The following is a 60,948-nucleotide window of genomic DNA, read 5'->3' as shown; positions in this document are numbered from 1 at the left end:
GGTAATCAACATTATGCCACAAGTGTTGTCGATTGAGCTTAACTTGTAATGAACCTGGAATATTCCTTTTAATTTGGAGTGTAAAAGAAGTTTGCCTTAATCTTTTTCAAACTCATTTTAAAAAACACTTAAATCCTTAATGGACAATTGTAGTTCAGAACTTATTTACACCAGAAAAGCACAGTTCCATTTTTTTTAAAAGGTACAAAAACAAACACTTAACAAAACCGTAATCTGGTACAATTAATGGATGATATTTTATTTTGAACAAACTGCTGTTAAGCATTGGATACATGAGCATCAACCACAGTACTCAAAACTGAAATACTAAATTCCTTTCCAAATGTCTGAACAGAACACAATCCATCATTTACCATATTCAAACACCCAAATATTATTAATTTATTTCACAATCACATGTTCTGGTTTTACGCAACAAATCAACCAATTTCTCAGGTTAAAATTACTTCATCTCTAGAGTGGAACCCCAAGATAAATATATGGCTTCTCCTGTAAGGTTTAACAACTATTATTTACATCAAATAATTGTAATGTCAAATGAATGAACACATTTAATAATATCTTATTCACCAAGACTCTTTAATTCTTAAATAAAGAAATGTCACTTTCTGCCAACATAAATACCAGTCAGAAAATTAACCTCAGAAAACAACGGACAATCAAAAAGACAAAATAATGGAAAGTTCATATAAATGGCAATACTGTAACAAACTCCATAAAATAATACAGACAGAAGGCTTATGGTAGTTTTTCTGTGTATTTCATCACATTATAGTGTCTCATCAGGAGCATACTATTTTATAATGTTAAAATTTCCATTGCACTATTTGTTCAACAGATCTAATACATCTGGCTTAACATGACACATCATCAAAATAAAAACAAGAATGCTTCAGCAACCTACACTGTGTAATACATTTCATTGATCATCAGGGATAAAATATTGTTTCAAACAACTGATATATAGTTTATACATGTTGTAGGTTCGCTCATTGTCCTACAAAAAAGATGATGAATTCAACCGTTGGAGGAACTAATGTAATGTAGGTAGAGAATATACCTTCAGTAGAATCCTTCATTTACTATGCAATGTGAAAACACAAATATTCATTCGTTATCTGCAGTTAAATATTGGCCCTTGTTCATCAGCTTATTCCTTCATTTATATACACAAATTTACAGCACTAAACATGAATGGCCTAAACTCAATACAAATGTAGTCCTAAATTAAATTCAACAAATGTGTGAGGATTCAGTAGTTAGATAGTAATGTCTGGTCAAGGCAAAGTGAGTAAAGGCATTTAATTAAATGCAAACACTAAAGACTTGTTGCAATTAGTCAATAAACAAAGTCTGAAATGTATCTTTAGTCGGTGAATTAATATATAAAAAAATAAGCCAATGGCTAACAATGAAGTACACCTATTAACTAAATTCAGTTCTTCTATATTACAAGAAGTATTACCAATCATCACAGTAATGACAATATATCAGTTGATGAACAAGTTACAAATGCTCTGCAAAAAACATTTTATTACAACTTTCCTCCTTTAATTACATACAAAGTTTTGCCCATTCAAGCAGACATGTTACACCATCTCTTGGTTTTGATGGCAGTTCAGATTGTCACATGAGGATATAAAGCACATTTTGGTTCAGTAGCTATTAGACAACATTTTCACTGGTTTATATTTCACGCTGTAGTCATCTCCTCAGCCAGCCGACTTGTTGATTTCAGTAGTGTATTTAGGACATAGGTAGAATGCAGCAACAAAGCATGGAGATATGTGTAGTGCACTGCATAAAGGTTGCCACCTTCAGTCTATATGAAGCTTATGAAAAATGATAAACAAGTAAAAAGACACCTGATAGTTAATTACATTATATGTACATTTTCTATTAATAATCTTTTTCTCTCCTATAATAAATGCATCCCTTTTGTATCCCCCACTAAGATCTCTGCAACTTTCTTTGTAAGAAATCTTTTCCTGAAATCCTATCCCTGTTTGATTAACCTAACCTAACCTTGTCTTGCTCATGCAAACTCACTAGACTCTTCTTGCCTTTTCATACTCTTAAAAACAGCGAGATGATAGTTCCCATACTTCCATCTCGAATACACTTTCATTTAAACTCCACCTTCTTTTCACATGGCCATCGTAGTTAGGTGCTGGTGGCCCAGCAAGCCTTTTCGGCTACTTCCAGCACCAGGATGTGTGCCAGCTCCACCATGTCCACAGTACTCCTGCAAGTTCTGCCGCAGGGTGACAAGCGCTGAACCCAAGCAGGCCCGGTTGGGTGCGAGGATTCCCCCTGGCAGCTGGATGAGCACCGTGGCCACCCCAGCCATCCCATCATCTGTGGGCTCCAAAGTGATTGGGCCAACTTTAAAGGAGGAGTATGAAAAGCCCATGAGCTGGGAAAGGAAGGGGTCAGAGCGGCAGAAATGCTGGTAGCTGCCATGTGAGGACGGATGATGGTAGTGGTGATGTGAAGTTGGGTTAGCCGTAGAGCTGGGTGCATAGTAGTGCAGGGGAAGGTGCTGGCCACTGTTGCCTCCACTCAGAGCAAGATGGTGGTGGTGGTGAGGGGCAGTGCCTGTGCCAGGGTCATGCTTGTATGGTAGAGCACCAGGTCGTCCTCTCTGACCCATCACCATGCCCCCCAGCTTGCCTGTCCTGACATGGGCCAGGGACACGGCACTACCCCCTCCAGCTGAGGGCAAGTAAACCAGCTGTGGCTCCTCTGGCTCCAGGTAGACAGTGAGTTTGGCAAATGGGCGAGAGGCCATCTTGGTCATCTCTTGAATGTGGCGGCGCTGCTCACGACGAAAGTCTAAGAACTGCTTGACTTTCCAGAGTAGCACGCAAACGGACAGGAAGAGGAAGAAGCAAGAGAAGAAGACAGAGAAAAAGACAAAGAGGTCAATGTGGGCCTGGTCCTGTCGCAGAAAGAGGAGGCCTTGAGACTCTCCATTGTGAGTCTCTGTGCCCACCCCACGCAGCGCAATAAAGAAACGGCTGGACTTGAGCGAGTGCACTTCATGTGGGAAGGTGATAACAACGCGGTCCCTTACACCACGTACAATCAGTACCGCCTGAGGCTTCCACACAGTGATGTAGGTTATGAGACCTTCAGTTCGTTCTTCTCGCACTTCGCGTTCTGTGCCATGTGGCTTTGTGGATTGTAGCGTGCCAAGTAAGGCTGATGAGGAGTTTGCAAACACCTTCATGGGTGACGGTGGAGCGTGAGGAACCTCCTTTTCATCCTCAATCTTAATAGCATGCACACCAGTGTGGTGGTCTACCTCCACAATGAAGGTGTCATGCGAGTTAGACACATAGACCTCAACCTCCCCAAATGTGACATCAATGGTGACCCGGATATCCACATTAGTGAACTTTGGCTGTGCTGAAAAGAACACTGTGCGACCCCTGAGCAGATTGCGGATGTTGGGCTCATGGAAGCAGTTGACCTGTGATGTGGGGTCGAAGCAGCATTCACTGTCCACATTGAACTGCCGGTAGCACTGTCGCCCATTCACTGGATTACCGTTGAATGAATCTTTGCACTTGGCACACTATAAGATAGCAGATATGTATAGAATAAAGAAGATGGAAGTGTTTAAAAATCACTCATAATTCAAAAAAGGTATGAAGGGAAAATCAACCCCTTCTCATTAATACTGCTCAATACCCTTTTTTCTCTATACAGAAATAGCAGGACTTATTTATAATCAGGGGTGTAAAAAGACCTGAAAGTATGGCTACTGAGTAAAAATGTTGCTCAATTAAAATTCCTAGTATCTAGCCAAAAACACACTTGAGTTTAAGTAAAAAAAAAAAAAAAAAGTATTCACATTAATTTTTACTCAAGTATTAAAAAAGTAAAAAGTAACTTTTTCCCCTCGCTAGAAAGAAATCAAGAGAGGACATTGTGTGAGTGAGGATGTTGTTAAATTCGATTGGTTTGTCAAGTCGCCTTTTCACTGTCTCTGACGACTTGTCATATTTTTCCCCCAGTGTTACAATAACTATATTTTAGCAAAATAATTTTTATGTTGCCTGTTGAATGTAACACTGCAGTTTATCCACTTTCACTCAAATCACAAGTAAACGCCAGATTATCAGTTCATAAACACTTACTTTTCTCTCACTGTTCCTCACACAATGCTATCTAATGACATATAAACACTTTTACTATACAGCATGCCTCCTTTTAATGTTTGTTTTACATAACCAACTAAATTTACAAGTTTGTTTAAAGGTGCAATATGTAACAATTTTCATGTAATATACGGCCTTTTTTTGCCAATGTTTGAACATAACTTAAAAAATTAGCCCTTCACGGACTTCCTAGGTTGCCTATTAAAGCCTGTAGACTGATTTTCATGCGAATGGAGCGGGTAAATCCAAAGGATGTGACTTTTATGCGCGCTCCCCAGAGCCTTGCCTCAGTGCTTTTCTTCCGCTATTCAATAGCAACAACAAACTGCAACACTAGGTACCATTATCTTAGAGATGGAATCCAGCAAACAGCCGGCTCCCAGCACAACACCAACTCCTACACAAACTCGGAGTAAGCCAAAAAAACAAAAAACATTTATTTACTGAATCACATCTAGCCAAGCGGGAACATGATCGTGGTTGAGCGAAAACTAGAGTGAACCTCGGCAGGGCATTTGATTCCTGGAGGGACCTTCATTCGGTTTTGGAGATCAAAACAACCCTGAATTGGCGTTCTTCTTATTGGACAGGTAAGCTTACATACAGTGGCATGCAAAAGGTTGGGCACCCCTGATCAAAATTTCTGTTGCTGTGAATAGCTAAGCGAGCAAAAGGCATAAAGTTAAAGATGACACATATCTTTAATATTTTAAGAAATTTTAATTTTTTATATTCATCTTTTACAGTTTCAAAATAACTAAAAAGGAAAAGGGCCCGAAGCAAAAGTTTGGACACCCTGCATGGTCAATACTTAGTAACACCCCCTGGCAAGTATTCCAGCTTGTAAAAGCTTTTTGTAGCCAGCTAAATGTCTTTCAATTGTAGTTTGGGGATTTTCACCCATTTGTCCTTGCAAAAGGCTTCTAGTTCTGTGAGATTCTTGGGCCCTATTGCATGCACTGCTCTTTTCAGGTCTATCCACAGATTTTTGATGATGTTTAGGTCAGGAGACTGTGATGGCCATGGCAAAACCTTCAGCTTGTGCCTCTTGAGGTCATCCATTGTGGATTTTGAGGTGCATTTAGGATCATTATCATGTTGTAGAAGCAATCCTCTTTTCATCTTCAGCTTTTTTACAGATGGTGTGATGTTTGCTTCCAGAATTAGCAGGCATTTAATTTAATCCATTCTTTCCTCTACCAGTGAAATGTTCCCCTGTGCCACTGGCATCAACACAAGCCCAAAGCATGATCGATCCACCCCCGTGCTTAACAGTTGGAGAGGTATTCTTTTCATGAAATTCTGCACCCTTTCTCAGAAGTTAGATTTTAAGTTCATCAGTCCACAGGACTCGTTTCTAAAATGCATCAGGCTTGTTTAGAGGTTAGCAAACTTCTGATGCTGAAATTTGTGGCGAGGATGTAGGAAAGGTTTTCTTCTCACAACTCTTCCATGAAGGTCATATTTCTGCAGGTGTTGCTGAACAGTAGAACAGTGCACCGCTACTCCAGATTCTGCTAAATCTTCCTTAAGGTCTTTTGGAGTCAAACAGGGGTTTAAATTAGCCTATATGGCAATCCTACGAGGAATTCTCTATGAAAGTTTTCTTTGGTCTTCAAACTTCACTGTTCCTGTTAATTCAAACTTTTAATTACATTACGAACTGAGGAAACGGCTACCTGAAAATGCTTTGCTATCTCCTTATAGCCTTCTCCTGCTTTGTGGGCATCAATTAATTTAATTTTGAGAGTGATAGGCAGCTTCATAGAGGAGCCCATTGCTGCCAAGATTTGAGGAGTCAGAGTACATATAAAACTTTGAAATTTGCATCACCTGGCCTTTTCAAATGATGATTGTGACAAGCCATAGCCCTAACAAGCTAATTAAGTTCTGAGACCTTGGTAAAAGTTATCTTTGACACTGTAACGGCAAAGCATGTGAAATATAGTGCCATAATGATTGATCTGTGTAATTTTAGCTAAACTACAATAAAACGTTAAATTAATGCTAGACAATGTTCAAAATAAAGCAAAAAGACCCATTCATTATTAATAGCACATCAATATATGGAGTGGTGGTGGCGTAGTGGGCTAAAGCACTAAACTGTTAAGCAGAAGGTTGTCAGCTCGATCCCCACAGCCACCACCATTGTGTCCTTGAGCACTTAAAACTCCAGGTTGCTCCGGGGGGATTGTCCCTGTAATAAGGGCTCTGTAAGTCACTTTGGATAAAATTGTCTGATAAATGTAAATGTAAATATCAAAATGACAGTTATGATGGAATCACATCAATACTGAATTGTGTCGACATATTTATAATGTACAGTCTATTTTATAAACAGCTACTGTCATCATCTAACAAATTTAGCTAACAGTAGGGCTGGGACAACGCGTCAAAAAATACGTCGACGCAAAATATGCATGTCGATTCGTCGGACCCAAAACAAAGATGGCGGCGCCGGCAAGTAGTAGCAACACGAGTGGCTCCTCAGACTATCAGAAGTGCAAGGCGGCATGCACTCGTTCCTCTAAAGTATGAGAATTCTTTCATTTAAAAGGAAACAAAACCGTGATATGTCGTCTTTGCAAAATGGAGATGGCCTTCCATTCTAGCACCACGGCAATGCACCAGCACCTGAAGAGGCGCCACCCGGTTGCAGCTGCAGATGAAAGAGCACCGTAAGTTTTTTTTCAACTACTTTGCACTCGATGTTGGAGTAGGATATAATACGTTGTCGACACCTAAAGTTTTCGCTTATAGCTATTAATAATGCGCTTATAGCTATGAATGTCGTGAAAAATACATAGAGGACACTGACAACGCGCTGACAGACAGGACCAAGCAGGTAACATTTAATAAAGTCTCAACTTTCAAATTTGGACATTCAAAGAAAATTAATCCATAAATAGGCCTACTATATTGTGGCTCTTTAATGTGTCGTGACAGATTGCCTCAGTTAAAGCTGCTCGTGAACCGATCATCTTTTCCTTGGTTAATTTATAGCATCAAATAGGCTAAACATGAATGTAGCATACATCAGAATGACTGTTGTTTTAACCGCGGAAAGATGTCAGTACAGTAGCCTACAATCCATTATTCAAATTCAAATCCACCGACGTTAATCTTCTCTCTCCTGACTACCTTGTCAGACAAAAATGGCGTATTATGATTGATTGATCAGATCGCCAGTCAATCAAACTCCCGGCAAATGTTTTTTTTTTTAAACATTTTATACACCCCCACCCCCGATGAAACCAGTATTACCGGTGTTGTCACAAGTCGATTAATCGAAATCGAATCGGACTGAAAAAACGAATCGTTAGATTAATCGATGCATCGGAAAAATAATCGCTAGATTAATCGTTTAAAATATAATCGTTTATCCCAGCCCTAGCTAACAGCTATTGATAAAGGTGGCTAGCTTGCGAATGCCGGCATAGGCTATCAAATGAAAGCAGTCAGTGTATCATGCAAAGAAAAGTGATTACTTCAAACTACAGTCTTGCATAGTCAGACCTATATCCACACTTTTTTAGCCATGTTCCAGCACTGGAGGATCAAATATAATATAGTCTCAAACTTTGTAGTAAAACAATCATAACGGTGTAATATTAATAATGCTACCTCATCTGTCAACATGATGCTGGTGAATCACGTTGTCTCTTTGTAAGAAACGTCATTGGTTTGGCCGATGCTCGAGTCCATATGGAGTGTGTGCACGAGCAACAGGTAGTTGGCTGCAGTTCACTTAATGGCCACAAGTGTCATTAATAACAAGGGTTTCTGAGTCTTACATACTGCACCTTTAAGTGTGATCAAATTGCACGGAAGCTCAACTGATAGAGTGTTGCATATGCGATTCAAAGGACTGGGGTACGAGTCCTGAAGAGTCGACATGTGAGCCGATAGTGTCATAGAAGCACCACAAAATGATTGCTTAAGAAATTGTTTTTCAACTCACATTTGCTTTTTCTGACCCTATTGGTTAGTTTTTGGTTAAGGGTAGGGAGGTAGGTTTTGTTGGTTTCAATCTTGATAGAACATTAACCTTAAAAACCTCATCTGTTCAGAAGAACATTTCACTCGCTTTTAGCGCCACACAGTGGACATTTCACTTCTAAACTGCCCTGGCTGAGACCTGTAATGAACCATGATTTTATTTTAAATAAACATTTCCACAGTTACGCAATGTTTGTAGCATGGGAGAAGGCACTCATAAATTGCGATGTCAGAGCTCACAGCCCCTTGAGACATAAAGAAAGATCCAAACAATTAAAATGAAGCTTTGAAGAAAGTTAGAAATGTTGTTGGTTTCATGAATTGTTTTCTGAGGTTTGCTAACAAACCTTGCTTTTCAGCAGATTGATGAATTCAATAAAATTCATAATTAATATTTACTAGGACTCCATTATTTTTATTATCATCATCTGCTGGTTTTATAGATATTATTATAATTAATAGTTGCCTAACAACAACAATTCAGTAAATAGGGAGTAAATATTTATAGATATGATTTAAATATGAAGGCAAGTGTAGAAATAAATGACATGTACACATTTAATTACAAAAGCCTTTTGTTTTTATATATATATATATATATATATATATATATATATATATATATATATATATATATTCGACGTGAATGATAATTTTTGACTTCATAACTGTCCAATCTGTAGAAGTAGCAGGCATTTAGAATAAAGTTTAGGACAAACCATCAGAGTTTCTCACTTTGTGCTCATAGTTTTTAATGAATACATCACATTCAGTCAGGCGGTCTCAAACTGTCTATTCGCACAAATATTTCAACACACAGCCGCCATGCGACACTCTGTCATTGTCAATCTGTCATTTGTCAGATGCAGTGAAAAGGTGGCTTCAGTCCAGTAAGATGAAAGAAAATGATCTGCAAAAATTGAATGAGTACTTTTCAAGTTTAAATATATTTGTAAGGAGTAAAAAGTACTATTCTTTCTTTGGAAATGTAATTACGTAAAAGTACAAGTATTCCATTTAAATTGCACTTGAGTAAAGTATAATACTTAAATATTTTTACAAAATTACTTAACACCCCTATTTATAATACGCAGTATACTGTATGTAATATAGTAACATGCCTTGGATTGTAATGAATTGGCCCTTACCTGTTGCTTAAAACACTCTTTGCGGTCATTCTGTTGGCTGCTCAGACAGGGTGATGTTTCAGTGTTGTTCTGGCATGGACAGCCTGTGCCATCATGTTCATTACAGGTGTCTGCATGACCATTACACTGACATCTAGAAGCAAAGAAAAATACAATTCATGAGACCACATCTATGTTCAAAATAACAAGAGGTACATTGAGACAATACACAGTCTTTTTTCTTTCTTTCTTTTTTTAATCTTTAAATACATTTTTAAAAGAGCATGTCAAGATTAAACTGTGTCAGTCCTCATTCACAAATGAACATGTTTAACATCAGCAAGGCCAACTACATTTGCTCCAAGGTAATTTAAAGCTTATGGCAATAACTTGACATTTATTCGTTTACATACTGATTCAGGTCTTAGTAAAATGATAGTAAATAGAGTTCACAGCTTCAAAGTGAGTTTGTTATGAGCAGTTACCTTCACTTACAGTAATGATATTTTCAAGTGACTGTGATGATTTTTTGCCAATCTCCCATACATTCCTATGGGAAGTTCTGCTAAGCTTGTTAGAGCGAGCATTGGTAACAAGGGAGACGGGCTTTGCGAAGGTTCAGTTATCATCTCAGAAATACCAATTTTGTGTAAAAATTTTTTACATTTTCACAGTTCATTTGTCACACTGGAAAAGAAAGTTGAGCACATTGGATTGCGGGATACAATATTCCATAAAGTGTACTCCTGTGGCATACTGCACATTTAAAAAAATGTAGTAGGTCATCTGGGTATTTCACACGTACATAAAATCTACATATTTTGTACAGTATACACCTGCTCTGTACTAATTTCACACAAAATATAAATATGTAATTTCTGACATACCCCACATTTGACACAAGTACCAGAGCGTAATTAAAATACTGTTCTAGACAAAGCTCAGAATTATGGTGTACTCACTTCTCACACTTCCCTAGCAGCAGGAAGTAGCCACTGAGGCAGCTCTCACACTTATCCCCCACACTGTTGTTCTGACAGCTCACACACACAGCATTGTCCTCAGAGGGGCCCTCTGTTGCCCATTGTTCAATCTGAGAGGCAGAAATGATCAGAGGAGTCAAGCCCTGCTATAAGACTTACACTGAATGCACAGAGATAAGACTTCAAAAGACCGCTTACACTGTCACGATCCAGTGGATAGTCTTTTAGGTTTTCCATTACCCTCCGATGCTCCTCTTTGGACAGACACACATCGCTGTTTCCTCTGCAGAAGTCATGACAGGGCCGACACATCCCACCTCCCACTGCTGAACCCACAAACAAGGGCTTACACTTCTCACAGTGTTGACCCTAATAGTAATAGAAAGATAAAAGGTTTAAAATGACAGTATAGTATGATTACAGTGGAAGGTACAGACAGACATATTACTCTGATAATACTCCTGTGATGCTTGCAAATGCATGAATATGTTTTTACCTTTGTGTTATTCTTGCACTCCAGACAGGTGTCCAGCTGAGAGATGCTCTTACAATTACTGTGTTTGTTACAGCGGCATTGAGCGGAGCAGTTCTCTCCAACAAATCCAAAGTGACACTGACACACTCCTGGAGATACACAGGTCCCATTAACACAACCTTGTGCACACACTGGCTCACACTGACCCGACACACTAAAAATGAGAGCGAGAGAGAAAATGTACATAAACAAAACAAATATATTTGCAAAAATAGATCAATAAATAAAACCACTAAACCCTGGGAAATTCAAATATATTGTTTACAAATAAAAGCAAATAAATATACCTGCTGAGTACATAACCTTCTCTGCAGGTGCAGTGGTAGCCCTCAGGCAGATCACGGCAGTCCTGAGTGACATTACAGTGGTAGTGGCCATTGGCACACTCATCCTCCTCTGGGCAGTACAGGAATGACCAGCTACTGTTCCACTGAGGGCATAGAACCTCATTCACACCTGTAGAATTAGAAGATAATCATATTGAAGTGTATATTGGTCACAGAAATGGAATAAGCACATGGAACTACAATTAAAACCTTCTATTTTAAGTCTTCACAGTGTATTTTCATATCAATGGTTATTTTCTCTCATTTAAGTCTTAATTTGTATGTCAGGATTCCAGACCATTAATAGACTAATACACTTTTAATAATTACACTTTTTTAGTGTACAAATGTCTATGGTAACGGGACAAAAAATGTCCTGAGACTTGAATGCTGCTCACTGGAGGATTTGGATTTATGAGCCTCCAAGCACCACCTATAGGAAGACTGAAGGAATAGGGCTGAACAGTTAATCGAAATAAAATTGAAATTGCGATATGACCCAGTGCAATTATAAAACCAAGAGGGCTGTGATTTAATTAAATAAATAACTAGTCTGACCACATTGCCCACTATCTGTAGTGTGTAATACTTTCATAAATACATGTAAATGGGGTTAGTGTATTACATGCTTGGTGTACTGCATGTGCTTCCAGAGGTTTCAAAGTGGTTCTGTGCTTGATACACACAAATTCTATCTATCTGGTGCCATGAGAGAAAGATGTGCTCTGACTTTGGTTCGGTGTGCAAACATGTGCGGAATGCATTATATTTAAAGTGCTCCAGATATACTTAATCGGCACATTTGCGTAATTTCACATATGTTTGGCCGTTACAATTTACTATACAAATCTAAAATAATCCTACGGCACAGGGTTTTTGTGTACAGAAAGGGAGAAAAAGTGCATTTCACAGTATTAAAAAGCTGTTGTCAACTTAATAACAAACAACAGAAACTTAAAAAAATTATTTCTTAACTTATAATATTAATATTAATAATAATAATAATATTATAACAACAACATTAATATTACAATAATATATTATTCAAGTTGACTGGGTTTAAAAAAAATAATGATGAAAAGTGAGCTGACCCTTTTACAAATTGGACAAAACAACTCTAAAAAAAAAAAATTATTTTCCTTTGTGTTTCCCAATTGTGTTTATTTAGTTTGGTTGTTTTTAAGAGGACTAAAGTGTGAATGCCCTTTCTAGAACAGCATTTCCGGTCTGCGGTAGAGCATACACAAAACAGTTAAATTATTGTTGTTTATCATATCACAGTTCAAAACCTAATTAAAATTTTTTCAGTCCAAGGAGGAAGCTTTTGTTCTTAAGGAAACATTATTATCATTATTACAAATTATTATTAGCTAGTAACATTTGCCACTCAATGAAAAAATTACATATTGTCATAATCAACAGTGAGAACATAAATAATTAGCACTCTTACCATTCAGTCCTCCTTGAAGACAGCGCCCTGCTCCGTTACCACCACGGGCAGCACACCAGCCACACTGTGGCCTGGAAATGCACTGGGAGCACTGAGTAAGCTGGAAGCACTGGGGAGAGCATGAATCTTTATCCGAGAGCAAACGTCCACATTGACCAGCCTCACAGCGTAATGGAACAAAGGAGGGACTCATACACTGGAGAAGAGAGAGGTGGGATAACAAGGTGACGGGCTGAAATGCTTGTATGATGGATCTCAAGCGTAGAGCAAAGCTGAAAATTCTTACCTGCTGCAGTGCCATGCTCCATACACAACGCTGCCAGCCTCCATCAGAGCCACGAGAGCTTAAACACTGGCTGCAGCTTTTGATTTCGTGGCAGGGTTCAGGGCAAGGCATCGGTGGAGAGGACTCCACTTGCATGGGAGACACGTTGAGCAACGCATAGCTGAAACATGTCCAGTCATAAGTTGGGTTCACGCTCAGGATACGTCTTGTCTCACCTGGACAAGGAAAAAAATACATAATTACGTAATATTACACAAGAAAGAGTGCTGTTGTACTGAACGTCCGCAAGAAATCTGCCTCAGCCTCATGCCTGCGATTGAAATTAGTGCAACAGCATGATTGTAAGGGTGATATTCCTTTTATACAACATAAGTTAATATTGAATAATTTGCATTTTAGACACAATATGGCCAGTAATTTGAAGTATTTTGGTTCCGCTAACAAAAAAAAAAGTTCAAAACTAAAGGCCAAAGTATACTTTGTGTGTGTGCATTGCAGGTCTCTCCACGCACAGTATGTGTGACGCAAATTGCGTCATCAGCACAGGCATGCAGCTTGACTGCACGCAAACCTAGATTTTCTTGACTTGCACACGCGGTCCTAGTCTGTGCGTGTCATCTGCGCTTCCGCTGGCCATTGACTGTACTAAAACAGTGTCACAAAGCAGTTGCAGTGCGCATGCGATGAACATATTACAATTATTTTGCGGTACGAAAAGTAAACTCACAGAGGCAAAACAAACGACTGTGCGCGGAGCGATCCGCAATGAGCAAAAATTAAGTATACCTGGGCCTTAAGCCAAAGGCGGAAATAATTTTGAGTTTTCCATCAAACACATATACTTACAGCCTGTCTGGAATGCTGCAAACACAGACAAACAGTGAAGAGATACAATGCTGTTATTGTAAATAAGAGTACACAAATATATCATCATTCTCACCTGTGCGTTTGAACTGACGGGTCCACATGCACTTCCCTGAGGCTGTGCATTTGGGGCAGTCAGAGGCCTCACAGCTGGTCTCAGTGCAATTACTAGACAGGAAGATCTCTCTCTGATTTATCCTGCAGTCATGCTCTGATGTGCAGCTCACTGAGCTGCTGATACATGCTCCCTCAGGACAGTTTGTGCACCACTTGCACTGCAAAGCAGGCTGAGCGAGAGACAGAGATTTTTAACATGCCATTACAAACTGGTAGAAATTGGAATAATTAGAACTGGATTCAATACTTTGAAGTTTGGAACTTCAAGACCGAGCCTCGCTTTCAAATATCAAGAAGAACACTTACAGACTACTTCGGATTTTGGTGGTCTTACCTGCGTAGTGCTGGAAAATGTTTTAGGGTGGCGAGCCAGACACTCACTGCAGGTCTTGAGTCTGCGACACTGGTCAGGGGCACGAGGAGTAGGAGAGCAGGTACCCTGACAACTAGTGCAACCCAGCCTGTGAAAAATAGTACCATAGAAGAGTGAAGAGAGAAATTGAGAAGTTCTTGTACCCAATGCCCATACTGGCCTGATGTGAACCAGGTTCTACATCTGGTTGCATTTCTGTAACACCTGTCTCAGGTTTCTACGCCAACATTTTTGTTTAGGAGCGCTTAGGGGCACAGTCTGTGATAATTATTTTTAAATGTTTTATAAGATTTAACTGTTTGTCTCACAACACAACATATATATGCACAAGAAGGCATTAAGAATTACTAAAGAATTCAGAAACAAAGGATTCACTTAATACATGACAAAAGACATTAGACATCTCTGATAAACTTTTTGAAAGCAAATTTGTTTTCAGTTAACCAACAACACAATCAGTCCTGACTGATCATCTTTATGAACATCTAATAAATAAAAATATATGTCTTCTTAACATATTAGTGGATTACAAATATTTAAATATATATGAAAATTAACAAAAAATTATGTACGAGAGTTTATACTAATAATCTGTCAAGCGATATATAATGCAACAAATGCTTGTTAATGTTATTCATTTTAGTCATTATAAAATTATAACTATACACTTCCAATGATCCAGTCACACACATAAAATACCTCACATTCTTCATTGAACATACCTATTTTTGTGCCCATATATGTTGTTTTGTAATTGTTTTTCTATGTAAACATTCACCAGATGACCACTTTTGATCATTGCGACAGGTATTGCGGTTTTTTCAGTGTTTCAGATGTGAAAGTGAAAGGTGAGATTTATAGTAAAAAAGGACTTAAATATTGATCTGTTTCTAACCCACACTAATATTGCTTTTGAAGATATGGATTTAACCAATGGAGTCTTATGGATTACTTTTATGCTGCTTTTATCTGCTTTTTGGACCTTTAGATTTCTGGTCACCATTCACTTGCATTGAAAAGACTAACAGAGCTGAGATATTCTTCTAAAAATCTTCATTTGTGTTCAGCAGAAGAAAGAAAGTCACAAACATCTGGGATGGCATGACTGAGTAAATGATGAAAGAAAAGGTGTACTATCCCTTTAAGCCATCATTTACCAGATTTAAAAACACTGGCAGATAAATAAAACGATGTCCATCATTGTGACAGATAAAAAAGCAAGCGAGATACTCAGCTTAAACCATCTTTTGTTTTAAGACAAAGCAGTGTGTGGTATATCTGCCTATGTTGCTTCACTCTCTTTTGGTCTCTGTGTGCATGCGAGAAAGAGAGAGCTTTTAAAAGTGTCAGTGTCTCAGGTATATTAGAGTGAGAAAACTGCACCTTTTTTTTTTCTTCAAAAAAGTGTTTAGTATAAAACACTTTTAAAAGTATTATTTATATAATGTTATATGCATGTATTATTCTGAGCTGTCAGATGTCACATGCACCAGTGCGCCCAAATAATATTCCACATTCGCAGGCAGTAATTTTCACTCGAAATGGAAGTGAAACACAGTGACGATGCGGAGGGCGTGGCCGGGCCGTGATGTGATGTGTGGCGGGCATTGCATGCGTGTCTGTGTTTGTTTTATGTTGTTTTAAGTTAATTTATATCATTAACGTTTATGTTGACTGTTCAGACGGTTCCAGCCCCCTCCTTGCCCATCCTTTAACAGTTAAACGCTCATACTGAAGAGTCCTGTTGTCGGTCTCTGTCTTACCTATCTGCAGTGTCTGATGAAGCACAGGTGCCTCTGCACCACACACAGCTGCCAGTGCTGCTGTTACAGGCCTCAGAGGTGGACAGCAAGATGCAGGGATCAGAGGGCAGGGACAGAGTTAACAGCCGCCCCAGCGTCACTCCATTAAAACCCCCAGAGAGGAATAGGCGACCACCCAACCCAGTCATTGCCAAAGAAACTGAGCGGTTGACAGATTCACCCACAGAGGATGCTACAGAAACAGTAGGAGAGGGCTATACCATAAATAAAAGTTGTACTATCCCTTTGCATCCTGTATAGACTAGTGTTATACTGGTGTATAATTGCCTTTTTAAGAGGATTAACGACTGTGTCCAAAGATGTGTTACTGTTACCTTGATGTATCCATGTATTACAGTTGATCTGATAAAGAGAAACAGTGTTGCTGTAATCTTCCTCTCCTGTCCTGCCTCCAACAATTACCATGGTGTCCTTTACTAAGGCCGCCGCATGGAAGAAGCGAGAGAGAGGCTGAAGAGAGAGAGAGAGTAGTTAATCAATACCACTAGTCCACTTGTGAAAATGCATGTTTTGCATTTTTCTAATTTATTTTATATTTTTATTACAAATTATATTGTCAGCATAAAAGTTTGGGAGAACCACTGAATTGGTATATCCCCCTTTTTGACAGCATGCACTTAGGTTAGCATGGACTCCAGCATATTGTGCAAAACCTGATGATCCATTTGATCCTACTATGATTTGAGGTTGTTCCAAAGAGCATATTATGTGATTCAATGAAAATCTGATCTTACATAACATGGTAAATATCATATTTGATCTTATTTGATTATAAATAGTGCAGAATCTTAAATATTTTATATTAATTTGTTATCATGGTAAATGGTCTGCACATATATATAGCGCCTTTTTAACCTTAGCGGTATCCAAAGCGTTTTACACTGCATCTCATTCACCCATTCACACACACACACACTCACTCACTCACACACCAATGACGGCAGAGCTGCCATGCAAGGCCCTAGCCTGTCATTGGGAGCAACTTGGGGTTCAGTGTCTTACCAATGACACTTCCGCATGTGGAGTTGTGTGGGCCAGGAATTGAACCGCCAACCCTGCGATAAGTGGCCAACCCGCTCTACCACCTGAGCCACAGCCGCCAACTCATCATAACATTTCTTTATTAAAAAAAATCAATATCCTAGAAGTTCCTGTTTAAATTAGACTTTAAGACATCCCATACATTTTTAAAAGGATAGTTCACCCAAAAATGAAAATTCTCATAATTTCCTCACTGTATAACAAACTAAGAATTTTTGAAAAATATCTCCACTCTGTTGGTCCATACAATCCAAGTGAATGGTGGCCAGAGCTTTGAAGGTCCAAAAAACATATAAAGGCAGTATAAAAGTAATCTATAAGACTCCAATAAGACTCTACTGGGTAGGGAGGAGAATTTATTGTATAAAAGGACTTAATATTGATCTGTTTCTCGCCCACACATACCATATCGCTCCTGAAGATATGGATTTAACCACTGGAGACATTTGGACTTTTATGCTGCCTTTATATGATTTTTGGAGCTTTCAAATTTTGGTCACCATTCACTTGCATTGTATGTACCTACAGAGCCGAGACATTTTTCTAAAAATATTTGTTTGTGTTAAGCAGATGAAAGTAAGTAATTCACATCTGGGATAGCATGAGTTAGAATAAATAATGAGAGAAGTTTTGGGAGAACTATCTCTTTAATGAGGACTCTTGAACCCCACTGTAGATCATTCTGACCATCTCAGAATCAGTTTTCCATTGTCAGTTACCTTGTTTCCCTTAGAGGGCACCAGTATGGACCAGGTAAGGTTGGGGTAATAAAGACTGTAAAGTTCCCCAGATGGTTCTACAGCTTCAACATGGAAACGGTAACCACCAAAAACATACACAGCATCAGTCTGATCATGGTACACTGCAGAGTGACCATACAGACCTATAAAAAAAGGTGATGGACAGGGCAAGAATTAAGATATTTTTTTACAATACAAAAAAGCTTAACATTTTGTACAGCAAATATGAAACGTTCTAAACCTGTAGGGGGTGTGCCAGTGTGTGGGGCTATAGTCCAATTCCCAGTCTGAGGACTGAACTCTAGTAAGCGATGGTTAAATCCATTCTCTGGGGAGTAACCACCGATCAGCAGAACAGATGAGCCTTTTCGCACTGTTAAAGTGTGACCAGCCACCGGGGGTAGCACTGAGCTCTAAGCACAGAAGTCAAAGAGAGAGAACTCTTAACACTGAGAAAGTAGGAAAGGGGAAAGGAGCACTATGATGACAATCAACAAGCAATACCTTATACTCCTTCCACATCAGGCTGCTGAGGTTCAGACACCATGTGTCATTTGCAACACCTTTCTTTGTGAGTCCACCAACCAGAAACATTAAGCTGTAAGTGGCTGCCTGGGAGCCAGCAAATGGATCATGATTATACACAAGGGCAGAAGCATGATGATAGCGGGGCAGAGGCATTGAACTTTCCTCTACTGAACTGGTCAACATCTGAGTCCAGCGACGCTCTGCCACAGAATACCTGGACCAGTCATAAGTAGGTAAAACCACAATTTAAATGGGTCTTAAGCAATCAAAACAAGAACCATATAAAGACATTCAACATTTTTAACTGATAATATAAAGATGTCAAATAAACCATTTTGAAAAGTGTGATTTTTACCATTGAATGGATTTACAGATATTTATTTGTTTGTTCTGTCTGTGAATTTAAGTTAATTTTTTATTAACACTTTGCTTTGTAAAATAACGAAGAGATGATTTTGTTATCATTGCTCCACATGGTGGTATGGATTTAATGAGCATAGGAAATGGGGCCAAGCTAAATTATTATTATTTTTTTCCAATGGCAATACTGAGAACAGGCATGTGGTCACTCATTTAAAAAAATAAAGTGGATATTTTAGATAACTGACTTTAATGGAACTGTTTGTTGATAAAAGGGATAGTTCACCCACAATTTTTAATTCTGTCATCATTTACTCACTCTCATATTGTTTCAAACCCATATTTTGAATTCCATGAAGAAAGTACGTCACAGAGGTTTGGAGCAACATGAGGGTGAGTGAATGATGACAATTTTCTTTTCTTTTTTCAAGAACTCTCGTTAAGCTACCATATATAAAAGCAAATGTGGTTATTCCTGACACATCTACTGATATTAATGAGTACTTTAAACAAAAACCCTATACATCATATACTAGTTTTAAGGTAAATCACTTAAATGCAACATACCTATAAACATTTCCCAGGATGCCCTCTGAGAGTGAGAGGCCTCCATACATCCACAAAGTACCCTGTGGCCCGGACACCAGAGAATGACCCATTCTCTGTAGGAACCTGTGAGCCTTATTCTGAGGGAGAAAAAGAAAAGTATACATTTTGGCAACATTCATAAGTTTGTTTTCAATATAGTTTTAGATGAAGTGAAGAGTCAAACTTACTGAAGAGAGCTGAGTGTCTAGCAGGGTTTCCCAAACCAGGCTGTCTGAGTCGGAGATAGAAGAACAGTCAGATCCACCCCACCCTTCGCCACACACACACAGGCCAAGGGTCTAAAAGTATATGAAAACACATGAATTGAGGTAAGTCACAGGTCATACCCTATTTAAAGTTGAAGTATGAAAGTTCTGTGCCGCCAAACAGAATTGCAAAAATAAAAATTGTTTTCAAAACAGCTTTCTGTTTCTGTCTTTCATTAAACAAACAGATATTCACACCCCAAACTCACGCCATTGGTCGAGTCAATGTTATTGTCTCTCTGAGACAGGTCGCTCAAAATAAACTGATTAATTTTCATAACACCACACAAACAGTGTTTACAGTTCAAGGAAATTAACCTATGAATGGCTTAATTATAGTTGTCACTGTATTTTAAGCTGGGATAGAAGAAAGTATTTTAACATCAAAAAAGTTACATATTTCAGCTTTATGACATGATGATTCAAATATTTATCTTTTCATCAGCTAAAACAAAAACAATGGGCAGCAATAAGAGTGTCACACACACCATGTTGCATGAGCCTCGTCCTTCCTCTGCCCCGCAATTCCCAGGGCAAACAGGGCGGTCACATTTTGGACCCCCAAATCCATGAGGACATTGACAGAGTCCATTAACGCATTGAGATCCAGCCTGACACTCATGTGAGACAACTGTACCCACTCCAGAGATTCCATTTCCACAGCGCTTCACCCAGAATGAGGCATTAAAACCCTGAGCACGTCCTGAGGTAACGTTGGCCTCAAAATACACAGATATCACCCCTACAGGAGAAGAAATAAACTAATACATCTTGAAAATATACTAAACTGTAACACAAAAATAGTAATACATTCTCAGACTAAAATGTCTGTGATGGGAAAAACATCATGTGATCTGATTATGATAACGCATAATTTAGAAGTTTTGGTCAAGTACCTGAAGTAGCCTCAACCGTAATTGGCTGCATCCGTGTTGTGCCACAAAATGCTCCAATAAGATTGTGGTCAGAGTGCACAACACCATTGCTAAGGAATCGAGGTAAACCATCAAATACATAAACAAAGGAGTTCTGTGGGATATATAAATGCAAAACGTTATGGTCTCCAAACCGATGTCAACTTACTGTACAGACATAATTAGATTTGTTTTGCTTTAGCAGATTATTGCGAAGGTACATTAGAATCATCTACTCACTGTACATTGAGTGTGTGAATCTGGGTGCCAGGTCAGGGCCACAGGTGGGCATGGTTGCCCTGGCATGCATGGTGCCAAGTCCTGAGACACAGATAGCACCCACAGACAATGAGAAAGCCCACCATGACCGCCAACTGCTCCATGCCAGCCCAGAGAGGAGGAGAGGGACAAGGGTGCAGAGGAAGAGAGCAGAACAGAACGACCCCGACACTGACTGAAACATGTTCCGTTATTCCTATGAGGAGAATAAATGAATTACAATCAGATAAAATCAAAGCAAATGTAGAGCTTTGAGGTATATAATGCAAGCTGTGTGAATCTTAAGAAGAACGGACAATGAGGATTACAATGTGCACACATACTACCAAACTATACATTTTAAAGGATAGTTTGGCCAAAAGATCATCTCGATCATCATTTACTCACCCATATGTTGTTCTTAAATCTGTATGACTTTCTATCTTTTGTATGGAAAATATAGGAAATAAAAGTGAATGGTGACTGAGGCTGTCAGTCTTTACTGTTATGCCAAACATCACCTTTTGTCTTCTACAGAAGAAAGTCATATAGATTTGGAAAAACTTAAAGGTGAGTAAATTATGACAGAATTTTCCTTTTATGGCTGAACCATCATTTAACAAAAGTCTTTTTTTGCTTTTTATCAACAATTCCACCTGCCCTCAAATAATAAACGGAGCTCATCTTTAGACCTGTAGCTTATTTGGTTTGCTTTTACCTTGGGCTGCATCCTAAAACGTAGGCAGCTGACTTGCTACATTGCTGACTAATCAGTGAATGGCTTAACTGAAAGCTGTTTTAAATGAATGGAACTCTTAAGGAAACTGGTCTCCAAACAGTTTGAAATGCCGCTTATTTTCATCAAACCTCCATATACAGCCTCAGGAGGCAGCATATTCCTGGTTTCGGACGCAGCCTTGAAGTTGCACTCCAGCACAAGCAGCAGCAATCTCCTGATAGTTTAAACAGTCTGATTCGCCTGCTTGGATTGACACAGATTGACCGTCATGATTTGTGAATCTGAGGAACTTTTGATTCTGAAGTTTTTAATTCTGGCTGATGGAATACGCACTTCAGAGGAAGACACTATATGAACGTTAATTTTTTTTTTAGGTTTGTGAATTATATCTATTTAAACGAGATGTCTGCATATTTGCAAATGGTTTATGATACAAGTTGTATTGATATTTGCCTTTTATCATTAGAAAATGAAGTTAAAGGTGACAGGGAACTGTTGAGGAGAGCTTTAGAGGAAGATAAATGAGCATTCCACAGGATGCTGGTCTGCTCATGTTGTGCGAGGTTGGGTTATTACATCTGTTTAAACGAGATATGCACATATTTGCAGACGGTATATGATATTAGTTTTATTGATATTTGTCTTTTTATAATTAGACAAGACAGTTAAATGTTACAGGGAACTGTTGAGGAGAGAGAGGGAGAATGAAACAGGCAAGCACTTTAACATTATGAGCTCAAAAGCATCTGCCGCAGCTAGGGGTCTCCAGAGCTTCATAGGGGGTCTCTTCATTTTGAGGGTTACAAGAAGAAAATAATTTCATGTGAGAAAGTGACAATTATTTTTGTAATAAAATAGTTCAAATAGGGCCATTTTGAGTATTTTAATAATATTTAATTGTTTATGAGATATACGAAAAGACAAGATATACTGTATGTCTTACAAGCTGTTTTTAAGGTGTGCATGTCGAGAGAGTAGGTTAGGATGCAGAGTTTTTTTTAAAGATGTGGCAAAATTGCTTGTTCTATGTACAGTACCGAGCAACGATGAGAAAAGGAAAGAATGACAATGGCAAAGCACCACGGAGACGAGAAAAACAGAAGTGGTAAAAAGAAAACAAAGGTTTATTTGCTTGAATTTATTATACTTTATTTGTATTGAATTTGGTATCGAGGCAATGGACGAAGTGAGAACGGAGCGTATGATTTGAGGTGAAAGACTAGCAAATATAACACGAATGAATAGACTGGAAGAGTGAGATACAGTATAGCAGCGTTTATTCTCCATGTCTTTTCATTAACAGACTGGCCGATTATAAGAGATATGACAAATTTCAGTTAGTTGTACTCTTTCAATATAACCTGTGATATTCATGCACGTGTTTTTCATGCTATGCTGGAGAGTGTGTTGTGCCACACCATTTGAATGTGCAGCTGCCGTAATCTGTCACACAAAGCATTATATAGCATCAAAACAAAAACATAACACATATAGGCCTAGCTTTTTTCCTTCATATTGTACTGAAGAGCCATCAGAGCACCAAACACCCTCAGATAGTGGGTAAACCCAGGTAGTTTTTCCTTTGGGAAAACCTGTACTATCAAAATAGACCCCAGAACTTCAGGGATCTTTTGACAATAGTTCACAATAAATATCATAAATATGCATATAACTTATTTCGTGAATATCCCATCCCACAATGTTAATGTTCTTAAACTCTTAGTTTTATAGTTTTATACAGTATTTCCAAGTTTTAAAGGTTAGTAAAATGAATGCATTTGTACATTTTGGATTTCTCCTCCAATGCATTGATATTCACATTAACAGATTATATTTAGCTCCTGTTACAAGGAAAATCTATTTTTGTGAACCTGTGCATATTGCTAGTTGTTTTTATTGAGCCTGATTGAATTTCATACAACAAATAAGAAATTAATATGTTGTTCAAGAGGGAGTCGTTTGGGTTTTTGAAAAGTAAAATAGGGGTCCCCTGGAAAAAGGTTTGGAAACCACACGGTGTTGTTCACCAGTCTATTATTGTAGAAACACAATGGCACGTAACAAAAGGAACTGAGACTGGTCATTCACATGTCTCAGTCGCTTCATATGCAAGCAGGTGATTCTCAGTACCCTCAAGAAACAAATCGGACAAACAGGAACATTTATCATTTACTAAAAAAGTCAGAATGGCAATATATCAGTCGACCACTACCTAAAAAAAAAAACTAAGAGAGAAAACGCACCAGGATCAGAAACAAATCAAATCAAAACAAAGTGTAAATAGAACCTAAGAGTAACTCACCAGGGATCTCCATAGTAGCTGGGCACGCAAGACTCACAGTGTGGGCCTTGTGTGTGGTGGGTGCAATAGCACTGGCCTGTCTGGTTATGGCAATAACCTTGAATAGGGTCACCATGGCCGTTACAATGACAGGGAATGCAGCCTTCACCCCCAGCCAAAGCAGAGCCAAAACTACCTGGCTTGCAGTGCTCACAATGCGGCCCTGTCGTCCAGTCTGAGAAGTAAAAAAATGCAGCATATTAAAACAGTATTCAAACAAGTCAATGAAAGCAATACACATAAGAAATTAAGGGAAAATAGAAGAGACATAAGATAGTATATTTATTAGTTAAAGTTGCTTATTGAATTGATGTAGAAATGGCATTTAAAGAAAGTAGCATTCTTTACCCTGGCATTGATCACAGATCCCTAGAGCTGTAATGCAAGTGCTGTGGAAATTACAACCACAATCCACATCACACTCCACTCCGCTCAGCACCAGAGTGGCTGGGTCTGAAGTCCAACCCAAAGAACACTCACACTCGAACCGTGGACTCCCACTGCACCTGCCCTGACGGCACTCATTATAACATCTGAGAGAGAGAGAACGTCCTTACAGATTACAGGAAGTATGGATTTGTCACAAGAGTGGCACTTCAAAACACACATACATACTAGAAACAGTGATTGAAAGAAAATGCATGTCTTACGTCTGGTTGCAATGGTGCACTCCATCTCCTGTAAAGCCCCGCTCACAGTGACACTCGTAGGAGGTTGGGGTGTTGACACAGGTAGCGGAGGGGTGGCAGGTATGCAAGCCCAGACGACATTCCTCCACATCGGGACAGGATGGGTAGGACCATTCAGCGTCTCCATCCCCCTCCATGCCTTCCAGCAGCTCCAGCTCCAATTCAACCTCCATCAGCCGCGGAGGTGACAAAGTTTGAGGCTCAGGGCTGACAAATAAATGGGTGCAAGTCAAATTAATATCATAAGACACATTCACATAGCCTCTTGGCATAAACCATTTTAAAGGACTGTTCACAAATAAATTTAAGTTATTTCATAATTTACTCACTAGTGACATGTGTGTAAATGACAAAATTGATTTTTTAGGTGAACCATTCATTTAAAGCTCTGTGCTTTGTTCATACTTGCTTGCTTTCACTTCAGTTACAGCCATACTGCAGTTAATAGCGGAGGGGTCATCCATTCCACCCCAGTCACCTCTCAAACACCTAAGAAAAGCCAAAAGAGGAGCAGGAAAAAAAATCAAGGAGATAACAGAGACAGATACGGAAATGTTTCCACTTTGGGCATACTGGTGTATTCACAGGCGCGTGTTTCTGACCTACCTGCCAATGGTGGGGTTACTGTAGTCTCCACACCAGCCACACTGAAACATCTGCAAACACTCTGAACAGGTGGCTAGAGCAGAGCACTGCTTACACTGAGGAACTGAGTGAACACTGGAGAGATGGAGAGAAAAACACAAAGGTTTTTCAGTAAAGGCAATCTAAATAGATCCCTAAATGCTCTCCTTCATATGTCAGTTTTTGACATACACTCATCTAAAGGATTATTAGGAACACCATACTAATACTGTGTTTGACCCCCTTTCGCCTTCAGAACTGCCTTAATTCTACGTGGCATTGATTCAACAAGGTGCTGAAAGCATTCTTTAGAAATGTTGGCCCATATTGATAGGATAGCATCTTGCAGTTGATGGAGATTTGTGGGATGCACATCCAGGGCACGAAGCTTCCGTTCCACCACATCCCAAAGATGCTCTATTGGGTTGAGATCTGGTGACTGTAGGGGCCATTTTAGTACAGTGAACTCATTGTCATGTTCAAGAAACCAATTTGAAATGATTCGAGCTTTGTGACATGGTGCATTATCCTGCTGGAAGTAGCCATCAGAGGATGGGTACATGGTGGCCATAAAGGGATGGACATGGTCAGAAACAATGCTCAGGTAGGCCGTGGCATTTAAGCGATGCCCAATTGGCACTAAGGGGCCTAAAGTGTGCCAAGAAAACATCCCCACACCATTACACCACCACCACCAGCCTGCACAGTGGTAACAAGGCATGATGGATCCATGTTCTCATTCTGTTTATGCCAAATTCTGACTCTACCATCTGAATGTCTCAACAGAAATCGAGACTCATCAGACCAGGCAACATTTTTCCAGTCTTCAACTGTCCAATTTTGGTGAGCTCTTGCAAATTGTAGCCTCTTTTTCCTATTTGTAGTGGAGATGAGTGGTACCTGGTGGGGTCTTCTGCTGTTGTAGCCCATCCGCCTCAAGGTTGTGCGTGTTGTGGCTTCACAAATGCTTTGCTGCATACCTCGGTTGTAACGAGTGGTTATTTCAGGCAAAGTTGCTCTTCTATCAGCTTGAATCAGTCGGCCCATTCTCCTCTGACCTCTAGCATCAACAAGGCATTTTCAGCCCACAGGACTGCCGCATACTGGATGTTTTTCCTTTTCACACCATTCTTTGTAAACCCTAGAAATGGTTGTGCGTGAAAATCCCAGTAACTGAGCAGATTGTGAAATACTCAGACTGGCCCGTCTGGCACCAACAACCATGCCACGCTCAAAATTGCTTAAATCACCTTTCTTTCCCATTCTGACATTCAGTTTGGAGTTCAGGAGATTGTCTTGACCAGGACCACACCCCTAAATGCATTGAAGCAACTGCCATGTGATTGGTTGATTAGATAATTGCATTAATGAGAAATTGAACAGGTGTTCCTAATAATCCTTTAGGTGAGTGCATATACTATATAATGTATGTAAAATTCAAAGTGGAATTCAAATGGGTTTTATCAAGTTTTATCCTAGCAGACACTGTTTACTAACTTACCTGTCATACCAGTCCCTGCACTCTCCATAGGGGAACTTTGTGAGGTAGGCAGCAAAGTAGAAACAAGACTGAGCAGATTCACACCATGCACACTGACTGGAGTTAGATAAACAGTCGCCACATGTCATCCTCCTTTAAGAGAGAATGGTGAATGGAAATAGAACAAAAGTTAAAACCTTCTAGAGGGTCCTTCAGACACAAGCCTCATCAGACATTAAATACACTCGATAAAGAAATATTACATTTATCACATCAGACTCACTGATTGCAAACTTTAGGACACCCTCCAGGTTCCCGGACAGACCCCTCTAATCTCCCACGGCGACTGCACAGATAATCTCCCTTCTTGCTGGAATTGATCTGCCATTCACAGTAGGGATCCTACAAGCATTCGCAAACACAGGAGAAACCCCACTGTAGCCTTAAAGCAAACTAAATTTGGTGAACCGATGTCTGACTGCATGCTGCTTTGAATCTAAACAGACCATGCAGTCTCTCAGACGTGAAGATGTGGATGCAGTACCTGAGTGCAGGCAGCACAGTCTCTATACTCCTCACACAATATGCAATGCTGAGGGTTGAGCAGCAGGTGATGCTCTTCACCCTGGGGGTCTATGCAGGGCTGCTGATTAACATCAGAGCGCATAAAACACAGGTTCATGGTAGGACACCAGCCGCAAGACTGATCAGACAGACAGGCTGAACACGAGCGGTACTCTGAACACGAATTGGAGCGGAAGGGTTCGAGGAACAGGAAAGAAATCTCCTAAAGAATGTTAAAGAGAACAGAAAGAGCAAAATATTTGTGTGAACGGCATCATATGGTAACCCAAAAATTACATTTCAGACTCATGTTGATCCAACCCTGTATAAATGTTTTTCCTCCATGGAACACAAAAGGAGGTGATAGACAGAATGTTAGCCTCAGTCCAATTTCATTTTAATAGCATCTTTTTTTTTTTTTCTCCATACAGCGAAAATGAACTATGACCGAGGCTAACATTTTTTCTAAGGGTATTTTTTTTTTTAAAGAATGCACACTTAGGGTGCTTCTCAAATGGAAGGCTGCAGCCTAGTAAGGCTGTGTCCTTCCTAGACCAGTCCTTCTCAAGTCAAGTCAAGTGGTTGAGACTGTAGGCTAGACTCCTCCTCAGCACTCAATACTTGAATGAGACAGTCTAGTAAGTGTGCATGGTGAACCATAAGCTTAGAACCATGTGATATTTTACTTTGTTTAGAAAACCCATATACCACAGAAAACAAGAAATATGTCAATATTCCTTTAATTATTTTAGCAAAATGTTTTATTCACAAAGCTAGAGTCACTCAAAAAAGCCTGTATACAATACATTTTGCAACACTGATCTTAGATTTTATATTTAAACCCTTTCAAATAAAAACTGAACCATTGACTTTAACTATAAAACTTTTAAAGCTTTTCAAATTCATGTAATTGCCCTTTTATTAATTTTACTTAATCATTTATTTGTGCTTTGTATCATATACACTACTTGCATTTTTTAATTTCTCTACATATTGCCTTGGTGCAAATGTAAAAACTTAAGGGAGAAAGAAAAAAGTAAACTGCATCATAAAGTTTTCCACCTCAGTGTTCACGCAACTCGTTTTCCACCATTTTTTTTAATAATTTGGGACATGTGCAAAGGATTGTGGGTCAATGGAGGCCATAAAGGATACACCTGATGCATCCTCCAAAATATGGCACAGAAGGCTGTGAAATGAGCGGCTCATCCTCACAACTGAGACAGCCTTCAACGGTGCTTGATGATGTGGCAGCCGAGTTATCCAGCCAAACGAGGCTGCAGTCAAGCACCCTTAGTCTGCCGCTCTCTGTCAGAATAATCATGTAAGGACACATGAACACAAAATCTGGTGAGGAGTATCAAATACATAGAATGTATGTCTGCACATCAATATGAAGAAAGCCAAATTCCAGACATTTATAACCAATTATGAAAACCTGGCCGGATGCTTTCTTTCAGGTAAAAAAAAAAAAAAAGGACATGTCCGGGAAAAAGAGGATGTATGATCACCCTATCCTAGTGCCATCTAGCACTCAACAAATTCGTCAAGCACTAGCCAAGCTTGAAAATAATTATCGTGCCTAGAGACTGCAATGGAAAGACAGGCTGATTTGGTAAGTGCTAAAACATGTTAGCAACATGCTAAAACATGTTAGCAATGCCTAGCTAAGTGATAAAACACACTAACAATGCCTAGCTACATGCTAATTACATAAATAGATTAGCTAAGTGTTAAAACATGCAAAAATATGCTAGCAATGCCTAGCTAAGAGCGAAAACATGCTAGCAATGCCTAGCTAAGTGTTAAAACACTAGGAACATCCTAGCAACATGCTAAAACAAGCAACCAATGCCTCGCTAATTACTTAAACATGCTAGCACCATGCTAATATATGCTCACAATGCCTAGCTAAGTGTTAAAACATGCTAACAACATTCTAACATCATGCTAAATCATGCTAGCAATGCCTAGCTAAGTGTTAATACATGCTAGCAAAATGCTAAAACATGCTAGCAAAGCCTAGCTAAGTGTTAATATATATGCTAGCAACTAGGGATGGGCACGAGTATTCGGGTAATCAGACGTGGCAGCAATGATCGATCATGAAAACAATGATCGATAGTGATCATGCGTAATGTGACTTAACACTTAATTCGAAATTCTGTGATAATTACCTGACAACTATACACAAATGTGTCAATGAGGGAGCTTATTTTTAATTTTGAGATTGATTACATTGTGATTTTGAGGGGTTCATTGATTGCCAGAAACGTCACATAGCAACTACAATTATATATGACGCTACAATGCTATTATCATCAAATGAGTGTAATTAACCATGTTTTGAATACCTGTCTCTGCAAAACATTTACTAAACACAATTTATTATCCTTTAAATGTAAGAAATTTGACTCATTAATGGATATTATTTAATAAAAGTGAATGTTTGTCTCTGACTGTAAACCTCCCTGCCTGGTTGCCGAAATATTTTTGCGATATAACACAGGGGTTTTCAAACTGGGATCCCCCCAGGAGGCCGCAAGGGAGTGCTAAGGGTGTGCAGAAAATTTTATAAAAAAATTGTTAAAAAAGCATGTTATATAGGGATGCACCATTTATCATATTTTATCTGCAATCATGGCTTCTGCCTCTAAAAACAGTCTGCTATATTAGTAAGCTAGCAAAAAGAAATGAGCCATAAAATAAAGTTGCACTCATATTCAAGACCTGGAGAAAAATTGCCAATTCTCTTGGACAGTCAGGTAAGCATATAGGTAGATTTTTCAGTAGGAGGTACCTTTTCATATTGTAACCAATAAAATATATCATTAAAAACATTACACATCATATTCTGAAATGCATAACATATGATCATGCATTTGTTTTCGTATCTCGTATCACTTCTCGCGTGTACTCTGTTGTGAAACGTAATTTGGAGTCCAGGCCTGGAGTCGTTGGGGATTCGGCAATAGTGAAATGTTTTGTAATGTGTTCACTCCTGTTGCCGATTCGTCGTGTAATTTGAACATTTTAGGATTTCCATGACAAGACAGGCAGTTGTGTAATATGAACGGTTCCATGATCCAACGTCTTTGAAAGTCGTGTAGTGTGTAGGAGGCAATAGTTGTTTGAGTATTGTATGTCTCGTAGGTGCGCTGCTTTGATTAGTCGAGGCTTGCATCAGAAAGATGGAAAATGCTGCATTTGGAGACTGTATGCAGAGGTAGGATGAAAATAAGGTGTCTTTAAACTGTCCGGAGACCCGTTTCCATAAAAATTGAATTCATTCAACAGCTGTTGTTTAAAATCCATTAAGATTAGGCAGCAAGTAAGCTGAATAAACGTTGTTTTCAGCACGGCGTTACAGCAGTTCTGTGCTCGATCAACATGAACTTTCATCTCATGCTTTCATTATGTATTATGCACAAAAGTTCAGAACAGCTCTGCTCTGAGATTGGTTCGGTTTGTGCGCCCCATTAACGTGCACTGACCGCGTTAAAAAAGCTCCGGATTTACTTCAATTGCATAATTTCAAATATGTTTGGCCATTAAAAGTGCTTAAAAAAATCTAAAATACACTCATGGCACCATGGTTTTGTGGGCCGAGGAGGAGACGGGAGCATTTTATCATGTAATGGAGCACCAGAGCCTGTCAAAGCTGTTGTCAACAGACACAACACACACCCTTTCTTCAGTTTTTATTTTCTCATAAAAATAATGGCTTGAGACTGGATAGAATTTCCGCCATCTAAATTATTACAGAAATATATTACTATTGTTTATTGCAACAACAATAATAATAATAATAAGAAATTTTTTAGAGAATTTATGTGTGAAAGCCCTACAGAGTAACTCTTATATTGGAAGTAAAGCATCGGCAAAACATTATTTAATTTTGGTCAAATCGTTTACTAATTCGTAGTTTTAATACATGAGAGCTGTGTTTTAGTTTTTATTTTAAAATTGAAATCAGAGCAGTGGCAACAGTATTTTTTGTCCAAATTGTGCAACCCTGTAATGAAAAAAAATATATATAATTCTCAAAGGACAAAAAAATCATGATTAATAATAGTGATTCAAATTAAGCAAAAATAAAATAATGATTATCAATTTAACCATTTTCGTGCAGCCCTAACGTTATACGTTATTCAAGGACCTGATAGCAGTCTGAGAGGTCCCTGGCAAAAGCATCATCATATTTAGGGGTCTTTGGCATCAAAAAATTAGAAAACCCCTGATGTAACACACACCTGCATCTTGAAGATTTCCGCACGAGTTTCCAAGTTAGAAGTCCAACATAAAGTGTCATTCCGTTGCACTTTCCCAAGTTGAAAGGTGGAAATTTAGACTCGCCAAGTTGAATGGAATGCTTCATGAATCAACACAGCAACAACAATATGGAGCATCGTGGCTTTCCTCACAGGAGAGAACACTTGGAGACCTTTTTCTTTTTTGGAGACGCGCACACACACACAAACATGTGGCAGTGGACTCAACCCATATACAGCAAACAAGTGTTTCAAACAGCTAGACAGAGCGCAGCTAAATGGAACAGAATGCAGCATCTTCAAAACTGAACTTCAACTTAAAGTGTTAGTTCACCCAAAAATGAAAATGATACCATAATTTAATCACCCTCAAGCCATCCTAAGTGTATATGACTTTCTTCTTTCAGCCAAACACAATCGGAGTTATATTTAAGTAATATCACACGAGCAAGAGTGCGATGTGGCCCTACATCAGCACTGCTGTGATTCGGCCGCAGGCCTCGCAGAGGATAGAGCAAAACAAAACGCCGACCATGAATTAGAAGACAACAACGAGGATTTTTAAAGACAAATGTCAGAGGATTTCGATATAAGAGAAGACTGAGTTTTTTGCCCAGCCCTATTTGTTTGAATCAGAGTACACCAACCAGGAACTCCAGGAGATGAGGAGGCTGCAGCAGCGGCACAAACAAAAGAATCTGGTAGATGGAGAGTACGGGTGATGTGGTGGTGCTCATGCAGGAAATGCGACGATTGGAATGACTGGATAGATGCGCGAACGCACCATTTTACAACAAATAGAAATCTACAGTATAGCTAAAACAACTCCCTTTTGTTCGCCGTTTTCCTTTGCTGTAAACAACACGTGCGTTCGCGTTCATAACTTCTCAGCGGAGCTTACGCTACACCTACATCATACGCCGGAACTCAAATCTCTATAAAGATATATCTCTTAAATTATAAATATGAATTATGTTTTTTTTTTTATATTTACAAAAGTGCTTCGCTTCAGAAGGCCTTTATTAACCCCCTGGAGCTGTATGGATTACTTTTTTCATGGATGGATGCGCTTTATTGGGCTTCAAAATCTAAGGTACCATTCACTCCCATTATAAAGCTTGTAAGAGCCAGGATATTTTTTTATATAACTCTGATTGTGTTTGGCTGAAATAAGAAAGTCATATACAACTAGGATGGGTTGAGGGTGAGAAAATGATGGGATCATTTTCATTTTTGTGTGAACTAACCCTTTAACAAGCATATTAAAAAAGCGATGGTTATGGCGTTTCCTGTTAAGCCAACTGCAATTTGTAAATAGATGGTTCTGACAATCACTAAAAAAACTGGTGCGTGCTTACTAAGATTACTACAATAAACTGTAGGGATGGTAAGATTCACCGATTTGGCTCGGCATAAAAGTTAACAACGTGATGCATCGATTTAAATAAGTGTGCATCGGATTCAAGTTGACATTTGTATTGTGATGCATCGTTTCCTAACATATTTGCATCGGTAAAAAATGATTTATATATAAGTATTTGTAGATGCGCTATGCTTTAATTATTTGGAAAGTGACCAATAATTTGTGACCAATATTTTATATGTAGATTGATTTCTCCTCTCTAAACTGTGTCTCCCACTGCTGCTACGTGAAAATGACGTATCACAGCACTACGGAGACCGAGGCGTATCCTGTGAGTCACATAGAACAGGGGTGCCCAATACGGCGATCGCGATCTACCACTCGATCGCAAAGGCAATGCTGGTAGATCGTGCAAAATTTAAACGTGCTTTCGTTTCGTTGCCATGACAACTAGGTTCGCACCTTCCAAGGGCTTCTGAGAACAGAGTGCGAAATTGTGAAGCTAGCAATGTTTGAGTCTAGCTACCAGCAGCTATTACCCGGATTATGCAAAACTGTCTGATTCCATTCAGTGCAAGTCATCAGAATAAGGTAAATGCCCTGGCTATTATAATCTATTGAGCTGTAGGTGTTTTGGGTTTAGTGTTAAAACAGAATGATATCAACATTGAACATTACTGTAATTTTGTTTTAATTAGAAGATGAATTCCATGTAGGGATACATGCAGTAGTCCCAACAAGCATTTATTTTTTTATGAAACTGTGTTTTTTTTAGTTGGTAGATCTTATTGAGTTGGTCATTTAAAAGTAGATCATCGCGCAAAAAAGCGTGGGCACCCCTGACATAGAATATAGATTAACATGGCAGAGGCAGAGCTGCATCTTCCAACAAATAATTACAAATCCAATGTTTGGAAACACTTTGGGTTTTATAAGAGAGATGGAGATTTTGATAAAACCATGCAGTTTGTAAAATATGTCATGCCGCTATAAAATATTCAGGCAGTATGACTAACTTAACAACATACTTGAAGCGCCGACACAAAAGCACATTCGTCTGCTGGCAAGTTACAGAACATTTCTTTATTGTTTATCCCTGAGCATCCTTAAATTGTTTCACTGTTACATGTGTGAACTGTTAAAACTGTAACTGGAGACAGAACAGGAAAATAACATCTGGTTTTAGTTCATCTTTTTTATTTATTTTTTTTGCACTACAAAAGTCCTTTTTGTGAAAGGTCAATGATTTAAAAGTCAGAAGGCACTTAAGTTAATTTATGATTTGCTGTCTGTCTGAACCAAAGAAATAAAAGTGAACTATCTGTAGCCTACCATATTGAATTGCATAGCATCATATTTTTTCCCATTGCATTGAATATGAATCGCATTGTGTTGAATCAAATCAGTGCAGATCGCACTGCATCGTAATAGGGGGGAATCGTATCGCATCGGTAGCTGCTTTATATGTATCTTTAATGTATCGTATTGTTGGCTATGCATCGAGATGCGTATCGCATCGGCCTCAGTAATGGAGATGCACATCTCTAATAAACTGAAGGAAGAACAGACAGATGTGCTTTGTGCACATTCTTTCTATGAGTTTGGCAGCGAATCTTCACATAATGTCAAAATATGATGCAATTTTGATTATGCATTCTTTTATCCACAAACATTTTAATTTAGTTATTATGTTTATTATTATTATGTATTTTTCTCAAGAAATTTAAGATCTTCTCAATGAAACTAAAACATAAGTAAAAAAATATCCAACTAAACTATACACTGCTTGAAAAAAATATATATCAAATAAGTTTAACTTATAACTTCAATAAATGACCAAATTAATGCAGAGTTCATATTTTAGCTTTCATAATATACTTTTGCATGCTTCATTTTGAGGAAGTAATACAGATTGCTTGTATTACAAGTCATTATCTTTGTGTGAAACACAGATGTCGCACCTGTTTTAAAAACAAGCTCCTCTTAATATTCTTGACCTGTTTGAGACTTGTCCCGTTCTATGGATATTTCTTACTTCACTTGGGTTTTTCATGTGTCAAAAATTGAGTAGCACAAGTGATCCCACTCTGAGCTCTCCTGTTGTGTGCACTTCGGAGCTCCAGATACAGCGCGCCACAGTCACGTGAAACATGAAGAATATTTTGTGCTTTTAAGGTGCCAAATGCGCAATCAATATAATTTAATTTGCTTGAGCAGCCAATGGCGGTAATATTCATGTTTCTTCAATTCTTCAATTCTTCAGTCTAAAGTGAAGCCCTGCCCACTGTCCACGCTGTGCACATGGATATTTACAAATTGCAATATACATACCATAGCAAAATCTCTATAGATTAACACTTTATATCATCGCCATGATATATATATTGTCATATTGCCCAGCCATATTTCTGAGTAAACGTGTAATTCCTGTCAGAAGCAATATCACTGTGCATGCTTTGCTGTAGCCCATTACGTGTCGACCATGCATTCAACCGTTCCTAGGTAATATAAACTTACGCTGCCTCCAGGTAAAGCTGTTCGGTTCCAGGTAAGAGCCATCTCACTAGTCTGTCCTGATGCAGAGTTATTCAGGTAGCCCTCTGCCTGGATGAAATACCAGTTTCCTCGTGTAAGATTCCGGAACAGACGTGAACCAAATGGCCGGGATAGCATATGAATCTCTTTCTCCTCTTGAGCGCACCACTGTCCCAGCACATCTGTCTGCACAAGAAGGGGTTTACAATGCATTTATAATGTAGTTATAACACATTAGTAACATGTTACATTGCTAAATAGACTTTATGCCATGAATCTCTGACTGCATTATCTAGAGCAGAAACTTGATTTTTCTGTGATTTTTATACCAGTTGAAGAGAGTTGGGTCCAGCAGCCATCTGAGCAGTGAAATGGAGCTTCTGAATTCTGGCCCACATGGCAACAGTCTCATGAGGTGGTGCTGCAGGAGAAGGGGCAACCCATAATGGATGAATGAATCCCCGAAACTGCAAGGTCACATCCATCTCTGTTGAAGGATTGAGAATGATAGAGGTACTGCGCAGGATAGATACCTAAAGAGAAGTGTGCATGAGTGTGAGACAGACGTACAGAGAGAAGGAGAGAAACAGACAGATTGGGAAAAATGGAAGAGGTGAAGGGTAGGGGGAATGAAGAGTTATGGTAACTTCAATCTTTTTAAAGAGTTAAGCAAAATTAAGAAAAAAATTCTTAAAACTGCATATTTTGGAAACTTGACTATTAAGTGAAACACAAGGAATGCTTTTTTTTTTTTTATCCCCTTATCTCTCCAATTTGGCATGTTCAATTCCCACTACTTGGTCCTCGTGGTGGCGCGGTTACTCACCTCAATCCGGGTGGCGGAGGACAAGTTTCAGATGCCTCTGCTTCTGAGATAGTCAATCCATGCATCTTAGCATGTGGCTCGATGTGCATGACACTGCAGAGACTCACAGCATGTGGAGGCTCATGCTATTCTCCACGATCCATGCACAACTTACCACACACCCCATTGAGAGCGAGAACCACAAATTGCGACCAAGAAGAGATTACCCCATGTGACTCTACCCTCCCTAGCCACCGGCCAATTTGGTTGCTTAGAAAACCTGGCTGGAGTCACTCAGCACACCCTGGATTCTAACTCGCGACTCTAGGGGTGGTAGTCAGCATCAATACTCACTGAGCTAACCAGGCCCCCTAAAAAAACAGATTGTTAAAAAGTTAATCATATTCCCAGAGCAGGTGCAGAGAGAAAAGGAACAGTGAGCAGAGAAACATGTCCAGGGTTGAACCTATTGTACCTTGTCAGGCTGTGACTGATTGCGTGGATGCTGGAAGGTCAGCAGGTGCAGTCCCGGGACATAGTTCTCGGTGCGACAGGAGGGGAGGGAGGTGAGGTAATGTGTGCGCTCCCCCCACCAGCCATACGCCCCAGAGACCTGGTCCACATGGCATGCACTGCGCTCTGCCAAGGGGTCAAAGTGTACAATATTTACTCATGATATGCCAAAGAACTACATATACTCTCAGATAATTTGACATAACATACAGTGGCCCCAAAAAGTATTAAGACACTTAAGCCACACTTAAAAATGTATGAATGTCTTTACATTATAAAAAATATCAAACTATGTAGCATTTATTTTAATGAAAGTTAGCTCAAACAAACTTTAAGCAAAACATTTCACAAAAAGAAGTTTGTTAGATTTTTAATTATACTACAGTTTAAATTTTAAATATACTGTTTAAAAAGTATTTAGACACTTTCTGATTGTCAAACTTCAAGGATTATAATAATATGATAAACTGCACCTGTGCATATTCTGCTAGAGAACCCGTGTAAACTTGAGGAAAATGTACTTCATACATACACATTTGTGGGAGTTAAATGTCTAGAAGTGTCCTAAAACATTTTACGGCCACTGTATATTGTGTTGCAGAGCTTGATACACCATGACTGATAAAGCTGATCTACAAATCACAGCACTCAGTAATGCATTATTTAACAGACTTTGTAAAAGTGTCTAAAAATAAAGATTTACTGAGCATGTGATATCCACATCATTCTAAAAGTTACAGTAACTTAAACGTGTTACATGCTTCTGTTCTCTCTGCTCTCTTTACCTGAAATTGGCAAGCAGGACTCATTCTGCACACACCAGCCGAATTCCCCCGAAACTCGAGACAGAGAGTTTGGCACCCCACTGAACACCAGACACGACTGGCAGTCCGACAAGAAACGAGCCAGGCCCAGACAACCGGTGCTGCCACACTGTGTACAAAAACAAATACAAATACAGCAGTGGTAAGACACTGATGTAGATAAAATTATGAGGTGAGACACATGTAAAAATGGAGGAGGGGGAGACAATGCAAAGAGTGATCAATAGTGATCGGGCAAGTGTTACAGGGTTGGTGGGCTGGTACTCCCGACAACGGCCCTCACACCAACTGCACTCTGGGTTCTTGAGGCACAGGTTTTCATCTGGAGCTTCAGCACAAACGGTGTCCTGTTAGACAGACGCACATGCGCATATATTTACATACTGTATCTTTCACTAGAATCGTAAAGTTTATTTTATCTAAAGTCAATTTTACCCTGTCTCCTGGGCCACTGGTTACAAACAGAGGAACTTTATATGCAACAAGATCACCACGGGCAACTCCACTGTAGCCCCCAGCAACTAGTAACACACGGCCATCCATGACAGCAGCAACATGGGAATATCGGCCCCTCACAGATGCACCTCCTGTAGGAGCACAGAGGAAACAGATAGTAACAGAACAAATATAATGGAACAAATACAATCACTGAGCACTTTATTAGGAACACAATTCTAATACTGGGTAGGGCCTCGCTTTGCTCTTAAAACAGCCTAACTTCTTTATGGCATGGATTCCACAAGATGAAAGTAAACATTCCTTTGAGATTCTGGTCCATGTTGACATGATTGCATCATGCAATTTCTGCAGATTTGTCAGCTGCACATTCATGCTGCAAATCTCCCATTCTACCACATCCCAAAGGTGTTTCTATTAGATTCAGATCTGCTGACAGGAAAGGTCACTGAAGAACAGTGAATTCATTGTCATGTTCATGAAACCATTTTGAGATTACTTTTGCTTTGTGACGGTGCATTATCATGCTGAAAGTAGTCATTATAAGATGGGTAAAGTGTGCCAAGAAAATTCCCCCCACCATTACACCACGGCCACCAGCCTGGACTGTCGATACAAGGCAGGTTGGGTCCATGGATTCATGCTGTTGGTGCCAACTTCTGACCCTACCATCTGTGTGCTTCAGCAGGAACCGAGATTCATCAGACCAGGCTAAGTTTTTCCAGGCTTCAACTGTCCAGTTTTGGTAAGCCTGTACCCACTGCAGCCTCAACTTTTATGGTTGACAGAAGTGAACCCGACATGGTCTTCTGCTGTTGTAGCCCATCCGCCTCAAGGTTTGATGTGTTGTGCATTCTGAGATGCTATTCTGCTCACTACAATTGTACAGAGTGATTATCTGAGTTACCATAGCCTTTCTGTCAGCTCGAACCAGTAAAGCCATTCTCGGTTCACTTCTCCCATCAACAAGGTTTTTTCATTTGCAGAACTGCCACTCACTGGATGTTTTGGCACCATTCTGAGTAAACTCTAGAGACTGCTGTGCATGAAAATCACAAGAGATCAGCAGTTACAGAAATACTCAAACCAGCCCGTCTGGCACCAACGATCATGCCACGGTCAATAATCAGCAAGATCAAATTTTTTCCCATTTTGATGTGAACATTAACTGAAGCTCCTGACCCATATCTGCATGATTTTATGAACTGCACTGCTGCCACACAGTTGTCTGATTAGTTAATCACATGAATAAGCAGGAGTACAGGTGTTTCTAATAAAGAGCTCAATGAGAGTGTTTTTAAAAATTGCAATGTTACAAATTCAGTTATGAGAACACACTACCCTGCACAATATTCTGAAGTGTTGAAACAATGTATCATTATATCATAGCACCACCTCTGAAAGCAATGTCTCTCAAACCAAAAATCCATAAATCCTGGCAGGCACTAGTAGGGGCGATTTTGGCTTGGTTTCAATGTACTAAACTGACATCAACTTTGAGTCAGTGGTTAAGTTGAAAAAAAAAATACCCTTTTATCTGAGGCCAGAATGACTCCTAATTAATTCTTTGTTTAAAATCCGCAGGCAAGTGAAACTGCATTAGACACAAGGGAGGTTACAAAAAAAATGACCTCACAAGAGTAGGTCAAAATTAGCCCAAGCCAGACTTAAACATCGTTAACATGTGCCCAAAAGGACACTCCTGTTAATTCTTGCAACACATCCTCAGGGAGGTATGGATGCACATGGGCAATCAGTTGCATGTATCATTAAACTTCATCTCTATATCCTCCCGTAAATCTTAACCAACGTATTCAAGTGCTATCTGAATCAAACAGACTCTTTCTCTCGGTTCAAGTATTATACACTTACGTTGACTGAGGTTCTCTCCAACAGACACCCACTGATGGCAACCCAGATGATAGAAAAAGATCTCCTCATCATAGCACTTCTCTTCCTTGTAGTGTATATGCACATTCCCTCCTATGAGACAAATAGACTTTTACAAATATCTCAATCTCCGTGCTAGCAATGAACCATTAATTAATGGTTTAAAAATCCAGTATTCTTATTCACACTCAAAACGCCAGACACACTAAGGTTGGGTGAGTGGCACTTACCGTACACCACCATGTAGTTGCCGATGACAGTGGCAGAGTGGAATGCTCTCTCCCTCGGGCCACTGGCAGGAAAACGGGAGCGGAAGGAAGTCCAAAATCGCTTCTCCACATGGAATGCATCAGTAGAGTTCACACGCACACTGAACCTGGAGACATGAGGAGAAAGTAACTTGGAGAAATAGACATACACTTGAAACATATACACATATCCTGAAACCAAATAACACCATCAAATTTCAAGTACTATTTCAGCTTAGATCTGCTTCAATCATGTTGTTTTCCCCTTTAACTTTCTAATGACAACATTTAGTTTGAACATAAGATGCAAAGGGAACCAAAAATGAAAATTATTTCATGGAACACAAAGGGAGATGTTAGGCAGAATGTTAGACACTGACAGCCTCAAATGACCATTCACTTTCATTGATGAAAATAAGCTAAATGGTGAAGGAGGCCCTACCATTCTGTCTAAAATATGAGTTTGGAACAAAATGAGTAAATGGAGACAGAATATTAGTGTTTGGGTGCACTATCCCTTTAATGTACAGTTCTTGTCAACCCATCTTTATGAACTTTTAAGTAATTTTATGAACCACAGCATTTTCCAGCTCTTAGCTTGCACTACAGACTCAAAAGTGTATTTTATGGTAACCTTGCGGTGGTAGGTCTGTGTCCCCCATACACCAGCAGAGTTTTGGAATGGGCATGGTAGACCATGCTGTGTCCTGCTGTAGCAGGTGGTTTTCCACCAGTAGGCTGAACTGCCTCCCAAACTCCATCCCACAACCGAAACCGGTAAAGAGACGAGGAGAACATGTCTTCCTCTGTCCGACCTGAAAGGACAGATCAACGGAGTGAGACAGCTAGCGGCAGGAACAAGCGTTCAATTATTCTTGAAGATGAAGACAATTTTTCAAATCGACCAAGCAACAGAAATTAATAAGATATAGAAATACATGGGAGTGGGAAGAACACAGTGGTGAAAAAGCACAATTTTTAGGGGTCAGGTAGCAGGAAAAGAAAGGGAGTAACTTTAGTGAAGTCACATTATATGAGGTCTGTGTGTGGACAGAGGCGAATCATTTTTGTATGCATTATTAATGACAACAATGAACATGTTGGCCTCTTAATATCCAGCACATAATAAGAATAATGTTCACTCACCACCAAAAATATAGAGAGAGTTGTCTACTATAGCAGCTGCATGATTTGCCAGCCTTGGTGCCCCTGGAACATTTGATTGGCCTAGCTGCTGCCAGTCATCTTGCTGTGCACGGTACAGCCAGACATCACTAGCCAATGAATGGTTGGAAAGCTCACCACCATAGATGACCATATTGCCTTGCCACTCTACAGCTGTATGGGAATGTCGAGCAGCCTGATGCAGACAGAATATTATTTGTGAGATCAGTCAAACCAAAGTGGTTAACTAGAACTACACAAGACACAATAACTTCAGAAGAAGAATCTTACTGGACTATACGAAGGTGACATCTGTTCCCAATAATTGCTCGAAAAATTGTAAATAACAAGGTCCCCCAGAGCACCATTCAGATCAAACCCTGAAATAAAGAAAGCACTGAAATAAAGAATGACTCCACAACTATACTCTAAAGTATTTATAAACATTTGTATATATGTGCAACCAACATCCCAGGTCATGAGAGGTGCAGTAATGGGAAATATTATTTGCCAGCTTGGCAGAACACCATCAAATATAAAGATTTAAAGGGATAGTTTACCCCAAAATTAAAATTCTCTCATCATTTACTCACGCTCATGCCATCCTCATGTGTATGTCTTTCTTCTTCAGAACACAAACAAAGATTTAGAAGAATATTTCAGCTCTGTAGGTCCATACAACGTGAGTGAATGGTGACCATATATTTTAATCTCCAAAAATCACATAAATGCAACATAAAAGTAATCCAAAAGTTTACAGTGGTTAAATCCATGTCTTCAGAAGCAATATAATAAGTGTGGGTGAGAAACAAACCTATATTTGAGTATCAATATTGAGTTCACATTCTGAAAAAGAAAGTTATTTCTAGATTTATAGTAATAAATTATTTATTCATTGATCTGTTTCTCACCCAAAGTGAGAACGGGATGAGCAAGGAGGCGGCGGGAACTGGCTGAACAGTCAACATAAATTTTAATGTAAAACTCAAACTTAAAACAACATAAAACAAAAACAGACACACATGCAATGCAGCCGTGTGCGTCTCTTTCTCTCTCAAACTAGCGTCTCCGGCTCTCCTTTATCTTGCTCTCCCTCCCTCCTTTATCAGCTGATTCAGTGCTACACCCTTCGATTGACACAATTGATTTAACCACTGGAGTCATATGGATTACTTTGTACACTGCCTTTATAGACGTATCCAGTGTGACTTTAGGACCCAGGAGCGAGCAGCAAGGGCTTAAATGTAGAGTTGTCCATAAGGGCAGGTTCTTGTGATTTGTCGGCCGCTTAGACAGGAAACGGAGGGGAGTGGAACCGCGATTATAGGTGAGCGTAGGCAGCCAGGTGTTGGCGTCCCACGTGTTGAAGTGTGTGTGTGCATGTGCAGTCACCAGTAACGGAATCGCGGAAGCGCTCAGAGTTTAACGCCGGTAAGTATACATTTACATTTATGCATTTGGCTTACAGTGCACTTATTACAGGGACAATCCCCCTGGAACAACCTGGAGTTAAGTGTCTTGCTCAAGGACACAATGGTGGTGACTGTGGCGTTAGAACCTGTGACCTTCTGGTTAACAGCCCTGTGCTTTAGCCACCACCACCACTCCCCGCCACAGGTATGCTTCCCTTAAAGAGTGTGGTTTTGATGTGAGCTGTGAGATGCTGTGGTGTGATTTTTATTGTGGTTTATTTTGTAGAATGGGCGGGTAAACAGAACGAAGTTTGATCCATCCATCCATCCATCCATCCATCTTCAACCGCTTATCCGAAGTCGGGTCGCGGGGGCAGCTGCTCCAGCAGGGGGCCCCAAACTTCCCTATCCCGAGCCACATTAACCAGCTCTGACTGGGCGACCCCGAGGCGTTCCCGGGCCAGTGTGGAGATGTAATCTCTCCACCTAGTCCTGGGTCTTCCCCGAGGCCTCCTCCCAGCTGGACGTGCCTGAAACACCTCCCTAGGGAGGCGGCCAGGGGCATCCTTACCAGATGCCCAAACCACCTCAACTGACTCCTTTCAGCGCAAAGGAGCAGCGGCTCTACTCCGAGCTCCTCACGGATGACTGAGCTCCTCACCCTATCTCTAAGGGAGAAGCCCGCCACCCTTCTGAGGAAGCCCATTTCGGCCGCTTGTACTTTCGCGACCTAGTTCTTTCGGTCATGACCCAACCTTCATGACCATAGGTGAGGGTAGGAACGAAAATTGACCGGTAGATCGAGAGCTTTGCCTTCGGCTCAGCTCTCTTTTCGTGACAACGGTGCGATAGAGCGAGTGCAATACCGCCCCTGCTGCCCCGATTCTCCGGCCAACCTCCCGCTCCATTGTCCCTCACTCGTGAACAAGACCCCGAGGTACTTGAACTCCTTCACTTGGGGCAAAACCTCATTCCCTACCTGGAGTACGCACTCCATCGGTTTCCTGCTGAGAACCATGGCCTCAGATTTAGAGGTGCTAATCCTCATCCCAGCTGCTTCACACTCGACTGCCAAGCGATCCAGTGAGAGCTGAAGGTCACGGACCGATGATGACATGAAGACAACATCATCTGCAAAAAGCAGCGATGAGATCCCCAGCCCACCGAACCGCACACCTTCCCCACCCGACTACGCCTCGATATCCTGTCCATGAATATCACAAACAGGATTGGTGACAAAGCGCAGCCTTGGCGGAGACCAACCCCACATGGAATGAACTCGACTTTGTGCCGAGGACCCGGACACAGCCCTCGCTTTGGGCGTACAGGGATTGGATACGCCCTAAGAAGGGACCCCCCACCCCGTACTCCCGCAGCACCTCCCACAGTCTCTCCGGGGGACCCGGTCATACGCCTTCTCCAGATCCACAAAACACATGTAGACCGGATGGGCATACTCCCAGGCCCCCTCCAGGATCCTTGCGAGAGTAAAGATCTGGTCCGTCGTTCCACGACCAGGACGAAAACCGCATTGTTCCTCTTCAATCTGAGGTTCGACAATCGGCCGAACCCTCCTCTCCAGCACCTTGGAGTAAACTTTACCAGGGAGGCTGAGAAGTGTGATACCCCTGTAGTTGGCACACACTCTCTGATCCCCCTTTTTGAAGAGGGGAACCACCACCCCGTTCTGCCACTCCTTAGGTACTGTCCTAATCTGGGACGAAGTTTGATATTCGCTGGAAATGCTTGTTTTATGTGTAGCCCGTCATTATACCAAGCCCCGTGCGTTCCTTCATCCGTGCGCACGGGCTGGTGCCCGCTTCGGCATTTGTGCGCTTCAGTGCACACAGGGTCATTAGGAGCCTTTTGTGAATGAACACCGTCTCTCGTGAGTGTTCCAAAGGTTTACAAGTGTGTTCAATGTATATCATCGGTGGGGTGCATGGGTGGGGGTTATGGGGATAAATAAATAAGTGTGTTTTTGTCTTTCTAGGTCTTTGCAGTTTGTGTACTCTGTTTGGACATCAAATCAAATCAAATCAAATCAAATCACTTTATTGTCACACTACCATGTACACAAGTGCAACAGTAGGTGAAATTCTTGTGTGCAGTTCCGAGCAACATAGCAGTCATGACAGTGACGAGACATATACCAATTACAATAAACAACATACTTACACAAAACAATTTACATATCAAATGTACACATACTTACACAAAACAATTTACAAATCAGATGTACACATACTTACACAACACAATAATTATATACAATGCAGAATATAGAACAGAATATACAATACAATACAATAAGTGGGAGTATATGAAATATATATGTGTATATATATATATATAGCAGTTGTATTGAGGAGAATATGTTGACAGTCCAGTGTGAGATTATAGATTAATAAAGTGCAGTGCTAATTATTGATCCTGATAGATCAAGAGTTCAACAGTCTGATTGCTTGGGGAAAAAGCTATCATGTAGTCGGCTGGTGCGGGTCCTGATGCTGCGATACCGCCTGCCTGATGGTAGCAGTGAGAACAGCCCATGACTTGGGTGACTGGAGTCTCTGATGATCCTCCGAGCTTTTTTCACACACCGCCTGGTGTATATGTCCTGGAGGGAGGAAGCTCACCTCCGATGATGTTCCTGGCAGTTCAGCACCACCCTTTGCAGGGCTTTGCAGTTGTGCTGCGGTGCTATTGCCGTACCAGGCGGTGATGCAGCCAGTCAGGATGCTCTCTACAGTGCTGGTGTAGAACCGTGTGAGGATGTGGTGGTTCATTCCAAACTTCCTCAGCCGTCTCAGGAAGAAGAGGCTGGTGAGCCTTCTTCACAACGGCCTCAGTGTGGGCCGGACCATGTGAGTTCCTCAGTAATGTGGACACCGAGGAACTTGAAGCTGCTGACTCTCTCCACCGGTGCTCCATTGATGGTGATGGGGCTGTGTTCTCCGTCTTTCTTCCTGAAGTCCACAACAAGCTCCTTGGTTTTACTGGCGTTGAGGGAGAGGTTGTGCTCCTGACACCAGCGTGTCAGAGTGTGCACCTCCTCTCTGTAGGCTCTTTCATCATTGTCAGTGATCAGACCTACCACCGTCGTATCGTCAGCAAACTTAATGATGGCATTGGAGCTATGTGTTGCCACACAGTCATGTGTGTACAGGGAATACAGGAGTGGGCTGAGAACACAGCCCTGCGAGGCTCCAGTGTTGAGGGTCAGTGATGAGGAGGTGTTGCTGCCCATTCTAACCACCTGACGTCTGCCTGACAGGAAATCCAGGATCCAGCTGCACAGCGAGCTGTTTAAGCCCAGAGCCCGGAGTTTCTCATCAAGCTTGGAGGGCACTATGGTGTTGAATGCTGAGCTGTAGTCTACAAACAGCATTCTCACATATGTGTTCCTTTTTTCCAGGTGGGAGAGAGCAGTGTGTATTGTAGATGCAATGGCATCATCAGTGGAGCGGTTGTTGCGGTAGGCAAACTGCAATGGGTCCAAAGAGGGGGCAGAACAGAGCAGATGTGATCTCTGATTAACCTCTCGAAGCATTTGCTGATGATGGGGGTCAGAGCAACAGGACGCCAGTCATTTAAGCATGTGATTATAGCTTGCTTCGGTACAGGCACAATGGTTGATGTTTTGAAGCATGTGGGGACTACAGACAGGGAGAGGGACAGATTGAAAATGTCCGTAAAAACACCAGCCAGTTGATTCGCGCACGCTCTGATGACGCGGCCGGAATGCCGTCTGGACCCGCGGCTTTACGGATGTTCACCCGTCGGAATGATCGGGTTACATCCACAACAGAGACGGAGAGTGAATCAACCTCTGTAGCGTCAGCAGCGAGTGCTCTCTCCGCGAGGGCGGTGTTACTGTCCTCAAAGCGAGCATAAAATGTATTAAGTTAGATCCGGGAGAGATGCAGCGGTGTTCATGGCGGAGACTTTATTCCGCTTGTAGTCCGTGATTGTGTTAATTCCCTGCCACATACTTCTAGAGTCAGTGGTGTTGAACTGGCCTTCAAGCTTGTGCCTGTACTGGCGTTTAGCTGCACTGATAGTGTTACGGAGGGCATAACTGGCTTGTTTACGCTCCTCCGTGTTAGGAGAATTAAAGCGGAGGTCCGCGCAGTGAGTGCCGCGAACATCGCCGTTAACCCATGGTTTCTGGTTGGGGTATATCCGTATAGTTTTGGTCGGAACAACGTCCTCTACGCACTTCCTGATGAAACACGTTACGCTGTCAGCGTAAACCTCGATGTCGTCATCAGAGGCGGACGGAACATCTCCCAGTCCGCGTGATCAAAACAGTCTTGTAGCGCAGAGTCTGATTGGTCCGACCAGCACTGGATCGTTCTGAGGGTGGGTGCTTCCTGTTTCAGTTTCTGCCTGTAAGCGGGCAGAAGCAGAACGGAAGAATGGTCCGATTGCCAAATGGGGGCGGGGAGGGATTTGTAGCCTTCCGGAAGGGAGAGTAACAATGATCCAAAACCCGGTCCCCTCGTGTGTTGAACTTTATGTGTTGGTGGTATTTTGGGGCGATTGCTTTGAAGTTGGCTTTGTTAAAGTCCCCGGCAACAATGAACGCAGCCTCAGGGTGCGCGGTTTCCTGCTCACTTATACACCCATACAGTTCCCTGAGTGCCCGGTCTGTGTCGGCTTGCGGGGGATGTACACAGCTGTGATGATAACCGCTGTGAATTCCCTCGGCAGCCAGAATGGTCGACACAGAAGCATGAGATATTCCAGATCAGGAGAGCAAAAAGACTTGATGAAATGTACGTTCCTCTGATCACACCATGATTTGTTGATCATAAAACATACACCACCACCTCTGCTTTTACCAGAGAGGTCTTTCGCTCTGTCCGCTCGGTGCACGGAAAAGCCCGTGATTTCGATGGCCGAGTCTGGAATCTCCGTAGACAGCCAGGTTTCTGTAAGGCACATAACGCAGCAGTCCCTCGTCTCTCGTTGGAAAGAGATCCGCGCTCTCAGCTCGCAGAGTTTGTTGTCCAGAGACTGAACATTTGCCAGTAGTATACTGGGTAGCGGGGTCGATTTGCACGACGTCTTACTCTGATGAGAACGCCGGCTCGTTTTCCTCTTTTCCTTCTGCGTTTCCGCGGCCGAGCAGCACAGACAAAGGGCTCCGCCGGCGTGTTTGTAAACAGCGGGTCGGCATTAAGGAATTTGAAGTCCGGTTTTCGATGTGTGATTGTAGAACTAATGTCCAAAAGCGTTTGTCTGTCGTAAACAATACGGCAGACAACATCCAAGACAAAAAAACAAAGAACTGTAAACAAAACAAACAATAAACCGCAGTGTTGTAACGGAGCTCGCAACGCAGCAGCCATACTCGGCGCCATCTTGAGTCTTTACATCCAGCCACTGTTTTCTCATGTATGAAACTTTTGTATGTTTTTATCATTCAGTTATATCAGGCCTGGGAACTTTACGATTAAGGTCATGTTCTTCTGATTATGGATATTTTACTATTGAGACAACTTGTTGTATTTGGGCAGTGTCCAATATCTAAATTTGGGGTAGGGAAGTGCTAGTGGTATGTGAAATTTGGACAGCTTTCTGTACAGCTGATCATAGAGTGCTTTTTGCACTTTATTTGTTATTATACTGAAGCGGTCATTGCTTATGTTCTTATAATTAGTGGGCAGGGCTCAATGTATTAAGGTGACCATTTGTGTGGTGTGATTTAGAATTGGTGTGTCCTAATAAAACATTTTATGGTTGATATAGTATAAACCTCGGTTGCTGTTTTGGTGTGCTGAACTCCTTCGGAGCATTGTACTCATGGTGAATTAAACGTGGATTCCTGTCAACATTGAGCACTGTGGTCCGGCCCAACCTCATTTATTGTAGTGTTTCATATGAATATTTATTTATGAGAATTAATGTTAGTGCTGATGTATTACTGTCATTAATGGTTGTTTTGTATATAAAGAAATATTTTAACCATTCTGATAGAAGATTTCAAATAAATATTGTTTACGTTGCTTTTGTTACATCAGCCTTCAATTGGTTCATTTACTTGAATATCATTAGTGTGGGGTATATCTTTATTCTGGGGTATTAGTTGGGCCTCCCAACCCAGTCCAATAAATGGGAGTGGCGTAGTTAGACTATACTTGGGGTATACTATTGTGGGTTATTACCCCTAATGGCCACATATGCTTTTTGGAGCTTCAAAGTTCTGGCCACCATTCACTTGCATTTTATGGACCTACAGAGCTGAGATATTCTTCTAAAAATCTTTATGTTCAGCAGGAGAAATTCGTACACATCTGGGATGGCATGAGGGTGAGTAAATGAGGAGTGAATTTTCATTTTTGGGTAAACAATTCCGTTAAGTGTTCCCCCATAGATGAATAACTCTCTCTCCCTCTGTCTTACCTCCAAACATGTACATGGCTCCAGTGGAAGAGAGGTAGACCCCAGCTGAGGCAGTGCGAGGGGCTGCTTTAAAGTCACCTGGGCTCACCTCCCACCACTGGCCCGCCCCACTGTTGTCATGAAGAGCCAATTGACAGTTCTGCCCCACAAACCCATGGCTGCAGATGCAGTGCTCACCCCTCTGTGATTGGGACAAGATTAAAAAGATTTTACTTGAACTACTTGACTCAAAATGTATGCATGATTTTAATATATATTCACAATTACGTTCAGCTCTGATTCCAATGGGTCACTTTCTCTTACCTTATCACAATAACCCTTGCCATTTTGGGTGCAGACCTGAGAGCAGAGTGGGGTATTGCAGTCCACTCCTCCCCAGCCCTGATGGCATTGACAGCAGGCAGTAGCTATGTCACATCGCCCATGACCGCCACAGTCCCCAGGACAAACTGAAAATGAGTAGGTGGCATTGAAGCCCTGCAGGTTGTAGTTGGCATCACTGAAGAGGTGGAGCAGCATCTTATAAAATACATAAGAGAGGTGATCAAGAAATGATCATGACTGTGGGCAAAGAGAAAGAGATAGCAAGCAAGAATCTAGCATTCTAGCACTGGCATTGTTTCTTATGACTCAATCTTATAAAATGGACACATGCTGAAAGCACTAGATATACCTAAAATTGAACAACCTACTAACATCCTTGCTCAGCAATATCAAAGTTTTAGAGCTGCAATAACCAGAAAAGACAAGGTGAACATTTCTAATTCTTAAAAAACAAGGCACACAGGCACTCAGACTCGAGCTGATCAAATTATGTTAACTGATACTTTGGGCATACCTTACCAGACTTGGCCTCTATTGGTTGTGGTAAGGTGGTGCCACTTAGACTTGCCAGTAGAGGGCTCTGGTAGGAATCTCCATCGTAGACAAACAGATAGTCATAGGTACACTCTGTCTGCATAAATGTGAAGTTGAGCACAATGCGATGGTTTCTACTGGGAGCTGGAGGAGGACAGATGTTGTTACATTACAAACAGAAAAAGTGATTTTTCAAACTCACCCTCAGGAAGTAGAAATTTGAGGTAAACATGAGTGGAAGGAAGGAGGCTTATTAGTAAGAATTATTAATAATAACATAATAGGATTATGACGAATCTGCAGAAGATTACCTCAAGCTGTCAAGAATTTAAAGGAGTAAATACTGTAATACCCATGGAATCATTTGACTAAAGAGTTAAATTACAAATAAAACTCTAAAGAGAACAGACATTCCTTTCATGGTACCAAAAAGTCTATATTTTATTCTAATATAACTTAATTCATCAGCCCTCACTTTAGCTCTGTTTTAGACACCAACCCTTGATTAGCCACTCGCAGTTTCCATTCACCGAGTAGTTTCCTGGACCATCTGTTACATATCCTGGGACACCCCTCAGAACCTGTCTGTGGCCCTTACAGTCCCCCGCCCAGGTGGCAGGGATCAGAAACACAAAGACTGGCAGTAGAAGAGTTGGGATGTGAGAACTCATCATCTCCTCCACCCACAAAGGGCAAAGTGAGACAAAGATGGAGAAACTCCAAGAGGGTTGGAAGTTGCAGTTGCTCAGAGCTCGGAGACCTACTCAGAATCAAACATAAAACATAAAACATACATGAATAATCCAGTCCAACCAAAAATGACATATTGTTCACTATACTGTATCAGAACTCTATATACCTTGTGTGTATCATATAGGCCTATAATTTTACATTCCTGAGAGCATACAGAAAAGCCAGCAAAGCTAATTTTGATACAAAAGTTAGGTGATCAATCTTTGAAATATTATGTAATACAACAGAATCTGCCATTGTTTCTGAACATTTTGTTTACTGAAATGCACATCCCATGAAAGATCTGTGAAACAAAAATATATGCGATGTAAATACAAAAAGTAACAAGACTGACAGGGATGCTTCAAATAATCTTCAAATATATCACCGTACGTTCAGTTTGTTTTAAACAAATAATTCCAGCTGTTCAGCTTGCGTTTAGACATTGGCAGCTAACGGGTCGCTTTAGTGTTGGCTGCACTGTCAATATGTTTAGCTAACTGTGTGAAACTACACAGTAATTACAATACATAGCAATGTAGTCCTATCCCGTGTTAAATAAGCATTTAATTACTCAAATCAAATAAACAGCCTCTTCTACCAAATGAGCCAGTGCTTTTATCACAACTAGCTAACCATCAACAACGATTAGCCACGTCAATCCGGATAGCTAACAGGGAAAAACAAACGCTCTTTGCTCAGTCACTCACCAATTCGTAAGTTTTGGCCTCCATGCTCCTAAAGTATTGAGGTTTTGGAAAATTACATCCTGTTTCATGCAAATGACATAAAAAGACGCGTTGTGCGACGCTCCAGTCTCTTGCTGAAGCTATTATTTTGCAGCGCTGGCTGCAGCTACTCAAGTCCAGCACTGCGGTCAAGCCAGCCGTGGTTTGAAAATACACGGTCAAGCCAGCCGCCAAAAACAGAAGTGTGTGCGCCTATTACTATGAATACGGTAATTTCAGTAACAGCACAGAAAGAACGCGCTTTCAGAGCACTTGAGTTGCCCAGATCGATCCGTCCGTCTGTCTATCTATCTTTTTTCTTTCTTTCTATGTCTTTTTTATCTATCTATCTATCTATCTATCTATCTATCTATCTATCTATCTATCTATCTATCTATCTATCTATCTATCTATCTATCTATCTATCTATCTATCTTTTTCTTTCTTTCTTTCTATCTATATTTTTTCTTTCTTTATGTCTATCTATCTATCTATATATCTATCTATCTTTTTCTTTCTTTCTTTCTTTCTTTCTTTCTTTCTATCTATCTTTTTCTTTCTTTATATCTATCTATCTATCTATCTATCTATCTATCTATCTATCTATTGTGTCTATCATTTTCTTTCTTTCTATCTATAATTTTTCTTTCTTTATATCTATCTATCTATCTATCTATCTTTTTCTTTCTTTCTTTATATCTATATTTTTTCTTTCTTTATATCTATCTATCTATTGTGTCTATCTTTTCTTTCTTTCTTTCTTTCTAACTATATTTTTTCTTTATTTCTATCTATCTATCTATCTATCTATCTATCTATCTATCTATCTATCTATCTATCTATCTATCTATCTATCTATCTTTTCTTTCTTTCTTTTTCTTTCTTTCTATCTATATTTTTTCTTTCTTTATGTCTATCTATCTATCTATCTATATATCTATCTATCTTTTTCTTTCTTTCTTTCTTTCTTTCTTTCTTTCTTTCTATCTATCTTTTTTCTTTCTTTATATCTATCTATCTATCTATCTATCTATCTATCTATCTATCTATTGTGTCTATCATTTTCTTTCTTTCTATCTATAATTTTTCTTTCTTTATATCTATCTATCTATCTATCTATCTATCTATCTATCTATCTTTTTCTTTCTTTCTTTCTTTCTTTCTTTCTTTCTATCTATCTTTTTTCTTTCTTTATATCTATCTATCTATCTATCTATCTATCTATCTATTGTGTCTATCATTTTCTTTCTTTCTATCTATAATTTTTCTTTCTTTATATCTATCTATCTATCTATCTATCTATCTTTTTCTTTCTTTCTTTCTTTATATCTATATTTTTTTCTTTCTTTATATCTATCTATCTATTGTGTCTATCTTTTTCTTTCTTTCTTTCTAACTATATTTTTTCTTTATTTCTATCTATCTATCTATCTATCTATCTATCTATCTATCTATCTATCTATCTATCTATCTTTTTCTTTCATTCTTTCTTTCTATCTATCTTTTTTCTTTCTTTATATCTATCTATCTATCTATCTATCTATCTATCTATCTATCTATCTATCTTTTTCTTTCTTTCTTTTTCTTTCTTTCTATCTATATTTTTTCTTTCTTTATGTCTATCTATCTATCTATCTATATATCTATCTATCTTTTTCTTTCTTTCTTTCTTTCTATCTATCTTTTTTCTTTCTTTATATCTATCTATCTATCTATCTATCTATCTATCTATTGTGTCTATCATTTTCTTTCTTTCTATCTATAATTTTTCTTTCTTTATATCTATCTATCTATCTATCTATCTATCTTTTTCTTTCTTTCTTTATATCTATATTTTTTTCTTTCTTTATATCTATCTATCTATTGTGTCTATCTTTTTCTTTCTTTCTTTCTTTCTAACTATATTTTTTCTTTATTTCTATCTATCTATCTATCTATCTATCTATCTATCTATCTATCTATCTATCTATCTATCTATCTATCTATCTTTTTCTTTCTTTCTTTTTCTTTCTTTCTATCTATATTTTTTTCTTTCTTTATGTCTATCTATCTATATATCTATCTATCTTTTTCTTTCTTTCTTTCTTTCTATCTATCTATCTTTTTCTTTCTTTATATCTATCTATCTATCTATCTATCTATCTATCTATCTATCTATCTATCTATCTATCTATCTATCTATTGTGTCTATCATTTTCTTTCTTTCTATCTATAATTTTTCTTTCTTTATATCTATCTATCTATCTATCTATCTTTTTCTTTCTTTCTTTCTTTATATCTATATTTTTTTCTTTCTTTATATCTATCTATCTATTGTGTCTATCTTTTTCTTTCTTTCTTTCTTTCTAACTATATTTTTTCTTTATTTCTATCTATCTATCTATCTATCTATCTATCTATCTATCTATCTATCTATCTATCTATCAATCTATCTATCTTTTTCTTTCTTTTCTTTCTTTCTATCTATCTTTTTTCTTTCTTTATATCTATCTATCTATCTATCTATCTATCTATCTATCTATTGTGTCTATCATTTTCTTTCTTTCTATCTATAATTTTTCTTTCTTTATATCTATCTATCTATCTATCTATCTATCTATCTATCTATCTATCTATCTTTTTCTTTCTTTCTTTCTTTATATCTATATTTTTTTCTTTCTTTATATCTATCTATCTATTGTGTCTATCTTTTTCTTTCTTTCTTTCTTTCTAACTATATTTTTTCTTTATTTCTATCTATCTATCTATCATCTATCTATTTCTTTATTTCTATCTATCTATCTATCTTTTTTCTTTATTTCTTTCTATCTATCTATCTATCTTTTTTCTATCTTTTTCTTTATTTCTATCTATCTATCTATCTATCTTTCTATCTATCTTTTTTCTTTATTTATATCTATCTATCTATCTATCTTTCTTTCTATCTCTTTATTTATATCTATCTATCTTTCTATCTATCTTTTTTCTTTATTTCTATCTATCTCTTTCTTTCTTTCTTTCGTCCATTCTTTCTTTCTTTCTTTCTTTCTTTCATTCTTTCTTTCTATCTATCTATCTATATATCTATCTATCTATCTATCAGTCTTTTTTCTTTATTTCTATCTATCTATCTTTCTATCTATCTTTTTTCTTTATTTCTATCTATCTATCTATCTATCTATCTATCTATTTCTAAAAGCCAAATTTCTAATAAGTAGAAAAAAACTAATGGTCAGTTCTCGTAGGGGACGTCCCATACAGTATACTCACCTCATATCAAACCATTTTACTTTAGCATTTTGGAGAAATGTCACATTATTTGACTTCTGAGGCCCATAAAGACCTCATTTCTAATAAGTAGAAAAAATTAACGGCCAATTCTTATACGGGACGTCCCATACAGTATGCACAATTTATATCAAACCATTTTACTGCAGCATTTTGGAGAAATGTCACATTATTCGACTTCAGAGGCCCATAAAGACCTCATTTCTAACAAGTAGAAAAAACTAATGGTCAGTTCTTATACGGGACGTCCCATACAGTATACACACCTTATATCAAACCATTTTACTTTAGCATTTTGGAGAAATGTCACATTATTCAAATTCTGAGGCCCATAAAGACCTCATTTCTAATAAGTAGAAAAAACTAACGGCCAATTCTTATACGGGACGTCCCATACAGTATGCACAATTTATATCAAACCATTTTACTGCAGCATTTTGGAGAAATGTCACATTATTTGACTTCAGAGGCCCATAAAGACCTCATTTCTAACAAGTAGAAAAAACTAATGGTCAGTTCTTATACGGGACGTCCCATACAGTATACACACCTTATATCAAACCATTTTACTGTAGCATTTTGGAGAAATGTCACATTATTTGACTTCAGAGGCCCATTAATACCTCATTTCTAATAAGTAGAAAAAATAATGGTCAGTTCTTGTGGGGGACGTCCCATACAGTATGCACAATTTATATCAAACCATTTTACTGCAGCATTTTGGAGAAATGTCACATTATTCGCCTTCAGAGGCCCATTAATACCTCATTTCTAATAAGTAGAAAAAAACTAATGGTCAGTTCTTATACGGGACGTCCCATACAGTATGCACAATTTATATCAAACCATTTTACTACAGCATTTTGGAGAAATGTCACATTATTTGACTTCTGAGGCCCATAAAGACCTCATTTCTAATAAGTAGAAAAAACTAACGGCCAATTCTTATACGGGACGTCCCATACAGTATGCACAATTTATATCAAACCATTTTACTGCAGCATTTTGGAGAAATGTCACATTATTTGACTTCAGAGGCCCATAAAGACCTCATTTCTAACAAGTAGAAAAAACTAATGGTCAGTTCTTATACGGGACGTCCCATACAGTATACACACCTTATATCAAACCATTTTACTGTAGCATTTTGGAGAAATGTCACATTATTCAACTTCTGAGGCCCATAAAGACCTCATTTCTAATAAGTAGAAAAAACTAACGGCCAATTCTTATCATGGGACATCCCATACAGTATGCACAATTTATATCAAACCATTTTACTGCAGCATTTTGGAGAAATGTCACATTATTCGACTTCAGAGGCCCATAAAGACCTCATTTCTAACAAGTAGAAAAAACTAATGGTCAGTTCTTATACGGGACGTCCCATACAGTATACACACCTTATATCAAACCAGTTTACTGTAGCATTTTGGAGAAATGTCACATTATTCGACTTCAGAGGCCCATAAAGACCTCATTTCTAACAAGTAGAAAAAACTAATGGTCAGTTCTTATACGGGACGTCCCATACAGTATACACACCTTATATCAAACCAGTTTACTGTAGCATTTTGGAGAAATGTCACATTATTCGACTTCAGAGGCCCATAATGACCTCATTTCTAACAAGTAGAAAAAACTAATGGTCAGTTCTTGTAGGGGACGTCCCATACAGTATACTCACCTCATATCAAACCATTTTACTGTAGCATTTTGGAGAAATGTCACATTATTCGACTTCTGAGGCCCATAAAGACCTCATTTCTAATAAGTAGAAAAAACTAACGGCCAATTCTTATACGGGACGTCCCATACAGTATGCACAATTTATATCAAACCATTTTACTGCAGCATTTTGGAGAAATGTCACATTATTCGACTTCAGAGGCCCATAAAGACCTCATTTCTAACAAGTAGAAAAAACTAATGGTCAGTTCTTGTAAGGGACGTCCCATACAGTATACTCACCTCATATCAAACAATTTTATGTAGCATTTTGGAGAAATGTCACATTATTTGACTTCTGAGGCCCATAAAGACCTCATTTCTAATAGGTAGAAAAAACTAACGGCCAATTCTTACACGGGACACCCATACAGGTGTGTATACTGTATGGGACGTCCCGTATAAGAACTGACCATTAGTTTTTTCTACTTGTTAGAAATGAGGTCCTGGTAAATGACAATTTAAGCAACTTTACAGCTCAAATGATACACACGTTTCAAAGGAATAGTTCACCTAAAAATTTACAATTCTTTCATCATTCACTCACCCGCATGCCATCCCGGATGTGTATGTCTTTCTTTTTTATGCTAAACACAAAGATTTTTAGAAGAATATGTTCGTCCATACAATGCAAGTGAATGGTGGCCAGAACTCTGAAGCTCCAAAAAGTACATAAAGGCAGCATAAAAGTAATACATAAGAATCCAGTAGTTAAATACATATCTTCAGAAGAGATATGATAGGTGTGGTTGAAACATTTTGAAAGCCTTTTTTTCTATAAATCTCCACTTTCTTCTTTTGCTTTTGATGATTCAAATTTCTTGTGCACATCGCCACCTACTGGGCAGGAAGGAGACTTTCTAGTAAAAAATTACTTTAAAATAGATCTGTTTTTCACCTACACCTATCATATCGCTTCTGAAGATATGGATTTAATGACTGGAGTTGTATGATTACTTTTATGCTGCCTTAATATGATTTCAGGACCTTTAAAGTTCTGACCACCATTAAGTTGCATTGTATGGACCAACAGGGCTGAGATATTCTTCTTAAAATCTTTGTTTGTGTTCACCAGAAGAAAGGAAGTCATACACATCTGGGATGGCGTAAAGGCGAGTAGCTAAATGATGTGAGACTTTTCATTTTTGTGTGAACAATCCCGTTAAGCATTTGTGAACAATGTAGTCTTTCAGATAATAAAAGCAATTACAATGGAGTTAATAATAAAGAGATATCGTTTTCTATGAAGTCAGAGTTCTAAGAACTACACATATATTGTCTCATGAGTCCACTCAAGTTTGCTCAGGTCCAAACAACAGGGTAAAGTTGGGCTTAAATTCGATATTCGCTTACGGAGAGTTAGGGACCGTCTGAAAACTCCACACACTAAAATTCTCCAAAATAATAATTTCACATTCTAAAAGGTACTACAACCTTTTTACTCAAATAATTGAATTATGTACTCATACTATAATTGATCATACTGTAATAATATCACATGCAGTAAGTCCATCTATCCTCTGGGAAGTTACTATAACCTTGAATTTTAGTTAATTGTGTTTCTAAAATAATTGAATACTGTACTCATGTACAGTTCTCCTCAGCAGTCATTGAGTCTGTCCTCTACACTTTTATAACAGTCTGGTTTGGTGCAGCTATGAAATCAGACATCAGAAGTCTATAAAGGAATGTTTGGACTGCTGAGCGGATTATTGGTTGCCCCCTGCCCACCCTTCAAGGACTGTACAGTACACTTCCAGAGTGAGGAAAAGGGCTGGAAAAATCACTCTGGACCTCACCCTGCCCACTAACTTTTTGAGCTGTTCGTTTCTGGTCGACGATACAGAGCACTGAACACCAGAACTGTAAGGCAGAGGAACAGTTTTTTCCCTCAGACCATCACCTTATGAACAGTTCAAACTACCCCATTGAGCAATAATTATGTGCAATACACAGTCTATTTTATCCAACATACCATATCTCTTCTGCCATTACATTCCCTTGCTTATGTATATAAAAGATCTGTATTTCTACATACATGTGTATATATATTGTCCTATATTGTAAATGGATTCATGGAAAAGAGGAAGCGAGAACCAGCTTGAGAATAAAAATAATATTTTAATTATGAATTTAACAAAAAGACAAACACACAAAGGTGTCGGACAGCTGCCCATAAATCTCTTTCTCTCTGTCCCACTGCAGTCTCCAGTCGGCCTTTATCCCTCTCTGAGGCTTGATTAGCCTGATTAGGGGCCGGGTGTGTAGCATCATGACCCTGCCCTGCCCTCCACCCTGTAACACATATTTCTATTCACTTTTCATTCTATTTTTTTTATTATTATCTCTGTCTTGTTGCTGTATTTTTTGTGCACTGGAAGCTTCTGTCACCAAGACAAATTCCTTGTATAAACTTGGTATTAAAACTCATTCTGTTTCTGATATGAACATACTGTAATAATCACATCTGTCGTAAGTTCATCCTTTGGGAAGTTTCTACAACATTTAGAATGAGACAATATAATTTTGGTGAATTTTTGTGATTTTTTTTTCTAAAATAATGAATATCTGTGCCTACTAATATAATTGATCATACTGAATTAATCTCACCTGTAGTAAATCCATCTATACTCGGAAGTTACTACAACATTCTGAATGTGAAAATGTATTTTACTTCAATTGAATGAATGAGTGGACATCTCCTGTTTTAGCGTAGTGTGTGGAGATTTCAGATGGTCCCTTACATCTGTATGGCAGTCAAAGCGCTAGTTGTGTAGAATCCCTTTAAACCAAATGTGCTTCTGTGCTAATGACAATTTTGTAAGATTGTTGACTGAAGAAAGCATGGGTAAGAGAAACCAAACATCCAACGAATGCTGAACTTAAAACTTGAATACATTTTAAAACTTAAAAACTAAACTCACAATATAAACAACCCTCTCACATGCAAAGACATTGCCTGAGGAATATATATATATACATACATGAACTAAACTTCTAGCCCAAACATTTTAACATGGTAACCATAACGTGTTAAATCGATGTTGCTGTGAGATTTTTTTTTTTTTTTTTTTTTTAAACAACGAAGACAAATTTGTTAGACTCTTTTATTATGTTTTCCGCTTATGTCTCTTTCTCTCCCGCCCTCCCTCTCTCTGACACACGGAAGTAGCAGTAGCAGATAGCTGAACGTCTCGATCTGAACAAATCTCTTAATTTTTCTCTATTTCTTGAACAAGCATAATGTAGTTTAAACGCAGATAGAATAACGTTTGAGTAGCTTTGTGATTCTAAAACTCTCCGAGAAACATTGTTGTCGTTTAGTCTGCTCGTTCAAAGTGAAATTAAAACGCGCGTCGGTCAAACATGGCAGATTATGAGGACGAAGATATCGCAGACAGACCATCACTTCTGGAGTCAGACTTAACTTGTCCGGTGTGCAAAGACATATATAAAGAGCCTGTGCTGCTCTCCTGTAGCCATAGTTTCTGTGAGGAATGTCTGGCAGCGAGCTGGAAAAACCAGTCGAAACGGCTTTGCCCGATGTGTCGAAAATGCTGTGACGGAGAGACACCGATTTCCAACCGCGCACTGAAGAACACCTGCGCATCCTATAAAAAAGAGAGAAGTTGGAGAGGGACGGGTTTAGACGATATTATCTGTGGTTTGCACCAGCGACCATTTCAGCTCTTCTGCATTAAAGACGAGGAACCTGTGTGCGTCGACTGTGTGACAATTCACCCGGGACACGAGCTGTCCCCGATAGACCAAGGGGTGCCTTTCTGCAAGGTGAGCCCAGACGAAGAAATAGTCTACTCAGTATTATTTTTCTTCTAGTGTGATATGCTAATATTTGAACTAAAAGCAACCCACTTCTTGTCAGCGTCACTGAAATAAACTGCTGAGGTGTTTCCTGGCTTTTGTGGAGATTGGGGTGAAGCAATAATGCCTTGCTTTTGCAATAATGCAGCATTCTAACGTGCAAACCCTTCTATCTATTTAAAGGACGAGCTTAACATGAAAATTAAAATACTGGAAAGCAAGCAGGATTCGTTCAAACGAATGAAGAAAAAGTATAGAGACACAGTCGCCTTTAATGAGGTAAACAGAACTTATTGGTGGACAAACACTTAAATATAAGCCATCTTTGGTAAAGCACTCCAAAAATGTCATAGATTACTCCATATGCTTCTCTTACCTCTCTATTGTGTTACAGAGCCAGACTAAGGAGGCAGAAGAGCAAATCAAACAGGAGTTTGAGAGACTCCATCAGATCCTAAATGATGAGGAAAAATCTAGAGTAACAGCTTTGAAGAAAGAGGAAACGGAGAAGAAAATGATACTGGAGGAGAAGATTGAGAGCATAACTCGTGATATCTTAGCTCTTGCTGAACTTATTCAGTCAGTGAAGAGGGAAATGGGAGCTGAGGATTTGATTTTTCTGCAGGCAAGATTTTTTGTTAGTTCTGTTTGAGTTACTGATAGTAATCTAGGTAAAAACAAAGTCTCTGAATCATATAAATTTCTCTAAATCGGCCATG

At 39.3% G+C, this 60,948-nt stretch overlaps 2 protein-coding genes across 4 annotated transcripts in view; one reads left to right on the top strand and one right to left on the bottom strand.

Moving 5' to 3' along the window:
- Nucleotides 1-239: 239 nt before the first annotated feature.
- LOC127655931 (multiple epidermal growth factor-like domains protein 8) lies at nucleotides 240-51,553 on the bottom strand. Of its 3 annotated transcripts, none has more exons than XM_052144018.1 (44): nucleotides 51,395-51,553; nucleotides 50,452-50,712; nucleotides 49,933-50,096; nucleotides 49,398-49,613; nucleotides 49,095-49,275; nucleotides 41,563-41,651; nucleotides 41,254-41,467; nucleotides 40,742-40,922; nucleotides 40,090-40,235; nucleotides 39,842-39,952; nucleotides 37,949-38,100; nucleotides 37,759-37,860; nucleotides 37,475-37,622; nucleotides 36,652-36,815; nucleotides 35,701-35,904; nucleotides 35,354-35,557; nucleotides 27,183-27,425; nucleotides 26,922-27,040; nucleotides 26,660-26,791; nucleotides 25,141-25,254; nucleotides 24,940-25,023; nucleotides 24,496-24,741; nucleotides 24,194-24,378; nucleotides 23,807-24,020; nucleotides 20,748-20,982; nucleotides 20,490-20,622; nucleotides 20,082-20,335; nucleotides 19,516-19,626; nucleotides 19,307-19,425; nucleotides 18,356-18,593; nucleotides 18,093-18,264; nucleotides 17,831-17,994; nucleotides 16,385-16,520; nucleotides 16,011-16,242; nucleotides 14,209-14,335; nucleotides 13,834-14,044; nucleotides 12,894-13,108; nucleotides 12,608-12,803; nucleotides 11,119-11,287; nucleotides 10,793-10,985; nucleotides 10,495-10,665; nucleotides 10,276-10,406; nucleotides 9,335-9,467; nucleotides 240-3,601 (listed from the first exon to the last, which is right to left on the bottom strand). In XM_052144018.1, the coding sequence occupies exons 2-44, from the start codon at nucleotides 50,624-50,626 to the stop codon at nucleotides 2,168-2,170; spliced, it is 8,562 nt and encodes a 2,853-aa protein (XP_051999978.1). In that variant the 5' UTR covers nucleotides 50,627-50,712; nucleotides 51,395-51,553; the 3' UTR covers nucleotides 240-2,167. The 3 variants fall into 3 exon arrangements, with proteins under 3 accessions (XP_051999978.1, XP_051999979.1, XP_051999980.1); XM_052144020.1 differs by lacking the exon at nucleotides 240-3,601 and adding an exon at nucleotides 8,837-9,096; XM_052144019.1 differs by lacking the exon at nucleotides 51,395-51,553 and having other exon boundaries at nucleotides 50,428-50,503.
- Nucleotides 51,554-59,569: 8,016 nt separating this feature from the next.
- LOC127656109 (zinc-binding protein A33-like) overlaps nucleotides 59,570-60,948 on the top strand; it is a 4,212-nt gene continuing 2,833 nt past the window's right edge. The window contains exons 1-3 of the mRNA XM_052144292.1: nucleotides 59,570-60,196; nucleotides 60,413-60,508; nucleotides 60,624-60,854. Coding sequence (XP_052000252.1) covers nucleotides 59,774-60,196; nucleotides 60,413-60,508; nucleotides 60,624-60,854 — 750 coding nt within the window. The 5' untranslated portion in view covers nucleotides 59,570-59,773. The remainder of the gene's footprint in view (nucleotides 60,197-60,412; nucleotides 60,509-60,623; nucleotides 60,855-60,948) is intronic.

The sequence above is a fragment of the Xyrauchen texanus genome, chromosome 15, assembly GCF_025860055.1.
Source record: "Xyrauchen texanus isolate HMW12.3.18 chromosome 15, RBS_HiC_50CHRs, whole genome shotgun sequence".
Lineage (NCBI taxonomy): Eukaryota > Metazoa > Chordata > Actinopteri > Cypriniformes > Catostomidae > Xyrauchen > Xyrauchen texanus.
Note: the sequence above shows the minus strand (reverse complement) of the source record. Positions and strands in the feature narration are given on the sequence as shown.

Bases quoted from the DNA above. Each gene is read 5' to 3' on its own strand.
- LOC127655931 (XM_052144018.1), bottom strand. From the start codon at position 50,626: ATGATGAGTTCTCACATCCCAACTCTTCTACTGCCAGTCTTTGTGTTT. The intron at 37,623-37,758 runs GTAACACTTGCC...TTTTGTACACAG, and splicing joins AGTACCAGCCCACCAACCCT to TGTGGCAGCACCGGTTGTCT. The intron at 35,558-35,700 runs GTATAAAAATCA...CTTCTTGTGCAG, and splicing joins GACCCAACTCTCTTCAACTG to ACAGATGTGCTGGGACAGTG.